The sequence below is a fragment of the Lagopus muta genome, chromosome 3, assembly GCF_023343835.1.
Source record: "Lagopus muta isolate bLagMut1 chromosome 3, bLagMut1 primary, whole genome shotgun sequence".
NCBI lineage: Eukaryota > Metazoa > Chordata > Aves > Galliformes > Phasianidae > Lagopus > Lagopus muta.
Window position 1 is genome coordinate 3,763,515 of NC_064435.1, and position 72,089 is coordinate 3,835,603.

Here is a 72,089-nt window from a genome sequence, read left to right on the forward strand (position 1 = left end):
GGATCTCTGAGGACCATTTTCAGAACAGTTACTACAGCTACAGAAATTTAATCTCATCCAAATTTCTTACTGCTGATGCTCTAAGAACTGCATAGATTTTATATGAAAAACATAACATTTGTTGCCTCCACTTTATCCTGGTTTCCATCCTGGATTATCACCATCCGAGCTTTGCTGTTTTTTGTTGTAGTTGGCTACAGTACCAAATAGGAAAGAAAGGAATTCAGCAATGATGTTCAGTGCAAGTTCGGAATGCATTCAATTGTGACCCCACTGGAAGAGTTTAGATTAAATGACAAGCCATCTATGCCTCAATGAATTTCACTATTTCTTGTTGGCTTAGTGGTTACATGAGGGCAATAGGATTCTATGTCCCAAGTCCTGGGACACTCGTTCAGGTGGTGCACTTGACTGTTTATCTACAGTTTTCAGTCCAAAAAAAAAAGCTAAACTGCATAGAAATACGCAACTAATAGATCTTTCCTAATACTTTTCACATTGAAAGAAGAGTATTTGTAATCACTAACTCAAACAGCTCTTCTAAATGAAAAGAGGAGAATGCAGCCTATGGTAAGAGGCAGCTTCAGGTAATTTCTTCAGGTGGAGCAGAAAATGAAGCCAGAAAACAATGTTATAATGGAGAGAAAAAAAAAAAAAACACAACAAACAACAAACAAAAAAAAAAAAAAAAGAAAAAAAAAAAAAAAGAAAAAAAAAAACAAATCCCAAACATTAGCAGTACTGATACTGAACAACTATTCACACAATCCCTTTTAAATATTCCTCCCCTTCTTGGAAATCAGGCAATCGTACAAACACCTGGATTGTTGTGGTGTCCTCTGCTATGTATTCCCAGATTGTTTTATAATCCAGATATTTATTATGAGCCAAGGAGAGGACTGTTGTTGGTGATGAGTGTGAGTGCACTCACAACCAGGCTCATGTTTTCATTAGTATTTGGATCTGCCTGATCTTCTCCATCTGCAAGTGACATCTTACAGACATGGTTTAGTGGGCAGTATTGATGGGGAGTGGATGGTTGGATTAGATCTTTTCCAACCTCAATGATTTCATGATTCTATGACATTTGGGAAAAAAAAAATATGCAAACTCGATGACACTAGAAGCTCCATTCAAAGGAATTAAAAATTGAAACATTTACATTTTTTCATATTCCATAAAATGAACAAATGATTTAAGAATGTCTCTCACGTTGATTCTGTGCTGGTTTATGCATATTGAATTCATTCCGCAGTTTTCTTTGGGAAACACTAACAAGGTCCCTTTTTTTTTATATTTAGCCATCTGTACTCATGCAATTAGCAAACATATAAAGTGAGAATTATGGCACCTTATGCTAAACACATGATACATGATGATTCTGTGCATGGCACACATCACTTCATGGGTCTGCCCAGGGAAACTTTTAGAAGAAAGGTCAAGGAGGACAGTCGGAATATCTGGTACAGGATATGTGAAAGAATGAAAATGAAAAATTTTCTCTAGAGTACAGAGAAAGCTTAAACAGTTTCAGTTTAATTTTATCTTACAATTTGTCTACATGCACATAGCAGTGAAGTAGCTGAATAGATAAGAGTTCCCATTTTTCACCAGTAACAGCATACACGGTGTTGAGTTCTGAAGCCAAAGGGAACAAGGACACCTTTAATGGAATCAGCAGTTCCTGAAGGATGTAGCACAATAGAAGAAACAGATCAAATGTGGGATCAGACCTGAAAAAAAATAAGAAATTCAAGACTGAACCCAGACACTGGGGATAAGAAGAGAACAAGGAAGGACTTCAGCTATGGATTTACTTTGGAAAAGATAAACAGTGATAAAATGCATTTTAAAAAGTAGAATAAGTATTAGAGTTTAAAGAAAAAGAGATAGTATAGCACTCGTACAAAATTACTGGTGGAGGAAATGGTCTGAGATTTACAGCTATCAGTGACAAAAGCTGGAATGACAAATCTCAGTGAATCATCGTTACAGCCTTCTCATTATGACCACCTACAGAGATACTACCAGAAGAAGAAATAAATATTAAATTCAGTGGTAAATTCAGTTGTATTCACTATTGCTTATTCATAAACTAAGGTCTGAGAACATAGAAAACCAAGAAACATTTATTACGGGGATTATAACTCTTTCACTAAAAGTGCCTGAAAATTAATAAAGAAAGTCAGCCAGGGATGGATTTATTGACCATAACAAAGATGACCCAACTTCAATTCTTCATGTTGCTTTTCACAAGGATATGTTCTCTTTTCAGTGGGGTCAGCATATTTATTGTTGAAAGATGCTGTAGAGCAGGGACTCTCTCCACTCAGACATCAAGATGCCCAGGAAAAGAAGGGTCTCCAAAAGGGGAAACTATCAAAGTCAGATCTCTTGGAGAAGGCAGGTCTGTGCAGAGCCAGAAAGACCATGAAGTTGCAAACACTTGCAGTGCATATTATGGTAAAAGGGAAGATCTCCAATATGTGTAGGTAACAGGAGGAGAGAGAAGGGGATCCATGCACTGTCACTGTCTTTCCTCTGATTTTTGATATAGTTCTGTACCAAATTAAATTCTTTGGCAAGTGAATTGCTGTAATCACAAAAGTAAAAAAAAATTTAAAAAAAAGTCCGTTGCGTGGGCACAGTGAGGCACAATGAGAAGCAGTAAAAGTGCAAGAAGGAGAGACCTCAGCTACCTCTGTTGTGGTGACTGTAAAGGGCCTTCAAGCAGCACCTTCTACAGCACTCAGCTATTTTCCCTTATTATCTGGTTCTGTTTGAGATTTTCTTTGTGATACTGTTTTTTTCTTTTTTCTTTCTTTCTTTCTTTTTTTTTTTTTTGCTGTTTCTAAAAGTGTTTACACATTGTAGGCACTTGCCCATCCAAAATTTCCCTTCTTCTTACAATACAAAGAATACAGTTTATTTCCTCAATAATGGAAAAGGACAAATAAAAGCTGCTTCACCCCATCTGAGGTGAGGCAGTTTCCACACATAGGAAAATTGCAGGAAAGTGGAGGGGATTTTATCTAAGTGTAGGAACCAGGGGTGAAAATGTTTATTTTCTCCTCTTTGAGAAGGGCAGAGCCAGCTATGCACACCCACAGAGTACAGAGTTTTTTATTACTTCTTCATTTTTAAGTAAAATCATAGGGAAACTGTTGGACAATCAACTGTGAAGAAGTAGTACAGTCTCTTGAAAATCCATTTACAGAGCCAGATCTGCTAAACTTGCAAAGCATAATTTTCTATTTACCCAATTGTTTTCCCATCTCCAGATAAGACCCCATGGCCCGTTCCATTTATTGTGCATGCATCAACAGATTTACAAAAATAAACAAGTCAGCAATTGGCAATTTATTCAAGGTGTTGAAAGTATCAGATAGCTGGCAGATTAGGAAGCAAACTGTTTCCTCCAGAATTTCTTGGAGGACTCTCAGGAAATGGAAGCTGATCTGAGGTGGGGACTCTACTCCATTTCTAAGGAATTGTACATCAATGAGGTAACTAATTCAGAGCTTTCTCAATCAAAGAAAAATCTGACTTCAGTACATGTCAAACTAAATGCCCAAGTTGTAGAAACCTACGTCAAGACTTGAATGCAACTTTCTAAAAATAAATTTTGCATTTTATTTCCTTTCTCTGTATTGACAAGACTATCTTACTTGTGTAAGCAGAAAGAAGGAAAGAAGGAAAAAAAAACCCCAACGCTTTAGAGATTGATTTTGCAAATAGCCTTTCCAATTGTACATCCTCAGACAATTTGCATAAAATGTAACAGGGAAGACAGTTTGGGGGCATTTTGAGAATTTGGGGAACTCATTGTAGATAAGAAAAGATTCATACAGCTTTAGAAACTATTCCAATTCAGTAGAGAGACTTCAATTGTTGGTGCTGTTTAATTTGGATTTGGCTTATTATTTTCATAAACTTTTAGTTCCCAGAATCAAGTTCTCATATAAAAATCTCTGTTTTCTTTTAAGAACTGGAGCAAAGTAAAAATGTGTGTTTCCATGTTGTCTAGGTATCCTCCTAGATAATTCTCATATTTCTATTAATTTTTACTGAAGGCAGTAATTTTGTGGGTATTGGAAAAAAGAAAATAAGGATAAAGTTGAAAATGTTTTACTTTTGTTTTTCTTCCTAAATTTTGATGAAACAGACCTGGAGGTCTACATTATCATACCAATCCATCAGAACAGATTCTCCCAATCAGAAAATGCCAATACTGAAATATGAGGCTGTATATGACAATGTACTGTTAAACCTTTCGTAATAAAGGTTTCTCACACATAGGATGGAATTTAAATAGAGATGAATGTCAACGCGGGGAAAAAAAAATCAATAACATTTTAAAAAATAGAGGATACACCAGAAAGCGACACACACTTGCCTTATTTGATTCAAAGCAGGAATTTGAACTTCTGTCTTCCTCATAAGAGGTAAATGTTCTAACAACTGAAGAATCAATCAGTCTCTTGTAATGAAAAATTGTAACAGCAAAGTTGCCATTCTGTTCAGATTGAAAATGAAAACAAATGGTGAAACTGATCACAAAATAAAGGCATTCTTATTTTCCAGCACACCATTTTCCAGCATACCTGATACTGACTTAGTACTTGCTGTTATTGCATAGTATTTACTATGATGAAATCAAAGTGAAACATATTTACGTTATTGCAATGTGTTACTAATGTCCAGAAAATTTAATACAATCGATACGCTACTGGGAAACATACTTAATTTTCTAGAAAATAAAAAAAAAGTGCTGCTTTACAATTTTTTTTTTTCACTGTGTTCATCAAGAGCATGACTAAGGTTGATAATCTTCCAGTTCCCCTTTGCAGAAAGAAATTCAAAGGTCTGAATGGTCATTGAAATTGACCTTACGCTAATCAAGAGTCATTAACCAATGTGGCTCACATCTGTGTTTGTTTGAATGGACTGTGTGCTGAAATCTTTTTGATTTATCTGAGCTTTAGACTCACCTCTATATCCACTCTATGGAAATTAAGAATCATTTCACCTTTTCTGACACACATGAGATTTAAAATGGCAATAGAAATAAGCAGCGTATAGGTTTCTTGAACCTCTTCTTGGCTGTTTTTTTCATACTAGTTATATTTCACAAGATGCTTCATATCAACTTTAGTCTCATTAGAAACATTCATTACAGTAGAATTTCAATCTCTGTGGAATGGAAGCTTTCTTGGTCTGATATGTGATATCCTGTTAATTCATTATTTTTATAATACGTGTGAATAAACTGGTTTAAATTTAAAGTGAAGCCTGAGGCTTCTGGATAGCAGGTATATGAAAGTATGTATATAAATAACTTACGTTATCATCTTCTTCATGTATCTAGAGAGCATGGACAAGTGTCCCACTGTGTGAAGCAGAAATTTGTGGAGCTGAGTTGTATGCTTATAACCATATTTATACACACTGAACAGAAATGGTAATCTACTTATCTATATATTTTTTTCCTATTGCTAGTCTAGCATTGTAATTAATAAAGGTTGTACTAGGATCATTTTAGTAAGAGAGAGATTTGCCATGGAAGGATTAACAACCTCTTCCCAGAAAAGTCCTGGATATCTTCTCCCATGGTGACAAGAGATTGTGCTTTGACAGTTGGACTAGATGATCTCAGTCCTTCCCAACCCTTATGATTCTACGATTCTATAATTTTATAATAATTCTATGATTCTTTAATTCTATGATTAAGGCAATTCATAAAAAGAAGGCTATATCTGCTGAGAAAGATGTTCACAAAAGACCAAGTTTGGTCTTAGTATATTTTTCTTACATTCACCCTACAATCAAATGTAAGTCCCTTCCAGAAATGACCCTTGCACTGCCTGCCCTTGTGCACAACTATCAACAGATGAGGAAACGTGTATTTCTCTTCATCATTGCCTAAAAACTGTTTGTGGCATCTCACAAATCCTTGCCAAGGCCCCCCCTTAACAAAAGGCTGAGGAACATTTTTGGTATTATAGACACTTTGAATTCAGCAGGCTGAGCTGAAGATATATATGGCCTCATAAAGAATTGCTGTAGTATGTTCAGCTGTAGAGCACTACTGTATTAAGCATGAAAGGATAATTGTAAATAAAACTCAAAAGAATCAATCTAGCTCAGCTCAATCAACTTATTGATTTAGGCTATGAAAAGAAAATAGTCCATGAATGGCACTCTGACATGTCACTTCCTACCAGTTCTGTGATGGACAATTCATTGGCGCAAACTGCATGTGAATATTTAGCAGGTGACTGTTGAACCTGTTTGATTTTATACAATTTCATATTTTCCTTTAAATTACATGATCTTTCTTTGCCTGCCCCGAAAGGTAGTTTATCTATATGCAGGTCATGTGGACAACTTACTGTAGCCATTTTGCGTGGCAATCCAGTATTCTGGAAAACAAAATTAGGAAGCCCAGAAATCAGACATCACTAATATCTATTATAAAAAGAGAGATTCATCAGTGACTGAAGAAATCCTTCCAAAAACAAGCAAAAGGCTATAATGATATGAGCAGACTAGTAATGCCTTGAATGCAAGCAGCAAAAAAAAAAAAGTCATAGAAGTTCTGTTCTTAGCTTACAGTATAAATCTTAATCACAACCAGAATCCTTCCTCAAAGCAGTATTTTAAGAATAGCTAAGAACAGCCACCGTGCTAAAGAAGCATATATGACAGACAGCTGGAACCAGGCCTGAATTATTTAGCACAGATCTAATCCTGTCCTTGTAGGTTTTGCAGTGTTGCCAAGAGCAAGGTTTTCCTTTTTATTTTTTCCCCCCTCCATGTGGCTGGCTCTGCACCATGACTGAGCATTACAGTGGCCATGCCAGACTGGAATAGAAGACTTCTAAAACTTACATTTTACTAGGGGACATTTTTTTGTTCCAAAGAAAATATAACTGAAGAGTACTAAGTACTAAGAGTATTAAGCCTTGAAGGAGGAAGCTATATAATCATAGAATATCCCAAGTTGGAAGGAATCCATAAGGAGCATTGAGTCCAGCTCCTGGCTCCACATAGGATTATCCAAAAATCAGTGTTTTTTGTGAAAATCTGGGACCGGTGATATCTTTAGAAGATAGCGTCTAAGCATCACCCCAAGTACCAGACTCCCCAATTAAGGGATATTAGTCTTTAAAAAATATTCTTGGCACATATCTAACCCTGCACTTCCCTGAAAAGTTATCCTCAGCTCCCACCATAGTCAGTGAGAAAAATTAACAGAATCATATAATCATAGAATAATTAAGGTTGGGAAACACCTCTAAGATCATCTAATCCAACCATCAACTCATTCCCACTGCGCCTACTAAACCAAGTCCTTCAGTGCCACATCTACACATTTCTTTAATACCTCCAGGGACAATGACTCCACCACCTCCATGAGCAGCCTGTTCCAATGCATTACCACTCTTCTGGAGAAAACATTTTTCCTAATTTCCAACCTGAACATCCTCTGGCACAGCTGAAAACCTTTACCTCTTTAGGCATATTACCTTTCCAGATATCTCTGGAAGGAAGGTTATTCCATACTAAAATCTAGCAATCCTTGAATGAGTTTATTCTATTTTTTTCTTCACAGCTTTGCAGTGAAATTCCTATCCTAGGTGATCTACAGCATCCTGTAACTACACAGAGGTGTTGACACATAAGAGATCAAAAAGCTCAGAGCCTCTTCACTGTTCCATGAGCCAGCAGCAGCTGACAATGACAGTACTGAGAAGTAAAATGCTTTTCTGTCTCATCCAGGAGACCTCTACCTAGGAGAAAGAGTCCTGACTGCAATCAAAGTCAAGATGGATAAAGTGTCACAGGGTGTACAAGGAACCATTCATACATATCTAGTAGTGAGTATGTTTGGAAACCAGAGGCTGTTTGCAGAGCAAAAGGAGTTAACAGCACCAAAACTTGCATGGGAGGAGGAAGGTCAACTCTTCCTCACTCTTGATAAAACATGCTAAAATTGAACAACATTCAGCACCATTGGTCTTGAAATGCTAGTCAGGAAAAGGATGTTGCTTTTGCCTCCAGGTCTTGGGCTGGTGTTACTCAACACAGATTTGCCGAATCTGATGATATTGGAGCCAAGTGGACACAAGCTGAGAAGCCAAGCCCTGAAAAGCATGAAGCTTAGGTACAGTGTTTCTTTAGATATTTCATTCTGAAGGGTTTGGAAGGCTCTGTCATTGAAGCACTGGAACATGTTGCCCATAGAGGTGGTGGATTCCCTGTCTTCGGAGACACTGGAGGTCAGACTGGATGGGGGAACAGAACATTCTGGTCTAGCAGTACATGTTCATCCCTGTTCATTGCAGAAGAGTTGGACTAAATGGCCTTTAAGGCTCAGCTCAAGCATTTTATTGATTCTGCAATCCTATGGTCTTCCTCTGGAGACACAGCAGTGGAGGAATTAATGTGAAAAGGAAGCCACTATGCAGGTCTCAAACAGGAGAGGGGCCCCCCTCCCTCCTGTGAAGTCTCCCAGGCAAAGGCTGATTGATATGCTCAGTGGTTCCCTTGTAGATCATTTGGTTTCTTTCCTGACTCGCAAATACCGGAGAAGGCGATTTAATTGATTTAATGGGTTATAATTAGATGGTAGAAGGTATATGTATATACACAGTGAGTGCTGTAGACCAAACACAAATTAAGATTTATCCTCCCTGACATTACTTTGTTGATCACTAAGCAGGAGTAATGCTGAATACTTTATTTAATTTTAGTTTTTTTGTTAAAAATGAGAAAGTTTCTCTTTTGCTTTTCCAGTGGGCAGCTCATAGGCAAGTCCAGAAACACCTGTTTTAGAAGCTGCTGAATTTCTTTCAGGAATACTCATGCACATATAAAATGGTGTACAAGTGTGTACAAGCAAATTCAAGAAATCTTGAGATAGATAATATTTGGATAATAATCTTTATAAACACTTTAAATACAATACTTTTCAATACAAATTGATTCATTGCTAGTACTGTATGCATACATGCTTTCTTGCATCCAATCACTATGGTTTAATAGAAAATGATAATATTTCTATTGATGTTTTTCCTAAAGTATGCTTGTAAAATGTCTTGATATATAATTATATCCCTTTTTGACACCTTATGATTCTTTCACAAATAGAATCCTAAATAAAAGAAGAATTTTTCTTTAAGTATTGTACAAGTGTAGAATGATGCAGTGTTCAGTCAATTTCATCCCAGATAGGTATTAAGAGAGTTTTCTCCTAGACGTCTTTTTTGTTAGATTTGGTAGATTTTGGGAAAGGAATTTTACATTGTTAAAATGTGGATAACTACATATGCAAATCCATTTGTGCAAATCTAAGATAACTTCAGAAAGAAGGTCTTGCAAAGTTCAATTCTCTTTTCCCAAATCTTCTTGTTGAACACAGAATGATTCATTTGGTCTTTATCAGCCTTAATTCTTTTCATAACTCTCTCCCACCTGCACATATGTGGATGCTCTAAGGAGCCAACGTCGCCTTCTTTTGTGAATATAGAAAATAACACTGTAGAATCCCACTTGCACACTTACCCCTCTGCTCCGAGATAGCCATCCATGGCCAGGATTTTCATTTACACTGATCTGCTCCCAGAAGGCTTTAGTGCAAATTTCAGAACATCAAGTACTGCAAAATCTTTAGATGTCCAGAACCACATCTTTATTAATTTTATCAAGCTGCTCACAAAAAGGCATTTTATTATTAGAAGTTAAATGTAGTACAAATTCATAACTAAATTACACCTTTCTTATCAATCTGCTCCATAGTAAGTAGTACAGGAAGATTAATGATGGAAAGGGTCACAGTTGAATCTGACTAATCCCTTTGTCTGCAGTGATTATATTTAAACAGCAGTTATTATTAAGTATTTTATTTAGAAAACAAGACCAAGAAAAACAGATGTTTAACAAGGAAGGGCTCTGATCATGAGATTAGCAGATGTTTTGATGACTGAATTACACAGATTTGGATGCAGACTGAACACAGAGTATGATAGATTGCTGAGAGAGGTGGTGGGTGCCCTGTCCCTGGAGACATTCAGGACAGGGATCTGAGCACATAATGTAGCTGTAAGTGTCTCTACCCATTGCAGGGGAATTGGTCTAAATGGCCTTTAAGGGTCCCTCCCAACCGAAATGATTCTATGGTTCTGTGGTTCAGTAATCAGGTGATGCCTGGTATATCATCTTAGCTATAAGAATATGAAACAGCAAGCATAATGCATGTGCTTCAGCATCCTTCCTGGAGCATTTCTAGGAACAGATTCATGTCCTTACTGGATAAATTTGGATAGAAAACCTAGTAATACAGATCTTCAAGAAGTTATGAGTGCCCCCGAAGAGATACTCACAAGGCCACAGGAGTAGGTAAGTCAACTTCATTTTAAGTCATCCTGTTCTGTTTTCCTTGGCTGCCTCTTCCAGCACACAACACACATTCCTGCCACTCACACAGCATAGCAGCTATTTAAGGAAGCATGGCTTTGTGAATTAGGACAAGGCTTTGGCTTTACTTTCCTAGACTACTGTGCTCTGGATCAAATTTCCTTTTTCTAGAAGGGACATCTTCCCTTTTTTCCCTTCCTAAAACTAACTAACTAACTAAATAATCATTTATTCCCCTTAGGATACAAACATAATTCCTCCACTTATAGTGCATATCCTTGTCTTTTTTTTTTTTTTTTTTCCTAATGATAAATCTAAACCAAGTTTAAAAGAGGGATGGAGGATTGAAATGGATTGTATTGCAAGTTTCATGAAAATAAGCAAGTAGATAAAGCAAAACAAACAAACAAACAAAACCCTTAATAATTATTGCATTGTAAGAAAAGGTAGATTGTGAATTCAAACTCTAATGTATATCAGAGAGTCCAGACAAATCCTCAAATCAGAAATCTAAAGAAAACATGAAAAATGAGGAAGGGTAGTAATAAAATAAAAGTGTTGCACTGTTTATGTGCCCTACCTTGCTGGCAAGGCTGTACTGGCTTCAGCTAGCTTTTCATTTATCTAAATGGCCAATACTTGAAGAGAGTCCAGTGCAGATATACAATTCCAAGACTACTGTTTGCAGCCAAGAGGAGTTAAATGGGAGATTATACTTTTCTCAGAATGGGGTTTCGTGTGAAATTCCTGCTTTTGCAGCCAAAGACTGATACAGAGCAAGCAAACAAGCAAACAAAATCCCTAACCACAGTGAGGCTTGAAATAACACACAGCCGCCTCTCATACTCTGAAAGTATTTTCAAAGCAACCATGTGAAGTATGTGTGATACTATCTCTCTCTCCTTTTTCTTGTTCTTTTTTCTGTTCTTTCACTTTTTCTTCTTTCTTTCTCCTTCTTCTTTCTCTCTTTCTCTTTATTTTTCCCTTTTTTTGTTGTTGTTTTGTTTTGTTTTGTTTTTGCAGAACAGAAGGAGTTTCTATGGCACAGAAGAGAAACAGAAGAGATAACAGGGCAGCTCAGAACCTGCTACCAGTTCTCCATTGCAACCCGTGAAGAAGGTGAGCTGCCCCATCTATTATAATTGCAAGGATTTATTTGTATTGCTGCTGCCACTATGTGAGGGATAGCACGTAGTTAAGCAAGCCTAGCAATTGTAACCCTTAAGGGGCAGTTTGCTTCATTTCTGCCACCATAAATCATCCAGAGTATGTAATAACACCAGTTTGCCAGAACTCCAAGGTTCCAGCAGAAGAAAAGGAAAAAGTATGATCAACTTTTCATTTCTACAACAGCTCAATTGGGTGCAGAGTTGCCAGGTGTCATGCTGCTCCCACATTGTTCATCATCCAATTCTGCATGAGGCATTTCTCTGCCCCTGGTGAGGCCATAGGGAATTGCTGTCCTCTTTCCTTGCAAAGGAAAAGCTAATATGGTTGAGGGGCAGCATGGAGGCTTTGATTTCAAGCTCTGCTCAGAGCTGTTTCCATGCTGCATAAACACAGGAGAAGGGCAGGGACAATCACCAGATAATAAGAGCTTTTCCCCAGAGTAAGATGGAGTAAAAATAATTCCTTGGCTCCAATAGGTCTTGCTCACATTGTTCATATTAGGGCAGCCTGAGGTGTGCCAAGGCAGCAGAAACAGACTGCAAGCAGCAGATAAGAAAAGGTTCTTGGGATACGATGCACTAAAACTGATGGCTTTAACTGTGCTTTCATCATGGTTCTTCTCATCTCCAAGGGGAGATGCAAGAGCCAACAACAGGAGATGGTGTTTGGAGCAGTGCTGTGTTCAAGGAGGCAACAGCAGCACCGAACTGGGGGACAGAGCTTCAGTCCATCCCCTTTGTTGGCAGGTGCTAAGGAAAAATGCTGTAGGTTTAAAGTCTTAGCTCAGAAAGGATGAGGTGTTAAAGGTGACCAGCAAAAAAACTGATTTTTCAGATTATAATAAGTAATGGAGGCAAAACCTCAGTCAAAGTGTGCACTTTCTTTCTGTCCTACCAGCCATTTATAGAGTACGAGGTTCTACCCAAGACATTTACAGTAACGGAAACTGAGGAAGAGACTTGGAATAACATTTGGCCAAACTGTCCTGCAGTGTGACAGGCAGAATGGGATTTTGTGCCCAACTGTGCATCTCATAGCTCTCCCAGTGAGAAACAATTTGTGCTTCACTACAGATCCCCAAAACCCTACAAGAAATTATGCTCTCTAAAGCAGTCTCCTGGGACAGATACTTAAGCCCGTTTCCCTCTTTCAGACATTCCTCTTTCTTATTAATTGACATTGGCTGATGGGTAGACTTAGTTCTGAAGCTGTGTAGGCATCAATTTTTCATCTGATTATTAATATGTTTGCAGCAGGTGTTGGAAGCTTTCTATTTTAGTGGTCTCAGAGAAGAGGAAAGGATATGAGAACCACTTATCTTCCTTTAAACCATTGCTGACAGGGTTAGTAGGACAAGAAAAGAGGATGCAGATAAGTCTGTTACATATTAGTAATGCGGTTTGTTTTTTATTCTGTAATTGTGAAGTCTGTCTCATTTGAGTATCTCTGTCTTGTCTGAATTTCTTCCTTTCTCTATAATCTCCACTTTGTCTTTCTTTTTATTACTCTTCATAGGGTAAATGTGAAAAGCTACCTTCTGTGAGATGATTTCCCAAGACCTTAAAATGGGAAACCTGAGTTGTACCTTTACTAAATCTAGATGAATCTGACAGCTCAGGATGCATGTTGCTGGTACAAAAGCTGTTGACCCTCATCTGGTGTTATCTGCAATAAGGAACTTGCTGGAATGTGGGAGAGATGTGTCTGCCAAAAGATCTGCTACACTGGGAACATATCGATTGCCAAAATAACCCTTCTTTCAGGTCATCCAGCTCCATACCTGCTCAGGCTGATTTGAAAGGAGCAGAGCCGTTCTTCAGCCTATGAGTTTTAGATTCATTTTGTCTTCTATCAGCAAGAATGTTGTTCAGGTTTCTTAACATGACCTGAAGTCTGCTCCTGGTAATTTAAGAAGTAGTTCATGAAGGAGATTGCTAGTAAAACCCCTTCTTCCCAATGACCATCTCTTGCCTGCCTGCCTAAACAAATCCACAATTGATATCTTCATTATCTAGTAAGTATTTAAAGAAATATCTTTACATACACATTGGCCATGTATTATTAATTATTTTCTTTAGAAAAGTCTTCATTCAATTAACAGAAGAGCAGAAGTTCTATGTAATTTGAGTGGCTAAGGCACCCACCATAGAGAACTGAGAGCAGATCCATAGTATGAATAAATCTTTCAAACAGTCATTAGATCCCAAGTTTTGCCTTTGACTAACTGTCCTTATTATCATCCTGATCTACTATGCTTCTATAAACCAACACTTTCATAAGTATCTGCATATGTTTTAACTCTACTTTGACATATGACATTGATTATTGCAGGAAAGTGCTAACAAATCTCGTCATTAATAGCTCAGACTAAAAGAGGGGAGATTTCGATTGGATATAAAGAAAATATTTCTAACAATAAGGATGGTGTAGCACTGGCACAGGTTGCCTGAAGAGGTGGTGGACGTGTCATCCCTGGAGACACTCAAGGTCAGGCTGTATGGGTCTGAGTAGCTTGATCTAGCTGTAGATGTCTCTGTTCATTGCAGGGCAGCTGGACTAGATGATCTTTTAAGTCCCTTCCAAGTCAAACTGTTCTATGGTTCTATGATTCTATGACAGTACATGGCATCTCCTTCTTCATTTTTATGCTATCATTGGCCATTTAGGTATCCTGTCTTCTTTTATTAGAAAGGGGACATTGAATTCCACCTGTCAGTAAACACACTTGAGCAAATCCCTGTGCCAAAAATCTTTTTTTTCTTGAGCACTAGAAAACTTTCTGTATGTAAATGATAACCTCACTGCACATTTTGCTTTTGCGGCCTCTTTGTACACACTGGACTCAAATACCTGTGCTTTAGGGATATCTGACAGATCTCTGCACCAAGCTTTGCTTAACAGGTGAAGCTCTGAAGTAGGTCAGCATGGATCAGCGATGCAGAGCTTCTGTATCTCTGGCAAATCCTTTAAATGTCTTGCTTTTGTAAATAAAATTTGTATATATTTAGTATCTACTTTAAAACGTTAGTTCTCTTACTGTGGTAGGATTGATGCCTTTGGTTAAAGTCTGCTAGCACGGCCAGTGAGTATGCTGTGTTAAGACTACCACCAAGAGGCCAGTGAGGAGAAGGCTGAGGAATTTCATTTGCATCATTTCATGACGAGAATGCTTAGCAGGAAAGGCAGTGACTGGAGAAACAAAGCTGGAAAGTAGGTTCCTAATAACCAGCTGAGCCCCTCTCTGGCATCACTTTATGGTAACAGGATCAAAGGACAGGGGGTATAGAGAAACACAGCAGTTGTATAAGCAGCAAAGCAGCAAGCGTGGAGAAATGTTTCAGCATGCACCCTGCATGGCAGTGCTTGGCTGCACAATAGATACAGCCTGGAATTCTCTGTCTCCTAACATACCGGGTCTACTGTCACATCAGCAGCAATGCTAGGACCCCTCAACATTGTATTATTGTACATGGCAGAGACAGTAACAGCAATCCTTATAAACAACTTCATTCTAAACAATAGTTTCCCTTCGAGTAGGGACTTTGCTTCAGTCCTTATGCTCCAGCTTCAATACATACAGTAGACATGAAGCTTCTACAGCTATATGCACCCACAACAACCATGACCAAGGCTTCTAAGAAGAAACTGTGTCAGCACCTTGCGTGACTGGAATGCTGTCGTGGATGGGTATGTACTTTTCAGGAAAGGCAGGCCAGCCAGGGAAAGCAGTGGAGTTGCTCTTTGTTTTAGAGAGAATTGGAATGTATGAGCACCACCTGGAGATGAGTGATGAAGGAGTGGAGAGCTTGTGGGTGAGAATTAAAGGGCAGGATAATATGGGTGACATCATTATGAATGTTTGCTACCAGCCACCTCATCGGGAGGTAGCAACTGATGAGGCCTTTTACAGACAGCTGGAAGTAGCATCAAGATCACAACCATCATTTCTCAGGGGGGATTTCAATCATTCTGATATTGCTCAGAGAGGCTGTGGATGTTCCATCCCTGGAGGTGTTCAAGATCAGGTTGGGTGGGGCACTGGGCAACCAGCTCTAGTACCAGATCTGGAGGTTGGTGGCCCTTCCTGTGGCAGGAGAACTGGAGTTTGATGATCCTTGTGGTCTCTTCCAACCCAAGACATTTTATGACTCTGTGATTCCAAGATTCTATGATTCAGTTTGCTGGGAAAACAACGGTGCCAGACGTACAGTCAAAGAGGTTTTTGCAGTGCATGGAAGATAAATTTCTGGTGAAAGAGGTGGAATTAATGAGGAGTGATGTGCTGTTGGACCTTCTTATAAAGAAGGAAGGACTGTCTGAATGTCACAGGGTGCACGGAGGAATTCCATACCTCTGCTTCGTATGCACTTCTGCATCAGACACTGTTCTGTCAGACTGCCTGTCTGCTGCCATCTGTCACACAATAACAAAATTTAATGGAATATTGATGAGAAGGTTCAGTTTCTAATGTCATACCACTACCATTTTCCTCTGATGTTGTGGGACAACATAATAAAATAGGAGGAATTACTTTTGGAGTAGCCCTCATATACACCATACCTTGAACTTGCCATAATTTAAATTTCCTTTCAAACACTGTTATGGTTTGAAACATAGCACAGATAGATTTTCACCTTGAAGACATATGCTTAACTCATTTAAATGAGCAGTCAAATCCATCAAAAATGTTAAATCTGTGAGCCATTTTTAATCTTCATGTTCTGAAACAAATTTTCCTTTTGATTCCATAAATGACTTGATCTCATTTTGCGAATCATAAAATCTCTTTACTCTGACTTAGGCACCTTATTCTAGAAAAGTAAACAATGTTCCTGTAATCAGTACCCATACTTTTAAGGAAGTCCTGGAATTGTTTATGATTCAATCCCTTGAACTTCATGAAATTCACAGCTTAAATGATGAATTGCACAGCATTATCTATTTTTAAAGCTTTAGCACATAAATAGTCTTGATGTACAATGCAGCGTTATTTCATTAAACATGAGTTGTTGGCAGCAATTAAATTGTCTTCTATTAATTTTATAAGTCCCTCTTTTTCACCAGCTGCCACCAATGCACCATCGCTAGCTATACCAGATATGCTGACAAAGATTAAAGAAAATCACATTAATGTAATTTTTACTGCTTCATACAAATAAAGAGATTAATTGTGTCTTTTAATGGCACCAAATAAGCCATTTCTTCAGACATTATATTTGCTATACATACCTTTAAAAAAAATGGCAAGTTGAGCCTTATCTATAGCATCAGTGCCTTCGTCTATCTCAAACGCATAAAATTTGAAACAAGCAGCTTTACTCTCTAAATTTCTTTGAATAGGTTTTTCTGTTTCTTCAGTTTGCTTGGCTGTAGTCTGGTGAGACAAACTGATTTTAGAAAAAAATGATTTTTTTTATCTGGACAAATTATATGGGCCATGCTATCTATACCTTGCTTAATAAACTCGCCACCAGTAAACCAGTTGGAATCAGGTTTGCTACCAAACTAGTTGTTGTGACTGAGTCTGTTTGAGCTTGTTGAGATTACAGACTTTTTTAAGTTCTGCCATCTCATCTTTATGAAACATTCCTTGATAGGCATTGAACTTGGCAGCATATTTTTGATAAAATGTCTTTTCAAATAATGACCTTTGAAAACTGATATGATTTGCATACCAATTAAGCATAGTGATGTATTATTTGTCACAACAACAACAACAAATATTCATCTGTTCATTTTTCATTGAATACTCTTTTAGACCAGAGAAAAAGAGTTCAGACTTCTTGACATACAGAAAAGAAAGATTGCAAAACTTTACCTTCAGTGTGTGGTGGTGCTGTAGGCCCCATGTGATGAAACTTGCTGAGAAATTCCCATAAGAGATTGGTTATTGGTCCATCAAGATAGCCATAAAGATAGTCAGTCCTGCACTACTTAATTTGCCTGCTTCTAGTGTAAGACTGTGAGAGTGCAATTAAATAGAGAGACGGTCCTCAAAAGAGCTTTTTAGAAAACCTTCCCTCTGTTGAAGAGAGTGGAAGTTTCCCAGTTTAATGGAAGAGCATGTTACAAAGTGGTTCTTTGTTGTACCAGATCTGGGGAATAGAAATAATTATCATTACAATGAAATATACTTGGAGAACACGCTGATGAAGTAAAGGCATTAGAACTCTGGGTGCTGTGATTCAGCCTTAAATTCCCTGGCTGTACTGTGAGCACTGTGCACAGAAAGGATCTGATACTATTTAACAGTCCCAGGGAACCCACCTTGAGGGTGGGTGTTTGGAGTACAAGTGTCCAGTCTACTACATGGTAACCTGGCTGTGTCCTGAGCATCACAGAGGGACAGGTTGGTCAGAATCAATCACAAAGCTCTGGGATTGACTTGACAAGGAACTTCTGAAATCAGTTGATGAAGGACAAATTTCAATTTTTCACTACAGTTCTCCTCATCCCAATAAAGCCAACAGCAAAGTTCCTATTAGCTTCAAAAAATGGTGAACTCTATTCAGGTGATATAGATGGGATTAAGGAAATCCCATGTGGCCTGATCAGCCCCAAGATCTGATATTGCTATTTGCAATATAGCAGATGTGACATATTTGCTAGTCCAACAGCTTTAAGGAGTACACAATGCAGCTTCTCAGCCTGTACTAAGAAAAAATCCCGTGCTGGTGAATAATAAAGAGCCAAAGTAGCCCTGGGGGTAACAACTCTGTTTTTCTTCCCAGCATGCCATTTCAGAGATCTTGGAATTCCTTAAGGCCTTGAGAAATTAAAGCAGAAGAATTGAAATATGCCTCTGTAAGTCTCTGAGTCAAGAAACGTTTTTGCTGGCTCGTATTTTTTTCATCCTCTGTGGCTGTTTCAAAAATATCTTTAAATATTAAAGGCAGCAATATTTATTTTACTGAAATAATGTGTCTGGCACCGTGAGATTTCCCTATGTGTGTTTAGCACAAAGAGTGGTTTGAAGTCTCACATATAAAAGTATTTTCAAACCTGATAAACAAAGAATACAGGAGATTTTTAATAACATAACTTCCCCTTTTCTCCAGGAACGCTGATATGTGAACCTCCCTGTGTCCTAAATTTGGCATGCCACATCTCCAGACAGAGGGTGGGTGAAAAATGAGCCCTTTATTATAGCTTAGATCTCCACTCCTGATCCACCACTTCATCTCCAGAAGTTATCTGAACTAAAATAGTGCAATACAAGTAGTGTAAGATCTCCACAATTCACAGATTAAAATCACCTGATATTGTCATAAGTCTTTTTCTGATCTCTACTAACTCTGGTTTTAAATTCATTACTTAGGTAAAGATGTCTTTATGGAGAGGCTGAGAGCTTCCTTTCACCAAATTGCCACAATATTAAATCCATGTTTTCATTTCAGATGCTAGATGATAATAATGGATAACCCAGGTGTGATACTCAAATTCAGACCAGGTCCTGATCATAAATACTGTGGAGCTCCCAATCAGTTCAATATATTTCACAATCCAGCAGTATAGATTTGCCCTAAAAATCAAGTCCATGCAGGCCATGTATAAATAACCAAGCACTTCCAGGATATGACAGTGGGTAAATACAATGGAAAAAAATTAGTGGAAGAACACATTTTCACCTTTTTAATTTAAAAAATAGACAGTGAAGCCCTTTAAAGATAAAATCACTATGATGTATTTTTTAATTTCCCTCTGGAAGGAATTTCAAGTGATTACTGGTACGGTCTGTCTCATGATCTGTTGAGATCCTTTCATGCATCAGAAAGAAAACAGCTGAAAGTTCTGCTTTCTATACTTTTTCTTTTTGTCCAGAGTCTATATGGTCCTTTGCCTCTGTATGGCTATGACTGTCCTCACTGACACAATAAATAAGTTATAAAAATATTGAATTCAGAATATTTTTACCCAACCCAAACCTTCTCTGGAAGTGTTTCGCTACCTATTCCCAAAGAACTCTCCAGATGACCAGGAGTGCTGATAGATGGTAGAAAGTGACTTGGCTGTCACCTCTGCCAGATCCCTCAGCATCCCCAGGTGAATTCCACCTGGCCCCATGGGTTTGTGGCAGTCCAGATGGAGTAGCAGGTCTCTATCTGTTTCCACCTGAATCATGGGATATTCATTCTGTTCCCCATTTCAGACTTCCAGGTCAGAGGATAGAGTACCCTTAGGATAACTGGTCTGATAATTTCAACTGTAACTACCAAATTCTTTGGCTAGTTTTATCCTCCCTTCACACAGTCAAAATAATAGGTTCAATATTTTATTATGTTATTAAAAATCTCCTGTATTCTTTGTTTATCAGGTTTGAAAATACTTTTATATGTGATTCTATGATTCTGATTCTATGGTTTTTGGCTGCTGAATGTATTGAACCTTGCAAATCATCATTTGTAACTGATCAACCCTCTGTGACCTCTCCAGTTCAATGTTTTGCTGTCTGAGTCTTCATAGACCAATATGCTTTGAGCCTAGAACTTCAGTGCCAGGTTTTGCCCCACTAAACTGAGGTTATCAGGATTCTGTCTCCAGAGGAGACCTTGGTTCATGGGGCAGGAAAGGGATGATGAAGCAGAGGGGAGTTTCTCTTGCTGTTTGTTTGGCCTTTAGTCAGCCAAGGGAATTTCTGCTCGTTCATTACAGCAGCTGAAGTCAGACAAGAACATGTTCCCTTTCAGGACCATAAAGACGAAGATCTGGTGCAGGCTGAGATGAAGATCTGGTGCAGACTGCTATCCTAGGGTGAAAGTGGAAGTGGTTTTCATTGACAGAAAATGGCTAGAGACAGGAGGAGAAAATGTAGATAAAATATACAGTGAGGCATGTGCACAGCCTGCCTGTAGAAACCGTGGTCGCTTCATCCCTGGAGGTGTTCAAGGGCCACTGTGCAGCTTCATCTAGCAGTTGGCATCCCTGTCCAAGGCAGGGGGTTAGAGTTTGATGGTCTTTAAGGTCCCATCTAACCTAAGCCTTTCTATGATTCAGTGATTCTATATATACTCTATATATATTTCTGAGGTAGCGTGGAGGGTTTAAATACATCAGTGAGATATTACAGGACATAAAGTTTCTGTGCATCAACAGACCTGAGGGAACTGTCTCTGCAAGTACTTTTGTCTTGCAGTAAATCTGAGTTAATTTAAGTTACAACAGGCCTCTTTCTTTAAAATAATCAAAATGATTCAAATAAGTTCACACTTGCTATAGGCAAGAAGCTTGTGCACAGGCTGTTGCCATGGAAATCTGCTCACGCAGTTTAGCACAAAGGAAATATCGCTACTGTTTCATTAATTACTGTATTAAACCAAAATGCCATCCAAGATCAATGCCTGCTATGCTAGGTGCTGTACAGATATGCACTGAGAAATACTTTTTCCCAAAAAGCATATGACCGAAACAGAGAATTTCTTTTCAACAAAAAAAATGTTTATTTTACAAAGTTAAGAACTGAACCAGAGTCATAGAAATCAAAGCCAGCTCGCTGCTTCCAGATCAACCAAGTCATTGCAAAGGAAGTCCAAGCCTGGAGACCCATGGGGACTCCAGTAACAATTATGTGGGTACTGATGGGCTTCCAACTTGCATCTGAAATTTGAGCCACTCACTGGGTTTCTGAGTTTTTTGTACAGATCTAAGCTCTGTAAATCCACTAGCAAGCACAAGCTAATAATCAGCCATTTTCCTATAATGGCACTTCATATGTCAGCCTCTATTCATTTTCTTCTCCTTGTTACCCAGGAGGTAATGGCACAGCTCTTCAAAGCAGAGATGCACCCTGATACACAGTGCCTTTGAAAACAAGGCACAAAATTGAAGTTGGTGGAGTGTAATGAGTGGCATTTTCATGGTACAACGGATTTCAGCCATTATCTTAATAATCATAAAGCTGTCATGTTCATCAAGAAGTGACAGACTAAATTCAGATGACTGCTTGCACTTCATCAATGTTGCTGATGGTGCTTTTCCACATGTGGCACATAATTATGTTTCACATAAAGTTGGCATTTCACAGTCATCCACTAGGTATGGTGTAACTTCGCCACAAAACTGTTTGTTGTTTTTTTTCTTTTTTCCCACAACTGATTAAGAAAGAATTTTTCCTGAGCCAGGTCCTTCCTGTAAGACTTCTCAAGGCTCGTCCACAAAGAACACTGGTGTGAAAGGAGATCTCAATGAGATTTTATTGAAGTTAAGAAATCCAGAACCAAACCCACTGTACATTCATAGCCTTCAGTTATTCTCCTCCTGCTTAGACAAGGCATCAGTATTTAAGTGCACATGAAACGATTTACTCAACCACATCTTAATGGATTATTTTCCCTTTCCTCTTTTATCCTTTGGCCTATGCCAAAGCATAACGAGATATACTAGGACAAAGTGTGCATCTATGATTCTTGTATCTTATATTTTCCTCTGAAATGTCCAGTTCTTGCTAATGTGAGATACAGGATGAAGTACAAAACTAGTGTTGCCTTGAGTCTTATGTTTCTTGCACTCTGATGTTCCCTATGAAATTAACAAACAAGAAAAGAAAGAGGAAGAGAAGGAGAAGGAGAAGGAGAAGGAGAAGGAGAAGGAGAAGGAGAAGGAGAAGGAGAAGGAGAAGGAGGAGAAGGAGAAGGAGAAGGAGAAGGAGAAGGAGAAGGAGAAGGAGAAGGAGAAGGAGAAGGAGAAGGAGAAGGAGAAGGAGAAGGAGAAGGAGAAGGAGAAGGAGAAGGAGAAGGAGAAGGAGAAGGAGGAGAAGGAGAAGGAGAAGGAGAAGGAGAAGGAGAAGGAGAAGGAGAAGGAGAAGGAGAAGGAGAAGGAGAAGGAGAAGGAGAAGGAGAAGGAGAAGAAAAAGAAAAAGAAAAAGAAAAAAGAAAAAAAAAAAAGAAAAAGAAAAAGAAAAAGAAAAAGAAAAAGAAAAAGAAAAAGAAAAAGAAAAAGAAAAAGAAAGAAGAGAAAGGGAAAGGGAAAGGGAAAGGGAAAGGGAAAGGGAAAGGGAAAGGGAAAGGGAAAGGGAAAGGGAAAGGGAAAGGGAAAGGGAAAGGGAAAGGGAAAGGGAAAGGGAAAGAGAAAGAGAAAGAGAAAGAGAAAGAGAAAGAGAAAGAGAAAGGAGAAAGAGAAAGAGAAAGAGGAAAGAGAAAGAGAAAGAGAAAGAGAAAGAGAAAGAGGAAAGAGAAAGAGAAAGAGAAAGAGAAAGAGAAAGAGAAAGAGAAAGGGAAAGGGAAAGAGAAAGAGAAAGGGAAAGGGAAAGAGAAAGAAAAAGAAAAAGAGTTAATTTGCCAGGTAGTTCAGTAAAACATCATATTATACACTTTCTGCAAAATTCCATGCATTTCCTTTCATTCACCAGTGTCATTTGGATGTGTTCTCAGGTTTTTCTTCCTTATATTACTGTTTCTGGATTCCACTAATATTTCTGATTATCTTTTCCACAGCATAATATTTTAATACTCAAAACTTACGTGAATTACCGTTAACACCTCTGAGTGAAAATAATGTTAGCAGAAAAAAAATTTCTTCTGAACAATTTAAACAAATGTATGTCAAACTAATAACTCTAATCTTCCCACTGTTATGCAGTTGTATTTCAGAAGACATAAAAGATTTTTTGTCTTTCTTTGCACTGCAGTAGGGAAGTGATGGGGTCACCATTCCTTGAGGTGTTCAAGAAACACTGAGACACAACACTGAAGTGTGTGGTTTAGTGGGCATGGTGGTGATGGGTTGATGGTTGGAATGGATGATCTTAGAGTTCTTTTCCAATCTTTATGATCCTATGACTCTTTGTTGGAGGCTTTCTCCAAGCTCTGTTTCTTTTTGAACACCTCACAAATCATAATACAACCGTTTTTTTTCAGTTCTCACATACACTGGTTGTTTTCTAAAATCCATAGTGTCCTGTTGCTTTAAAGTCTGCAGAGCATCATTTCAGTGGTGAGAGGAACTTAGCAATATAATGTATTTTTTATCCATTCTTGGATAATCATTTGGATAAAAATATGGAAAAATATGCAGTTCTCAATACTGGTACTACCTAAGTGAATCTAGTTTCTGTACATTTCCTATCTCTGAACTATAGATAACAAGAAACCTCACTGTCTAATGGCAATTTAGGCATTCCTTTACCATTTGGAAGATGAAGAAATAAAGCCAGCTATCCCATACAGAGCTGGCAAAATTGAAGAAAGGTGGTTTTTTTTTTTTGTTTTTTTTTTTTTTGTTTTTCAGTGCTTAAAGGATTTTGGCTTCCTCCAGGGACTTCTCAGCAGGCATAAAGCTTCTTGGACTTCCAGCACAAGTTGGCAATAAGAAGTATAAAAAATAAAAAACCTCTCGAATGAGGATTTAATTTGGCATCAGGAAAATGAATGTGCATGTGCTGGGTCAGTTGATATCTTCCTTGCCTTCTAAAGCAGTTCCCAATTGCATTTTGTCGTGAAAAGCATGACTGAGCTGATTAAGTGCAGTGATCTGCAATGTTAGAATCCTCATCTGAGGAAGTCAGATAGCAAAGTGACGGACTCATCTGAGTGGGTGACAACGCATCCCGTCCTCACACTGACACCTTTTTTTTTTTGTAAACTGTGTTGAGCCTAACTCAGAACATTAATTAATAATAACCCTAACTCAGAACATTAATTAATAATAACTGATTATAACAGGAGCCTGGGCAACTCAGTCAGATGTAGACGTACACATGGTAGACACATAACATAAATTTCATCCCATGCAAATCTTTGTGTATGTGCACATGGCATTATGCAGAACTATTCAGATACAAATGGGGCTGCTCTAATGTTCTTACCTTGTAAGCAGGTTCAGTGTGGTCACAGCATGTAGAAAGATGATGCTAACCAGCTGGTCAACAACAGCTTCAGAGTCAGCCTAGAATTTCAGCAGGATGCTAAGTGGATGTACAACTCAGAACTAGCACAAAAGTCTTGCATCCATACATGCACTGTGGGGATGGATCAATGTGTCCATTGCATCTGTGAACAATAATAATATGGAAGTGAGAAGGAAACACTGAGTCTTCACAGAAGTGTTGAAAAAAATGTTCGCAAGCAGGTTGGTTCAGATTCATGGGATGAAAGTAGACATTGCTATCTTCATGCAACTTCACCAAGCCTCTGAATCTCCAATGAATGATGACTTGGTTCAAAGGGAGAGATTTCTGCAAAATCACAGAATCTCTTTCTTCAGGTTTTTATAGCTCCACACCCCTTTCTTATGGTTTTTACAGCTCCATGCCTTGGTATGTCTTCTTTAATCTTCTCCTTTATATTTCCCCATTAAATTCAACTGTATGGTAAGTTTCTCTTGTAGCCAGCTGGATGAGGTCCTCAGAGCTGAGGGGAAATATATGTACTTTTTTTTTTTTAAATGATTCAAAAAAGAAAGGGGAAAAAGTAAAATTAATTCCCTGCAAATTCAATAGCACCTTTTGCAATGGATATAAATGCTATTCCATAAGATTCTTCTTGTAAATGGAGGAGTGTGCACTAATAAAAGAGAAGACAGAGAACAGTAGAACAAAAATTGCATTGGGATGAAATATCTCTGTAACACTAAGACCAACTAAAGACACGATTTGTTTATGCTATGGCTAGACAAGGACTTTTCAGAATAGAGAGCAGAATATCTTAATATTTAAAAGTTTATCCCATGGAGGCAAGACAAATACAATAATAGAATCATAAAGGTTGGAAAAGATCTCTAAGATCATCTATTCCAATTATTAACTCATCATCACCATGCCCATTAAATCATGTCCCTCTCTGCCACATCTACCCTTTTCTTGAGCACGTCCAGAAACAGTGATTCCACTGTCTCCCTGGGCAGTCATTTCCAATGCACTACACTCTTTTTGAGAAGAATTTTTTTCTAATATCCAACCAGAAACTCCCCTGGCACAACTTAAGGCCATTACTTCTCACCTTATAGGACCATGTAAAAGGGATACCATAGGAACTGAGGTAATCATATTCTGTTTTTGCTAAATTTCAAAGTGGGATTCATATTGAGATGTATACACATAAAAGAGGTGTTTAAATATAGGGTCTGCAAGTGTATTAATGTTTAAACATTATAAAACTAGAAAGAATAGGGTCTGCTTCAGGCAAAGATACAATACCTACCCTGCCTGTGGCAGGGGAGTTCGAACTTGATGATCCTTGAGGTCCCTTCCAATCCAAGCTATTTTATGTACTCATTGTCATTTGAGACACCTTAATGTACCTGAACAATGGAATAGAGCTGATGGAGACAAGTGAAGTACCTGCAGGAGGCCTCTGAGCTGTGAGAGGTGGGAGATTCTCTGCAACATCTCAAATGAGCCTGTTTGCCACTGCTCATGAGGTAGACTTAAGACCCATTCAGTGATAAGCTCACCATAAAGCAGGAATCTGCTTATACTTAGCTAAAAGTTTGGACCAGAAGGACGTGCTGGAGACCTCTACTCCAGCAAAAGAGCAACAGTTCTGCCACTTTAAAGGGATATTCAAAGCTTTCAACCAAAGAAATCTTTATTTGAAAAGCACTTGCATGCCATTAGTAAGGAAAAGAAGGGTGGCATTGGCTTTTTTTTTTTTTTTGCTTTGTTGTTGCTGAGCTTTAAACAGGAAAAAAAGACAAACAGAGCTTTTTTGGTTGTATAAGGCACAAAGATAATATAACTACGGGGAAATATATTATTGAAATATCATTAGAGAAATGAAATTACAGGAAAAAAATGATAAAAACTTGTACTTATATGCACATACACACAGTCACGTGCAGATCCAAATGTATATGCTATTACTTAGATTTTTACCAAAAAAATTTACAGGCAGCAATTGCTAGAAGACACTAGGAATAGGCATTGTTTATAATAAGGATATAAATTCTGTCATATGATATTACTAGATTTATCTGAGGTTGAAAATTAGAGCAGCATATATTCCCAGCCTTCATGTTTAAAAAAAAAAAACAAAAAAAAAAAAAAACAAAAAAAAACAAAGGCAGAAAATATCATTTTGCAGATCATAGGGATAAAATTACAAAGGCTAAAGAAGGAGAGAGGAATAAATAAGGAGAGAGAGACAGGACTGAAAAATAAGTGGGTAGTTATCTGCAGTACTGCTGCCCCTAATTGTGGAGTTGACATCATAAACATGGCAAACTTTTCCTGCTGTTGTGATCTACTGGATCCAAAAAGAACTGGGTCTAAAGCCATAACCATGCCATATTCCTCTCTGCTCAGATGGGAGAAACTAAAAGGAGGTTTTCACAACTCTGCATGTGCCTGGAGAAAGCAATAAAAACATCCATCTTCAAAACAGGCAAGAATGAGGATGTAGGGAACTACAAGAGGATCAGTTTCACTGTATTTCCTGAGAGGTTTACAGAGCAAAGACTCACAGAATGTCTCTAGGCCCTTAAAGGGCAAGGTGATCACTTGACCTGTGAGCAGAGAAAATTGGATTTGTTCTGCCTGGGAAAATGAAGGCTTCAAAGGAACCAAATAGCAGCCTGTCAACAACCATGACATGGGGAGGTCACCAAGAATACACAGAAAGTTCTTCACTGTAGTATATGCTAGGAAAGTGAGAAAAATTAGTCATAAACTGAAAAATGATGATTTTATCAGATATTATGAAAAAGATGTATATACTTACACCAAGGATAATTAAATAGTAGAAAAGTAGAGAGGTACTGAAATTGATTTTAATCCAGATAATTAGATATAGCACAACCCTGGGCCCACCACATAATAGGTGATTATTAGTGTGTATGTATCTAGACACTGGGAAGGTGATTTACCCCTTCTGTACACACATGTGGAATTGCATTACAGCTGGTCCAGATTTGGGCTCTTTATGCAATATAGAAAAGAAACTGATAAACCAGAGAGGGATCAGAGAGGCCCACTATGATGTCTAAGTGCTACAGCACAAGACTTGTAAGTTGAAGCCTGAGTAGCTGGGCTTCTCCAGTCTGGATATAAGTGAAGCACAGGGAATCAGTAGCTGTCTTCAACTGTTTGAACTGAGGTAGACTTTTCATGGGGATGCACTGTGGAAGTACAAGAGGCAACAACCTTTAGAGAGAATAGATCTTGAACTGCTCAAGATCTTTTGTCTGATGATCTCCCAGCGTTTTCTTCACACTCCTTCCTCACTCCTTTCAGCCTATAAGATGTACTGAAGGCATGCTTAGGGAGAAAGGTACAATGCCATTTAGGCTCAGGGAGAAGCAATACTGACTGTTTCATACAACCAGGAGAAAACTGGTTCATATCACAGAATCATAGAAACATAGAGTGGTTTGAGTTGGAAGGGCCTTTAAAGATCATCTAATTCAACTCCCTTGTAATGAACAGGGGCAACTACAGCTAGATCAGTGTGCTCAGAGCTCTGTCCAACCTGACCTTGAATGTCTCCAGGGGTGATGCTGCACCTCTCCAGGCAACTTGTTGCAGATCAGATCCTGTTTAACTAATGTTCCTATGTGGCAGTCCACAAAAAGTAAATCCAGCCAAAAAAATCTAATTTTTGTTAGATCAAAACTTCAACTCAGATCATGAGAGCCCATCTGAATTTCTAACTATTTTGTGTCTTTCTTTAAAATCCAAAGAACTGGAATTCTGCAAAGCTCAATACTTGGCCCTGCTTTACCAGAGATGGGGCTCTATGTTCCCATCTGAAAGGACTGACTTTAATTTAAGTACATCCAAGACAGTGAGATCATTTGGGAATCCAAGACATTATGTCCTAAGGTCTCCCATTCCTCAGGACCCCTTGGCAGTCATTCCCAATATGCCTTGTTGAATGAAACAAATCTAGTTCTAGGATGTTTTGGCCCTGCTGCCTGGATGTTTTCCCAAAGGTTTTGCTCAGTTTTAAGTAGCTGCCCTTGCCTTCTGCCTCTACAGCAATGGAACGAGATGTCAACAGACCCTGGCAGATTCACACACATTGCATGGTGCCAGAAGAACAGACCTGCCTCAGAATAATTGTTCCTGATAGACTATTGACTCTGATTAGGAAATGCACATTAACATCTTTATTCATTTAGGCCTCACTTGTAGAAGGTAGCCTCCTTAAGTGTTCTATCATCTGGAATATTAAATCAGGAATTAAAAATGACAGGATGGACAATTTGGCAGCAAGTGTTTAATTAGGTAATAAATTAAAGCCCCTGAGAGCACAAGGATCTGTGGCATCTCTCTCTTTTTTGGATATGGCTCATACTGTTTGTTCAGTGTACTACAATCCCTTATTATAGACTACAGATGGAGAGACACGCCCTTTGCTGATGCAGGTCCACACTCCTTTCTGTTGATTTTTGCAAAGCCACATTGACAGGAGGAAAACAGAATTATTATCACTCCAAGTGCTTCCCTGCTGATGCATTTGGCTGATCTTCCAAAATGTTACATGCAACTTGTCTTCAGTATTACCTATAACTCTTATTCCAGACTTCCATATCTAAAACTAGGCATTTCATGGTCTATTTCCCCTGATTTTGTAACATTTTTTCTAGGATTTTGGAATATCTTTTTTGAGAATGAAGAATGGAAAATGCCTCTTAGCTTCCTGAAGCCCCAGTGGGTGGGATGCCAAATGTCAGATCATATGTTGATATGGGAAATTGAATTCTTTAATTGCTTGCTTACTCACATTGGGCAGAAAGGTTGGTGCTGGGCTGGAGCCAGAGTTTTGTATCTCAAAATCACGCATTGGGTCTTAATGTATAACAGACTATCCTCTTCATCCTAATCTGGGCCCTCACACTACCATGCTTCAATGGAAACTGTGTCATGGTTCCTGGCCAAGAACATATGGCGATGGACACATGGTAGAAAGAGAGCTGGAGCAGGAGACAACAGTGACTACCATGGGGAATAAATGCTACTGGACAGGTTTGCAACTTGAATTGTCTTTCTTTAACTTTTGTTTCATTCACAGCTAAACTTTCTTTTTTAGGTCATTCAATCTTTTTTTTTGTTTTTTTCCCCATCTTTCTCATTCAAGCTTTTCTTTCTCTTCAGTCAATTTCTACAGGGAAAAAAAAAAAAAAGAAAAAAAAAAAAAAAAAAAAAAAAAGTTGTTTGTTTCAGTACTACAAAGATTTCTTCCCTTAACATGGAAGTAAAATTATTCTTTGTTTGTGAAAATGTTACCTAACCTCAACCAAATTATTGACTGAATTTCCTCCAGTTTGGAAAGACTTTTTTTTTATTTTTCTGAAGCTCTGTACAGAAAAGTGTAATTTGAGAATCTGTTCCCCACACCTATGAGGCTCCACATTCACTATTCTCCTACTACGCAGCCTATAAAAAACATTGCCTTATCCCATTCCCAGTGGAATCTGCAGGCAAGGGATATATAAAACCAGAGCAGCACTGAACCTATTTTTATTAACACTTCTGGAAAACAAGAAGATCATATGAGGACAACAGAAATGTTTTAATGCTATCCTGAAGTCCAAGAAAGGAGAAAATTACAAGTATAACTGTCTTCTATATTTTATAACTAGGAAAACACTCCAATGGTAAAACCATAGAATCAGCAAGACTTTCTTACTTGTTTTTTACATGTTTTTTCTTTGTCATCAATCTCTATTCTGCTTGGATGCTGAAATGTTATTACCGCTGACCAAATAAATCCAAATAAATTAATCTGTAGACATTTTCTCTCTTCTTGCAAATTCTTATGCATGGCTTGAGTGTATGGACTCATGGCACTGCTTCTGGATTCTTTGTGCTGAGAAGTCGGCAGTTGATGGGCTTGAAGTACGGGTCAGAAAAATAGTGGTTGAGAAAATGTCTGTCAAAATGGACAACTTTCTCTCCATTGTTCCAGCATCCATCGATGTATGGGATTAGTTTTCTATCATGTTGGAGAAGAGACAAAAAGAGTGCAGAAACAAACTCATTAAAAACCTCGTCTCCACAATCACTGTAGATTAAGAAGGCTGGAGAGAATCAGTACAGCTCCCTGCCACAGCCACACAAATCTGGTAATTCACATATCAAAAAAAGAAAAAGAAAAAGAAAAAGAAAAAGAAAAGGAAAAAGAAAAAGAAAAAGAAAAAGAAAAAGAAAAAGAAAAAGAAAAAGAAAAAGAAAAAGAAAAAGAAAAAGAAAAAGAAAAAGAAAAAGAAAAAGAAAAAGAAAAAGAAACTGTCAAGAACATTATCAGTTAAATATCTCAGTAATTAATGTGTTTTCAACGTATCTTGTGCTATTCCTGTAGGAGGCTGCAGTTGCTGTGCGGTTTGACAATTTGTGATAATAGTTAAAAGGATTTTTTTCAGTGCATTAAGAATACCAATGGGATGAACTGTGTATTATATGGCCACTGTGCCACTATGTGTGCAAACCTACAGACTCAGAATGAAAGTTTTCCCTTTCTATGTTAATTTCACATTCAGTCAACTTGCATGTATGTATACAGAAATAGGTAAGTCAGGGCATTTAGAAAGGAAGAGTTCTTCAGGTGAAGTAGACTAAAATTCTTCAGTTTTCAAGGTATAGACCATGCATGCATACTTACCTACACATAGGTCACAAAGCAGAGGTCCCCAAAATCAGAAATGACATGGAAAAAAATAAGAAGTAAGGATTAGATGTTTACTTTTTTCCAGTACAAATATTAGGAAACAGCAAAATAATAAATATTATTTTTTTAAAAAAAACTAACCATTGTCATTTCAGTTCTGAGCAGCAAACATTAAACCTGTTGTTCAGTGATCCTTTGATAGAACAAGAGTTGCTAAAAGCAGAAAAATAATCAAATCTGGTTTCAAGGTTGAACTGATTCTGAGGGATAAGAAAAACTTCATTTTGTTGTAAAACATTTTCATGAAATCTAAATGAGATGATGAGCTTTTCTGCTCGAATTAAAAAAATATATTATTTTTGATCAAAATTGGGATGCAGCATTTTGCTTTCAGACTACTTATGTGACCATTTCCAGCCTTACAAGGTTAAAACCGACCAGCCTTTCAACCTTCCAGGCCAGGTTGGTTAGGGCCCTGAGCAGCCTGATTTAGTAGGTGGCAACTCTGCCCTTGGTATGGTGGCTGGAACTGGAGGATCTTTGAGGTGCCTTCCAACTTCAGCTCTTCTATAATTCTTCATTCTTCCTAGAAGAAAATAAACAATTGTTAAATGAAAATAACATTAAAAAAAAAAGGTAAAAAAAGTTTTTTTAGGAATCACAGAAATGACATGCATTTTCTATTTTGCTCGTTGTACGTTTATTTTCTATAGCAATCTAGATGAAATCTAGCCATTCATTAATAATTCCAGTCATTGCAAAATTTCGTATTTTTGGAGAATTTATATTCTAGCAAGAAAAAGTAGATGTTTGCTCTCTCCTGTCTAATTAGTAAATTGCTTTAGGGTCCTTTCATTACCTTAGAAGCCTTTACTTTTCTGCAAAATAGTTGACATTTATGATATTTTCCCATTTTTTTTCTAGGAGGCTTTGGAGGTGGTAAATTGTACATGACAGTTATTTAGTTGTCTAAAGTGCCACATAAGTAACTCCTTACGTGTTCTGAGTATTCTTCAAAAAAATTCTGGCCACACTGAATGTAAAGGAAGTGAATAAAGCCAGACCACCTTCTCTTTTGAGAAAGTAGTTTTGTCAATAGTTGTATTGCATGATTTGTTAAATATAGTATGCAGCTTATTAGTAAAATAAATCTACAACCTTGGACAATGATTGCCCCCACTCACAAGTCCAAATGGGATTCAGAATTTCATTTAGGCAAGCCCAGTGTCTGTGAACTGCAGTTACTGGGATTTCATGGAATCGCAGAAGGACTAAGGTCAGAAAGACCACTAAGATGATCTAGTCCAGCCATCAACCCATCACCAGCATACCCACTAAACCATGTCCCTCAGTGCCACATCCCCATGTTTCTTGAATATCTCCAGGTACAGTGAATCCACCACCTCTCTGGGCAGAATTTCTTTCTAAGAAATTTTTCTTAATATCCAACCTGACCTTCCCTTCTCCCCATCACATCTTCTCCTATTTCAAAAAAGGATGCTGTATTTTTGCAGAAACATGTATCAATAAATTTACAATAGAAGTAATCCACCTCTACACATACTGAGGAAAACAATCACATTATTTCAGTAATTTATTGACTGAACAAGAAGAATTAACACAGCAAGCATGAGTATCTATAACAACGTATCTGCGAATTATGTTTTAATTAATCAATTTCTCTAATATGTTCTCTAAGATTCCTGCTCAGGAGTTGAAAAAACTTCAAGCAGCTGCAAGGCTGAAAGACTCTCCAGACAGTTAGTGTCCTCATTGTGTTTGGTCTAGTTCAGTGAATGTCTCTGGTGACAAGAGCTTGTTGATGAAGCAAATGACTAATTGACACATTTAATCAAAACTCTTTATAATGGCTGCGGAAGAAATATTAAACTTGCTGCTTGTCTTTTTTTTTTTTTTATATTAAGCACATGTGGAAACAGAAGGAGAGGAGAAGAAATACAATATTAAAATGATCATACAGATTTCTGGGCTTGAATTCAAAGTCTGAGAGTTATGAAACACTTTGTAAATCTGGTCTAGCAAAGAACTTCTCATATCTGATAGCCAGTTTTCATCATATAAACTTCACTTCTTTCCCATAAGTGAAGACAATTTTTGATAAAACAAATTTGCATATCTACCTATATACTTGCCATAATTTGATTATATGTTATTAATTCTATGCACCATGTTCAGCTGTTGGTTTACTTTGTCTTTCCAGTAATTTTTATCATTTCTATTCCAAACTCGTTTGATGGCTCATAGTGTGTTTGCATAGATGTTTCCACAATAAGTCCCAAAGAAGTCAGAACCTTTATTTTATACTGCACTAGAACTATTCAATAATACTAAGAAGAGCCAGTTTTTCTTTGATAGCTTCTAAACATTCAAATCATATAGAGGAATGTATCTTCCATCTCTCCTTCACTCTTCAGACACTTTCTGCTACACCATAGAAGAGATCTTCAAAATGCCATTTAACTTCATGCCCTTGAGTGGGATTACCAAGGCTTCTGAAATTTGGCCCCAGTAATGGGTGACAAAGGAAACCCTGAGAGTTTCATTAGTCATAGATAGTAAAGTAGTCTCCATGATGGTTAGGAGATACTCTCTGCAAAGCCTTGAATAATAGGAGTTAACATTAATTTGAAGCACTGAAACATTTGTAGTTGGTTATTTTCATGGCATAGCTGAGTACAAGTTGGAATATTTTTTCTCATCTTTGTCTGATGTCCTAGGCAAAGATTTTAATTATATGTTTATTTGCAGTATGTGGTCCTGACACCAGATGTCACTGCATGATGCAGAGAACTTTAGAAGTGGTCCATGGTATGGTAAATAAATGGAGAGAAGGTGGTGCAAGAGCTGTTTGGAGCCATTTTTTTGCTATTTACTTACAGGTATTCTCTTGAAGAAACATATCTTGTACAGTAATAAAAATGACTCTTTACATCAATGATCCAAAGAATGAGTAACAATGCATCCTTAAAACAGCTCACTTAATTATTTATTGTGACTTTATGACAATATGAGGAGGTTTATGCATCTTGAAATCCTTTATTTTAATTTGAAGCATCACTTTCTGAATTCATTGCAAAGATGCCCCCATAAATTATAGAATTGATGAAGCTGGTATTTTTAGCTTAATAATTTTCCATTAGGAAATTGCATTTACCTCTAATCACAAAAATCATGCTCAAATAACAATATCATTATTAATAATTACAAAACAACACAATATCCATTTAAATTATTAGCTAGAAAGCAAATACAAATCACCATATAAAAATGAAGATTGATTAACAATTATACATCCTCAGCCAGGGGAAGAACAGTTACAAATGATTTTTCAAGCAAACAGACACAAGTTATTTGTGGACAAGAATAGATATGAAGGTAGGGATAATTGTACATGTCTCATTGTAGGTATCATCCACAATGACAATTATCCTTTCTGTTGTAGGACAGAGCTGAGCACAGCTTTCTCTCAGCTACGTCTGCAGAGTACCAGGGACAGGATGAGTTATAGAGCCCACATTTCCACATTGCTTGAACACCTCCAGGGATGGTGATTCCACCACCTCCCTGGCAGCCTGTTCCAGTATCTTACCCTCTTTCTGAGAAGAAAATTTTCCTAATGTCTAACCTAAATCTCTACTGACTTAAGGCCATTACATCTAATCTTATCTCTTGCTCACCATAAAAAATCTTTGGGAGGTTGTAGCCAGGGATTATCTTCCTTGGAGAATAAAGAAATATTCAAGGGGCTAATACAGTGAGAGTCAAAAATATTGAAGTGAGAAAAATATTAATGGGTCTATAAACTCCACCAGAATTAAGTTTATTTCAGTAAAGACATCCAGTCTTTACACTGGCTAGTAATATTTATCTAGTCAACAATAATTGGTTAAACTACATTTTGTAAGACAAATGGGCAACTTCTAGTTGATAATCTGAGACAGTACATATGGGAGAGATATGGATCCATCGTAAAGCTGCCAGAGAAGGGCCTCAAAAATGATACAAGTGATAGAAAATCACCCCTATGAGGACAGGCTGTGAGAGCTGAGGCTGTTCAGCCTGGAGAAGAGAATGCTTCGGGGAGACCTGAGGGCAGCTTTTCAGTATCTAAGGGAAGAAGAAAGAAGGGGACAGACTCTTTAGCTGGTTCTGTTCTGATAGGGATAGAGAAAGTTCAGATTGGATATAAGGAAGATTTTTACAGTAAGAGTGGTGAAGCACTGGCACAGGTTGCCCAGAGTGGTGGTGGATGGCCTGTCTCTGGAAACATTCAAAGTCAGGCTGGATGGAACTCTAAGCAACGTGATGTAGATGTCCCTTTCATTGCAGAGGGTTTGGACTAGATGATATTTAAGAGTCACTTCCATCTCAACAATTCTTGTCATTCTTGAAGCCATGTGCAGGTCTGGCTGCTGGCAAGTGAAAACATTTAATTTTTATTACTATTTTGACCGAATCTTTTAATTCCATCTGGGTTGAAATGAACTTTCACGGGTCAAGTGCATCACCAAAATGCTATGAGAACTTTGAATGAAAAATGCAGTTCTCACAGAATGCTTTGTGCCAACCAGCAGCTCTTTGTAGATGGCAGCCACTCACAAGAAGATAAATAGAACTCTCTCACTGTGAGAATTTACATTTTGTTTTCCATCTCTTCTGCTTGTTTTCTTCAGACTCAAGTCATTCAGTGCTAGAATGATGCTCTGATATGACAATGCCCTCCTAGAAATGATTCAGTTTGAAAACGCTTGTAGATTACTTGCAAGTTTTGAATTTGTAAGGCTGATGCTTAAGCAATGGCAAATGAGAACTCCATTCAGCAGTAATCTCTGCAGAACAGCTACACACTGAATTAGCTGAAGTCTAAATATCCCTACAGTCTTGATGCACAGATGTATTGATTCAGTTGTTGTCTTTCTTTGAAATAAGAAAGAATGAAAGAAAAGCTTGGGAAGATGCATACAGATGTAGTATGGACACAAATATTTTATCTTAATTGTCAGTGAGTTTTGCAGAAATTTTCATACTGCTGACAGCCAGCTCCTTCCTCTATCAGTCTGTGTTTCTGGATAGTTACCTGACTCTCATCAGGAGCACTTCTGAGTAATCAGTACCAAGACGAGGCCCTTGATGCTCTAAAACATTTTTGAAAGCATGATTTGTGTGATTTCCCTGGCAAGTGATAAGTAATTCAAGAATAACTCAGAAACCGAGGTCCTTGTCTATGCGACTGCAACAAACTCCTTCAAAGATGCCAACTGAAAATCTGGCATCATATTCTAACTAATGTATGTGAACAGGGAAGAGAAACTTAAAAGAAAAGATGCCTTCTAAATGCACTTGTAGGGGCCAGGAAAGTGAATTAGTATGTTGATGGATGAATGCTCACTTTAAGATGCAAGCAAAATCATTTGAGCCTACATTGCATTATAAACAAGCTGCCACCAAGCTACTGTATAAATCAACCCAGAAAGTGGGTGTCAGTTTCAGCTATGGAAGCAATCCAAAATCAACTGTCAGAGGGATTCTTCCCTCCTCCGTCCTGAGACAGATGTGAAATAAAACAGGACTGATGAGTGCAAACCTCTGCATAAGTCACTGCAAGGCAAGAGACAAATGGCATCTCATCAGGAAGCCACTGTACTCAGCATCTCTCATTGCAAAAATTGTTGCAACTCTGGAAGATACTGGCCCATAAGAATTGAAATTCTGTGCACAAATACTTTTTTGTGCGTGATGAAAAAAATGTTACGGTCACAAAATGCAATTGGGCTGGATTTTCTGGGCAGTTAGGACATGCTCTTGCTCTGTAGCTCGTGATTGTTAAAGGAGTGGCTTAACTGTTTTAATTCACTGAAAATCAGTCCAGAGCATAACCACTCTGCATTTACAGCTGGTACTGGAAGAAAGCTGATTCTTATTGGATAGAAGGAAGGAGTTTTTTACAATAAGAGTGGTGAGGCACTGGCATAGGGTGCCTAGGGTAGTGGTGGATGCTCTGTCCCTGGAGACATTCAAGGGCAGGCTGTATGAGTCTCTGAGCAGCCAGATGTAGCTGTAGACATCCCTGTCCACTTCAGGGGAGCTGGACTAGGTGACCTTTGGCAGTCCCTTGCAATTCAAATCCATGACCTATGGTTCTCTAAGTCTGGGGTGGGCTGTGGTACATGTCCACAAAGGTCAGCTACAAGCTGATTCACCCACCACAGACTTTTCCTCCCACAGATTTACATTTTAATTGTATAATCAAAAAATTTATATAACAGACTAAGGTAAATTTATTGGTTGCAAATGTCTTTGTTTAGAGAATAAAATTCACTTTTTTCCTATTTACCATCCACATCTATAGCAAGAATAAGCAATTGCTCAGAAGAGATTATAGACAAAATATATTAAGGAGGAACAGTTCTATTTTTCTTTCTAATTTCACACAGGGGAAAATGATGCCTAGAATTGTTAAGTCAAAAGATGTATAAAACAGAACTCAGTCTTGCTGACCTGGGTTTCCATATCACCCAACAGAACAAAGAGCAGGATATCTCCCTTTCTCTCCTTCATACTGAATAATAATTTTAAGTACTAATTATCATTATTTATAAAAGATATTTTAAGGAAAGAAATAACTAAACTACTTGATATTTCTTTCTTGGATGTAAGTGCTTTTTTTTTGTCCTGAAATTTTATATGTCTTATGAAAAATTAGGCAGTAGTGTGTATCCACCTTTCACAACACTCACAGTATCATATCTGTTTTAAGAATGTAGAAGAAACTGTAATGCCAGTAACAAGGTACTGCTTTTGATTATCCTGCAAATCACTGAAATGCACAGAAGCATGCACAGAAACAGGAAACATTCCAAATGGAAGAGATCTCCCTGCCCACTAGGTCATGTCATCCTGCTCACATATGTTTCAGCCTCCACTTTACAAATGGGAAGATTTTTCTCATAATGTTCCTACAGTCTGTCCCAGAAAGTAAGCTTGAATTCTAAATTTGGAAACCTATGTCTATGATGAGAACATAGTTTTATGAATATTTGTTAAACAATTAACTTTACTTGAAAAAAAAAATATGAGCACCTGAATTTTGCGTTAACTCTTTGTCTTCAGGCATGCAAGTTTCATTGAGAGACGTCAGCTATTATCCACAATTCTTTTCTTCATTTCAGTGCATTTCAGTTCAGGGCTTCAATACATTAAGCCTTACAGCCTTGAGAACTGATGCTACAGAAGTTGTTGTAAGGAAAAGATTTCAAAGGGATGAAGAAAGATTAGGTTCTATCTTGGCATCAATGGATTTTGTGACCTTGGGTAAATCTGTCCATCACAAAATGCCTCTCTTGATGCATCTGCTAAATAGAGATAGCAAAGTACACCACAACATTCACTGTAAGGTTGTGAGGACAAATCCATGAATCTCTTTGAAATGACAGAGATGAGAGCAACTAAAAGAGTCTGTAAAGTAAGTCAGCATATTCTAAAAGATTTGTTTAGTCCTGCAGCGTTGACCTGCTACAGAAACTGCCAGGCAACTTTTCCTTCACTATCCTACTCCTGTAAGCTTTAATCACTACTTGCCACTTCACTTTGATGAATATTTGGCTAGCTGGTACCATAGCCAAGCTTAATTTCTCTCCAAAATCTTCTACTCACAGTAATCATCAGAAACAGCTCAAAGTCACTCAGCAGAGCAAGCAAAACTGAATCTTTTTGCCAAGGCCTGAGGCTATGCCCCAGGAGGGAAGTAGGAAGGGTCAAAACTTCTCTAGTTGGACTTGATCCTTGTGTGTCCCTTCCAACTCAGGATACTTTATGATTCTCTAAAATCTAATGGCAAGTCCTAAATGGTAAAAATGCGTCATCCACCAACAGAAATTGTACAAGGACAACTTCGACTTCGAGACTGCTAAATTACCCTCATAACATTTACCAGCACTGGCATTGTTATCATGTAGTTGCACAGCTCCAGAAGCTTGCAAAATGGAAAGCACCCAGTGCAACCTCCCAGAGTCATGAGACTTTATTCAAAGTCCCTCACTGCGTGACTTTGCTTAATTTTGTGTCTGTTGTACTTCTGGTGACCACTGGGGAGAAGACATCATGTATTCTGCTTTCTGACCCTTGAGTGCCAATCTTTGGCCTAGATTTACTGATGTGCCATTCATCACACCTCCAAAGGGGAAAGAAGCTACTGTCTATTTTCATATCTACCAGGAGGATATTCCAAGATAGAGAGAGAAACATGCTTTACAGAATTGAAACACATTATATGCAAGAAAAGATCTAATTTTGCTCTGTTTTCAGATAGGATGTCACTCTGCCCGCCATGACTGGGAGGCAGTTTCATATCAGTGACAGCTCCAGTTGGCAGCAGTGGCGACATTAAAATGGTGTCATTCACTTTTGAAGACTGAGCAAAAAAATATGTGTATATATTGATTCGTGTACTGTTGGGAAAAACTTCAGTGAAGGTATTGAGGCACTGGAAGAAGCTGCCCAGGGAAGTGGTAGAGTTACCATTCTTGAACCAAGAAACCATTCTTGATTATGTTTTCTGTGATGGTATATTGAGATGCCTCAGTTTAAGGTTAATAGACAGCCATGTGGAAGCAAAGTTAACAAGTTGTCTAAAATCTCATATAGATTTGAGAGTTTATTCCTCCTGTCAAAAACAAACAAACAAACGAACAAAAAAAAAAACCTCTTCAGGTTAAATCTAAAGATATTGCAATGCCTAAAATACCACACATTCATTGCCTTTGATAAACTCCAAGTTGGATTCTTGGACTTTCAACACAAAAATTTTCAAGCTGACATTATCAAAATTGCAGCTCACTCTCTGTAAAGCAGGCAGTGATTACTTTTGGAATGCAACTGTCCACATGGGCTTTTCCCATGCATATTACAAAGAGAAAGCATTTGGTTCATCCCTGCTGTTTGAAATGCTTTGAGTTTCTTCCTTTCAGCCACCTGCATGAAAATTTCCTACCCTTGACATTGTAAGGACTCAGAAGAGGGATTGGATAAAAAAAAGTGAAGGAGAAATTTGCAGACATGGGTTGAGACCTACATGGGATGCGTGTTTCTCTCAATTTTTTACTTGCCATCAGTAGAAATACAATATTTGGTGATGAGATGTTGTCTTTTTCACATGTTCCAGGAAAAAATATCTTCACTTAATCAGTCACAAAACTGATTTCCATATTGCTGAGTTTCCTTTTAACTAAGTGTGTATCTTCCACATATGCTGGGAAATATGGTCACAGCTGATAGAAACTAATGATTTCTGTTAATTGTGCTGAGAGGAAAGGACAGCTTGTTAACGAGTGACTAATTGAAATGTAAGTTAATAATTCCTCAGATGAACTTGCCTGCATTGCCAGCCGTTTCTCAATTTTCTGTAGAGAGCAGTCTCAAAATGCATGTGGCAAGTTTTCTGCAGTTCCTAAGGCAAGTGAGTTCTAATGCCTGAAAAATTGGAAATGTAAGCACACAAGAGGAAAGAACTCTGAATTATAAACTATTGGCTGAAAATAACCACTCTAGCACCTGAAAGCTTGAATTTCCATCCACCCCAATCTGGTTCTATTCCTTAGTCTGTGTGACAGTGTTTGAAAACTTGAGCAATGATCACTTTGGAAAAAAAAGTAAAGTTCATGTAATTCAATTTTTGTGTGGGTAAAGAGGGCAAAAAGGGAAGAGTTAAAGCCATTTGTGATGGCTTAACTAAAAATACCAGTACTATTAACTTATTCAATTTATCTATTAATTACTAACATGAGAAGAAAAAAATATAGTGATCTTTCTGCTTGTCCAGCACATGAAGGGGCATAATGATAAATGCTTTCATCACAAGTGGATGTCTAAAATAGGCTAAATTAATAATAGAGTCCCTTACTGGTCCAAGAAAGCATGCAACTTTACATTGTATGGACATTAAATTAGATGAGCCAAATCCCTTGCTCCTAGGTCCTCTAAGGTGCTTAGGAAACTAATACACTGTCTGGACCAGGTTCTGAGCAACCTGACTGAGCTGTATGTGTCCCTGTCCACTGCCGGAGAGATGGCCTACATGACTTTTAAGGGTCTCTTCCAACTCAAATGATTCTATGATTCTATGATTGTGCCCTATTCAGATGAAATCAGTCCTGTAGGAAGAATATTAAATCATGAAATGCAAGGTGACTTCTTGATCTAGATAAATGCAATGGAAATACCATATTCCAAACTCAGTTTCTTTCATTTTATTGAATCAGTCACAAGGCACTACTGAAGTTAAGAAAGGCAAGCTGGTCCAGGCCTTGGGGTTGACTGCATAAGAAATGTGCAGTGTTTTGGACAGGTCGTGAGATGTTCTTTGAGTACTACAGAAAAGCAGTACAGCTTTCTGCAGAGAACCTCTTTACCCTCACCCATATGTGTCTCTATTACATGAATGTGCATCCTTACTCTCTTTCTCATTTGAAAAATGTGCATCTACACTATTGAAGGGAAGAAGCAATTGGTCTTAGGCATGGCAAGAACTGTATGGTTCTCATGATCCACAACTCTCCCATACACCATACACCTTATGTCTGGACACTGCTTGTATTTATTTCATGCATGTTGGAGTAGCCTGAAGCTGAGCAAAGGAGAAGGAATTTGGAAAAGTCCTCCACACGAAGAGTCATATCCTGTCCATGGCCCCAGCTGAGGAGTTCTCTGGAAAAATAGTGCCCAAAATGGCATGCAAACACCTCTTGAAGGAATCATTGAAGTCAACAGATACCCACAACTTTCAGTGCTTGCTGCCTGAGAAGTCATGTTTCTATTTTAATTGAGGCATAAAAGACTAAATGTCTTTTAGAGAGACTTTGTGCTTTTAGAATCAAATAAACCAAACCTTTGCTTAGACAAATCCATAATTTTCCAAAACAGCAGGCAGGCACATACCTAAGCAATGAAATGAGAGTTATTCCTATCTACTGCTAACAGCTGATATTAGCATCATATTAAGCTTTGCACAGATTCAGAGGAAAGTCAGTCCAAGCTTTGAACACCTTACAAATCAAGCACAATGCATATGATTGTCTGTCTGATATTCCCCAGACATCCCTCAGCCACTGCCATGAAGACAATCTGGTCATGCAGTAAAAAACATCATACTCATGATGCAGGACCTTGAGCAATCATCAATCTGGGGTTGCATCAACCCCACAAATAAAAGTCTTCAACCATGGTAAGGGAAAAATAAAGGAGAGGATTAGCCGTCAAAGAAGGCTGTGCTATTACTATGATAGCACTGTTTTATAAGTTGTGACATCATTTGTGCATTTCAAGAACGTTTTGCTCTGGGTCTTGTAATGCAAAAAAGTGGAAGTAACAAATTTAGGTAACAGGTCAGTTCTCCAAGGAGAAGATGGAGTGCCTCATCAATCATTCCATATTTCCTTATTTCTTTCAGATCACAGCATCACCAGTCATTTAAAAAGTATTCATAAATGTCATTAATGGATTATCAGTGCATCTTGAAAAAAGCTACATTTATTTATGCATGGATTACCAATTAAATTGAGATAGATATTGAAATTAATAAGGACCCAGTAAAATGTAAAGTGCACAATTGATTTTAGATCCTCTGCTATATGCACAGCATGTAATTACTAGTAGTAAATCTGAAATGAAAATATGAGCACTTATGAGATGCTTCAGTGCAGTTGTTCATTTAGATCCGCATAAATCCAGGGGACACACATTAGAAGTGCCAGAACTGGCATAAAAGAGCTAAGTTATAACTGCAACCTTCATGCAAGGAAAACAAGAAAAATCTTTCTACAGCAGAAAAAGAGAAAAAATATATATGCACCCCTCATCTAAGAAGCTAATTGCCATATATTGATATTTCTATGTTGGGGGGTAAAAATGAATAAAATAAGTATTTGTTAGCACAACACTGAGTACACAATAAAAATGCCAAGAGATTCAGAGAATAATATTTATTTAGTTTAGACAAATAAGGTAGATTGGTATACACTGGTATACAGTGCATCTAGAATAACCAGTAGCCAGAATCATCAGGTACTTCTTATTGCAAATGATATTTTTGTAATGCAGCTTGGGATGTGTTTTCCTTGTAAGCGATTGCAAATTTCTGTGATTCAATGAAAAGTTATGTTTTGTTCTGTTGAAGTTCAAATTTTATGCCATGCTAATCATCTCAGTACCTGAACTACTGATACATTAGGATTTCACTTGCATTCAAAAAAATTTTTGTAGGCAAATCCTTTAGCTTCATAATCTGTTGCTCTCTAAGTGAGCATCTGTTACACTCAGCGCTCTTCATCTTCAGTAGAAGAATCACCTGTTGACCCGTACTCTTGTCAAGTATCAAAGGGCCACAACATAATGGATATCAGGGAAAATTTCTTCTCAGAAAGAGTGGTAATGCATTGGAACATGATGCCCAGGGAGGTGGTGGTGTCACCATCCCTGGAGATGTTCAAAAAAAGGTAGATGTGGCACTGAGGGGCAAGGTTAGTGCGCATGGATTGGTGATGGATTAGTGTTGAGACTAGATGGTCTTTTCCAACCTTAATGATTCCATGTGTCTATGATACTGTTATAGTATAGGTTGAACAAGTTCGGTCTCGTTCACCTTATTGCCCTAGTATCCTAAAAACTGGGGGAAAAAAAGCTAAAACCCAAAGATTTTATGCTGGTATCATTATGCCTGGGATTTATCTGACTATCTGTGTGTGCCAGAAAACAAGGATACACATTTCTCCTACCAAGATGTTCAAATCACAAGCTGGAAAAATATTTTTTGATAAAACTGAGCAAAAGTCAGCTGTCACACACTGGAGAATTTTAGCTTTGGATCCAGATACAGAAACAGTGACCTACAGAGTCTTCATGGATAAAGTTCAGTGGCCTACAAAAGTATCTAGTGGTGTCACTATAAATGTTTTAAGGGAATCATTCCCACTTTCACCTTTCAGTCCACAGTGGTATAGGTTTCCCACAGGTCCTGTGGCCCATGTGTTGAATAGCCAAGGATATCCAACGTGTAAAGTCAAAGGCCAAAATGGATACGCCTAAGTGCCTCAAATTATAACAGAATCCTCTGTTTAGTTCATTCAGCTCTGTCCTATCTGTACAATCATACTGTCTACTTGTATAGCCAAGTAAGGTATCTCTGTAGCGATGCATTCCACTTAAGGCTGAGAAAAGTTGTACTGCAAAAGCTCTCAAGCAGAGTGCCACTGGGGTGTAAATCTCAGTCCAATATTAGGTCCTAACCATTAGCTAAGGACATAACGTTCTTCTCTGTCATCTGTAATTAATGGAATGGGCAAACAGAGCACATCTAATGATATTTGGCTGCTACATTACACAGCTGGAGTTGTCTTATAAAAAAGACAGTTCCTTTCTTTGATTTCAGGTTTAGAGCAAACACGTTGCTTTAGAGTGGATTATTCACTTGGGAGCATGAATGGAAATAATATCTCCGATGTTCCAGTGTTTGAATGGGAACAAAAGAGACATAGATTCTCTATCTAAATTTCATGGGAAGATAATTCAGACTTCAAAAAACTGAATAGTAGGCTTGGAATACAGACTTTTAAATTTATTTTAATAACTCTGCCCACAAACGTTTTTTTGATCAATGGAAATATAAAGCAAACAAGAACCAGCTATTCTTCATAAGATAAAAATATTTCTGTCACTCCAAAATCATCTCTGTGGACTGTAGGTCTCTGTGCAGTATGCCAGAAGAGGATTTAAGGTATACAGAAGATTTAATCCCCTTGAGTGGTCACTCAATTACATTTGCAAAAGAGGTTGGTAACAGAGTTGTAAAGGGAAGTAAGAAGAAGTGCCCCTGAGTATGCAATATGTGAAAAGAGCCACTGATTTCAAGAGGTGCCTGGATTAAAGTTTCTCTCTGCTTTGTGCGCTGAAATATTGCACAGAATAATTGGGTCTCAAACATAAAAAGATGAATATAGAACAATACTATAAACATTATTAATGATGGTGATAAGAGGGTCATTTGGATCCCATGAAGGCATTTTTCTAAGTATATCTGAGGAATTATACAAGTTAATTGCTCCTTCTTAGCTGCTCCACAGGTGGTACAAACTGAGGCCACTGTGGATGACCACTGACATCTGTTTTTATCTATGTGAAATACAGAAATAATAAATCACAGAAGAAACATATATAAGTTATTCATGTATATACACTTTTTTCTTGATCTTTTTCCCTATAATCCTATCCTGCCATCATGACCACCCTTGAAAGAAACACCGTCCTTACATATGTCTTGAGTGGCTGGTGAGTCAACATGCGACAACCATCCACCCTCACTGCTTTGGGACAGGATGTACAACTAAGCTCAGAAACCTCCATACCTTACTTGAATTTAGTAGAAAAATATTTAAATTTTATTCAGTGGAACATGGTAGTGAACTCAGGTAAAAAAGTAGAACATCAAAGCCAGCCTCACCTGACACTCACAGCTCAGCTATCTCCAAAGAATTCTACCCTGCTTATTCCTACTGGAGACGTGTTGGTTGTAGTATTACAAACAAACAAACAAACAAACAAACAAACAAAAAACAAACAAAAAAAAACCCTAAGTCAGGTGGTGAATCAAATATCAATTAGCACCTACAATAAACAGGGATATTTGATATTTTATTTTCATATTAATTTTAGCCAACATTTTCCTTAAATCCTCTGTACAGCAAAGTATAAATCCAGCTAAAAATCAATGTTTTCAATAGAAGATGATCAGATTACTGAATCTTTATGTGAATAAAAGATACATTATCATAATGACCTTAAATGTAACAGAGTCCTCACACTCCACAATCACATTCCTGCTGTCCTAAAATGTTGTGCTCTGATCTATATAAAAATATACATTTGTGCATGTTCATCTATTTATTCTCCACATCTTTCTTTGTGTATCTCTATCTTAGTCTTTTCTTTATTTTTTCATAATATTATGGTCAGATAACTCAGTCTTTACATTTTAGTAATTAAGAATCTATTCCAACCTCTTGATTCATTGCAAATTCTTGACACTAAAATTACATTATACTAGACAGACCTGTGCTCTAGGTGTCAGAAAGGAAAAACATACAGGAGTTCATCACCAGCATCCCCACTGAGTTGCAAATTGGTCCTCAACAGAATCTCAGCAAATATTCCCACAGCATCCAAGACCTTTACGTACTGGGAGTGAAACAATCTAAATAGGAAAGTGTTACTTTCTGTACACTGCGTTTGCATTGTTTTAAGTCTGTTTGATCTCAAGCCATGGTAACAGCTAATGTATTCTCCAACTGGGAAGCAGGCACCTTCTACCATACATCTGAAATACTGAAGTTATCAACCTGAGTGGATTATTAAACATGTTAACTCCTAGTGCCCAGGGTAATGGACTTTTCCAGACCTCTTCAGTACATGATTATTAAGCCATATTGTTTTAAATCCAGAAAAGTACAAAAGATAAGAGGAATGGGATGGGCACAGGCCAAGAATTCAATGTCTCTGAGCAGGATTGGCAGGTATTTTTATGACTTCACAAGGAAGCAAAGCTAATGCTTTCATGCTGTGTGTTCTCTGCTGACCTGTTTTTCCCTTGCTTTGACAGTATCGATCTGCTTCATTACATAGGGAGAAAACTTGAAGATATGAAAGCCTTTAAAGTTTAATGAAAACAAGTCTTTTCAATCTGAATTCATGACTAATCAAATGCTTGGTAATCATAGAATCATAGAATCATTAAGGTTGGAAAAGACCTCCCAGATCATCTAGTCCAGTCATCCACTTACCACCAATAATACCCACTAAATCATATCCTGAAGTCTACATCTGCAGTCTACACAGGAAAGAGATGTTATAAACCCACAAAAAAATTCAGAGCTTGTAGCCTAATGGTGGGCATAAACAAATGCAAACAGGAGCTCCTACCTTCTTTTTTCTGAGTAGGTGATTGAAACCAGTGCCTCCTTATTTCCACCATTCAGTGAAAGATTTGTTCTAAGGGCATAGCAAGAAACATGAAGCTCCATACCTGTAGAACATTACACCAGAGTGAAATTATAAGGAGTTGAGCAGCAAGCTTGTTTTCAGAATATCCAATGCTGAGCAAAGTTCCTATTTCACAGAATGTTTCCATATTGACAGATTTGCAATCCAAATTGTAAGAAGATGGTGGAGGGAGGGAGATTGCAGCAGGAAGATGTAAATTGACTGCCACCAGAGTACATCCTTAAGCAGTGGCATAGTCAGGACCAGAAAACATGTCAATACAAGAAAATTTGTGTCCCAAAAACAAACTAATAAGCAAAAAAAAAACCAACAAAACACAACAAAAAACACAAAAACCAAAACAAACAAACAAAAAAACAACCCAACAAAACAAACAAACAAAAAAGAAAGCAGTGTTCCCAGAACTGGATGTAAGTGTTTCCCACTCCAGCTCTCTTGTAATTATTCACTGGCCACGGAGTTTTTAGGGATATTAAATATGTGCTGAAATAATAAAGATTGTTGAAGTCTACAACAGCCTTACATGACCACAGGGTAGACTTCTTATCAAGTAGCCATAGGCTTCCTTGGAATAAATGAAGACCAAGTTAATAAGATCAAAGAGTTTTAGAGTATAAAAATGCACTCACATATTTTAGAGATGCAAAAACCTGAAAATCTACTGCACTGCAGAAGCCAGCATAACTGAATGAAGCCCACCACATGTCAACATGTCAACAGGCCCAAGAGCAAACTTACCTGAGATGCAGGTGGGGATATAATGAGCAAGGGTGGCTGTATCCAGACTGGAGTTTCCTCTTCTGCAGACACATTCCAGAGGGTTAGCACCACCTAACAGCAAGCATTTCCAGGTGAGGGATTACTAAAATATACTCCAAAGATCTGAATAAAAGAGGAGACCTTCCCTTGGTCACAGCATGTGAGGAATCAACTATCTGTTCCAGGACATGTGGAGCTGAGGACACATACAAGATGAAGAAACAGTTCTTCTGTCTGCCTGTCGGCTCTTCCTGGAAAGACTTGGCAATTTCAGATGTGCTTTTTGCATCAATTCTGGATGCATAAATTCTGTTCTTGCTGCCACAACCCTGATCTGTCTCCCTGGCTGCTTTATATTACCTTCAAGAGTTTTCTTAGGTTTTCTCTCCTCCTCAGTCTGGATCAATATCAGAAAGGTATTTAGTCACATCAGCAAAGCAATCCATTATGTGAAGCACCCTCCTGGCAGGAAAAGCCATTACATTTATTTTTCTAATGCAGCTGAGTAGACACTAATATCTGTAATTAACTATTTAAATGCAGACTAACTGCTTCCTCTGTGTTCATATCATACGTAGACTGCAGTGAAAATAAGTCTTGAAATCATGTTGTCATCATCCCACTTCTTTTTCTATTGATACATGGTTCTTGGCATGATAGTGCTTGCCTTGATGCTATACTTACACAAGCCTGATTAAGGACATGTATTTCTAGAGGTGAAAAAAATGTTGTCATAGTCATCATCGTGTGTGGGTATCATGTGTATGTCAAGATTGTCTTCTATTGATGAGAATCAAGAATTCAGATTTTAATTTTCAAGCTTATTAAAGAAGGGCAGCTCTGAAAGTAATGTTACCTGTTTTGTTATCTTGGCCCACTTTTTAAAATTATTATTATTTTGGTAGCTTTGTACAAAGATGAATATCAGCCTCACTGAGTTGGAAACACTAGTAACAATGTTAGAGCATTGCAAAGCTTGTTGCAGGTGGGTCCCATGAACACTCAAGAACAGAAAGAACACCATATGCAAGTTTACTAGGATCTATTCAAATAATATGATGCTGAGGGTGACCATTTCCTATCACTGGTGATGAGACATGATGTCACCACTACCAGCCAGAGTCAAAACGGCAGTCCATGTGTGGCATCATGTGAATTCCCCATCAAATAAAAAGTTCAAGACACAGCCCTCAGTGGGTAAAGTGATGTGCACTGTCTTTTAAGATAGAAAATGGGTGATCTTTCTGGCTTTTCTACAACTTGGACTAACCATCGACTCTGACCACTACATCATGATGCCGCCTTAGCTGAAGGCTCACACTTCCAAAGTTAGGCCAGAGAAGAAGACAATCCTTATCCTGCAACACAATGACATCAGGACCCGTATCAGATGGAAGACTCTGGAGCACATTGCTAATGTTGGCTGGACTATCCTACTACAGTCAATGCATGGTCCAGGTTTGGCACTTTTTGATTTCCATCTGTTCATGCCAGTGAAAGATGGAAAGATGGACTGTGTGGACAACATTTTCCTAGTAACAATGTCATCGTAGAAGCTGTGAAACAGTGGGTGCTCTCCTCTGTTGCAGATTTTTATGAGGTAGCATGTAAGCTCTTGCTCATCACTGGCATACATACAAGATACACTAGCTATGTACAAGACATATAGCTAATGGAGGTCACTACATTGAAAGACAGTGTTTTGTATCCAAGAATTTGTTCTATCAGGTAGTATTATTATGCATCCGTTATAGATTCCTATAGATAGGAAATAAATGGGAAATATTATTTTTGGAGTAATCTACATACTTGAGTAGCCAGAATTCTCATATAGAAAGGTTAGATGAGTTTGGATGGGTGTCATCCCCATATAAACTTTGGAATTTATAATAATTTTTTATATCAGAGAAAAGATTGGGAAAATCTGCTTTTATACCTCAGATTTTCTGTAATGTTGGAAGTGAAAATGATAAATACATGTTAGGTTTTGCTTGTTTGTTGTTTTCTCTACCAAAGATTTCGAAAGAAAAGAATGAGGAAAGAATTATTAGCTTCATAGGAAAAAAATAAATAAAATAATTCATTTCCTTAGGAAAATAAAAAATCTCACAACACTCTTTTAGTCCTCCACATAAAAGGAGATGTGGAGGTATCAGTCAGCTCTACTGTTTAAGAACAGGTAGTCCCTCTTTGTGTCTTCTGCTCACCCACTTGCTGATCCAAAGCCATAGAGATGTGGTGGGGGTCAGCCCACCAGCTCCTGATGTAGAGAATATATTTCTATGGTTGGTGCATCACCTGAGGCAGTCAGATGCTCCATAGTTCCATTTGCACTATCATGTTTCTTCTGTTCAGGCATCTTCAAGACTCCCATATGACATCCCTTCCTCCATTTTCACTCCCTGTTTCATATCTATTACCTCATGCTTTCTGCTGAGTACAAAATATTTCGCTTCAAACTCTGCTCTCAAGTGCTCTTTTTCTCTTTGAAATCATCCCTTTAAACCAGTCTGTTCAAATTGACCTTCATGCCTTTCTCATGGTAAATGATCCATCCATCTGTTTTCCAGTTAAGTGTTCTGCTTTTAAGCTGCTTTCCCAATGAAATGAAACTTAGGTGATGTTAGTAACCTTGCGTATGTCTGTATGTTGCACTGCCAATAACTTCTGAGCTCATTAACCAGAACGACAGAAGAGCCTGAAGCCTCACAGGTAATTAAAGTTCATGCAAATAGGAGGCTGAATGTGTGAGATGTCTTACAGACACCACAGTTACAGGGAAAATAAACATAAGCATAAATCTTAGAATGCACCAGGGAATACACATGGGACAGGGCCTTGTAAAGATGCCCCAAGCATAAGAAAAGCTTCAGTCAGAGTTTAGGCCTTGCTTAAAGTCAGAGCCAACCTACAACAAAACAAGCATCCATAGGCAAAGAAATGAAATTTGTTTCACAAGTCTTAAATTAAACTTTGGATTCATTCCGTGTGATATCTTAATAAGGTTTGAATGTCCTTCAGAGCTAAAAGATAGCAACAAAGTTTAGGCCAGTAGAAGTTTTACTAATTTTTTTCAGTTTATTTCAGATTCAATTTAGGTTTAATTCAAAATTTGGGAACTATTTTTGTTTTCTTGCTAGTCATCTGCTTTGTTTTTATGAATCCAAATTCACACAGTGACACTTTTTCTAAGGAGTATGCCCTGCACATTTATTTAGCCAAAAATAATACACTGAACAGTGCTTACTAGTTTTCAGCCTCCTGTCAAATTTTTCTTTCTTTTTTTTGAATTATTTTAATCATCAGCATCTTACACTATCTGCTATAGAAAGTAAATTTCATAAAAACATAGAATAATAGTAACTTAGAATGGTTTGTGTCAGAAGAGACCTTAAAGATGAGCTCTCAGTCCTGAGATGAGACTTCTCCCATAGGTCAGGTTCCTTTTGAGGAACCATCCAATCTGGCCTAGAACACCTCCAAGGTTGGGGTATCGACAGTTTCTCAGAGCAGCTTGTGCCAGTGCCTCATCAAACTCTGAGTAAACAATTCTTCCTAATGTCTGATTTAAATCTTCACTCTTTCCACTTAAAACCATTAGCTTTTGTCCTACTACTACAGTGCCTTAAAAAGAGTCCCTCTCCAGCTTTCCTGTAGGTCCCCTTTATGTGCAGGAGAGCTGTTACAAGTTCTACCTGAACTCTTCTCCAAGCTGAACAACCCCAACTCTTTCAACCTTTCTTCACTGGTCAAGGTCCCTCTGGATGGCATCCCACAACACTCAACTTGGAGACATTTGCCAACTTGCTGAAGGGGCACTCAATCCCACTATCCATGTCAACAACAAAGTTGTTAAATAGTAGTGATTCCAGTAACAACATCTGAGAAATGTGACTTGTCACTGGGAGACATTACAGTGAGGAACATTAATCATCCCTCTACTGAGCATTTCCAAATAAAGCCAACCAATAGTTATTATGTTATCATGTAATGAGATTCAGGTCCTAGCTATATTATTCTAGATTTCTAAGATTAGAAAGTGAAGACATATGCTAAGTCTCTCCTCAGTCATGCAGCCTACCTAACACCATTTGAGACAGGAATTCCTTTCCATTAGACAACAGAAAGGCAGGAAAGAAGATTGCATTAAATTCTCACTGAAGCCTTCATTTGAAATTATCTCTTAGGATGTTGCAAATTACTGGATAGTCAGTTTTATGGGGAAACCTCACTGCACATTTTCTGGTAATTCATTTTATCTGAGTATTGTCTCAGCAAAGCCAAAATGATGGGTTGGACAGAGCCATGATGTGAGGATGATACTCATACATGTAGTTTTTGCACAAGCAAAGTTATGAAGGCTTCAGGATTTCTGCATTGTCTCTATCAGACATATTCATGAAACATGGTCTCAGCCCATGACAAGTATTTTCACCCTATTGGTTACTGAAGCTAGGCAATCTTAAGTTCTTTACTATGGGAGTGGTGAGGTGCTGAAACAGGCTTCCCAGAGAGGTTGTGGACACCCCATTCCTAGAGGTGCTCAAGGCCAGGTTGGATGGGGCCATGGGCAGCCTGGTCTGGTATTAAATGGGGAGGTTAGTGACCCTGCACATGGCAGGGGGGTTTGAGCTTCATGATCCTTGATGCCCCTTCCAACCCTGGTCATTCTATGATTCTATAAAGAGAGCAATGAAAAAGTGAGATTTACTGTGATATTACAGCAAAGAAACAGGAATTGCTGGAGAAAAAAAGTTTCCACTTTCCTACCCATACAATAGCTTCCATCATCATTTGTTGGATTGCACTGTTGTTACCTGTAAATGATTGACCAATCTCTTTAACACAGTGCAGACTGCTGAATTTTTTCCATTCGCCTTCTTTGATTCAGTTTTTGTTCCCCTATTTAGCAATCAGCTACTTTTTTCCTGTTAGGATTTGCTTTTTTCTTCTATGAACTATTGGATTTACTTACATGGTGATGTCAGAAGATTCATAAATACAATGCTTGTTAAATATTTGTGTGTGCGTATGTGCTCCTTTCTTCCTTATTGTTATGACAATAATGATGATTATTAATGGTAGTACCCTAGCACAGGTCTGCAATCTGACATGGACTAGTTCAAAGGGAACAGCAGGCTGCAAAGAACAAGATAAGCTATGTACACCCTAACTTACAGTGACCTTTCTTTCTTCTAGAGAAACTAGTAGCTTAAGAAAAATCTCCACAGTCATAAATCACTATCACTCATTGCTATTTGGAAAGAGCTGGATGATTTTGGTACATTTATCATGGTTTAAGGAATTTTGACATGTTGTTCTACTCTGAATGTAAAAGTTCTGTTCTTTGTAGTTGTATTTTTTTGCCACACGTTTCAGAAGGTTGCTCAGAAAAGTGACAAAGCCAATTGTCTTTGAACACTTGGAGGAGAGAAAAGGCAAATTGTCCATGCTCCTTGTGGATAAAAACACTGAAAGAATTTGGCCTTGACTACAGAAGCTTCCGTGGAAGATTAGGAAAATAAGAGCTCACTAAATAAATGCCAGATTATAATTACTACTGATGACTACTTCATGATTCATTCTAGGCACCTTTTTAAAAAATATATTATCTTTTAACAAAGCTGTTGTAAACCACATGTGGAAAAAATAATGAAGAAGTAAGATTTTACCAATTTCTCTATTTCAATTTGTTTTGTCTTTTTACGGATTGATAGTTTCTCAATGGTAAGTAAATAATTTATTGAAGATAAACAATTAAAGAAAGAATGAGAAAAGTGTTTACATGTTATAAAAGTACCTGTGAATTTCTGAGAGAAGGTGATCAGAAGCTAGATTTTTATTAATTTAACTGAAACTAAATACTTTCACGTTTGATATGATTTGAATCTGTTTTAACCTTCTTCTGCTTGAATTCTAGTTCATGTCTTTTTTCTTCTTCTCTCTTCCATTTGGTCCCAGGAGGAAAAAAACAAACAAAAAAAAACAACAAAACAAAACTTCAAATGGAGTGGAATGACAAAATAAAAACATCGTACATTATGAAAGCTGCTTTTTCTGTAAAATAACAGACTTGATAAATGAAACCCAAAATCAGAAGATAGAAGCCTCAGAGTGACCATTCATACAGAGTAGGATAACAAACCTCTCACATCTAGAAGGACCTTGAGACTTGTGTATGAGCAAATTGTTCCTATCATGGGTGAAAACTCATGAAGTCAGAGTCTGCAAAGATGAGTTTTTGTACGTGATGCTCAAAAGCCACCACTTTCAGTGGCTGCCAGCTATCCTGGCAAGGTTTTCTAAGGGCAGATAGAGAAATTCATATGAGCACAAATATCTCTACTCATTAAGATTTGGACAAAAGGGACATATAAGTCTGGAATTTAATGACAACTTGAAAGAAAAATTGTATTAAAACATCATCAGTAAAAAGCAATACCACCATTGTAACAACATACTCTAGATGAAATAGATAATGGAACTGAGAAATCATTAAGCAGTGTGAAAACAGATCCTCTGTATAAAAAAGAACTCTTAGAATTATGTACAATAATTATAACTCCTGTCTATTACTCTCGTGCCCTGACTTGACCTCCTTGCTGTTGTCAAGCTCAAAGAAAGTATTGGACCAAAATCTGAATTTTGATTGAGTTGCCCTAATGAGCAGAAAACATTTATATAAATGAAATAAGGTACATCAATTGCATGCTGAAAAGCAAAGACAATAGAAGCTATCAAAATCCAAGCAGTAATTTGTTTTTGAAAAGAAAAAGAAATTTGGATTTGCATAATCTTGAAATATAATCATTGTAGCTTGAAGAAACTGATTAAATTTGCCTGCAAATTTCCCCGTTCCCTATGTTATTGTTGTGGTACAAGACTGGGCAAACTGTTTCTTGAGTACAATACATTAGCAGGATTTATCTTCTTGTTCATGACTACAAATTGCATTTAATATGTTTAGTTTTTTTTTTTTACATTTCTTTGTGACTTGAATTTTTTTCTTGCAAGCATGTGGACTAAATTTCTGTCAGACTTCTCAGAAACCAGTAATGATCTTGCATCTTGTCCATCTACTCATTTTGTTGTATGTTTGGTTAACACATATTATGTGGCAATGTTTATCAGTTTTGCTTTGCAAATATTTTCTATCTAAATTGACTTTCAAAAATGTGAGATTCGCCAGTGTAGACCTAACAGGTACTGATATTTCTGTGTCATCTTAATTACTTTGATTAATTTTATTGATGCCAAAGAGTACACATGAAGACTTCCCTCTACTTGGTGTGCTGTACATAACACAGAAAAAAACAACAGAAGGTCTTGGTTCCTGCTCCAAACACAGAAAAAGTAAAAATGTATTCATGACCTCAGTAAGGTGCCTCATTTCAGGGTCTAGGTGAGAAAAGAAAGTTTTAAAGGATAATATGAGGAAGAACAGTGCAATTGTTGCTTGCTGCTTGAGCGTGAGCAACTGTTGAAGATTGAGCCAAATGGTAGAAAAGTTGTTGTTTGAGGATAGCATACTATGAACTTGTCATCTCAGCAGCATAAAAGAGGAGACAGGCATTGGACAAGAGCTTCTCTTTTGTTTCTGTACTGTTGAAGGCTTATTATTTTTCCCCTTATTGCCCAGAAATAAAGAAATGGTGATATTCTAACAGAATGCAGAGGGAGACAAAGTTTAAAGGGGTTGATGCATGCCCATGAAGTGTGTTAATGAACTGACTCCAGCTCTATAAAGGCACAGAACAATTACTAAATTCACAGACACCTTACACTCCTCCAGTTGGAAAATATAGGACCCATGATATCATCTTCCCCTGAGACTGAGAGTTCATTTAGAGCTGCCTAAAAAGGCAAACAGATCTAAGGAGGTGGCAGTGTGGTCTCAGCCTGTGAGCATTACAGCATTTTACGTGGAGATCTGGTCTCCAATGCATATTACATCAATCACACTTCTGGAAAGTGAATAGTTACTTCCTAGCTGGTGGCCTTACAATTCTCAGCTGGAGAGACAACTGCACTTGGAAGCATAAATGCCAATGATAGAGGAGTGGAAGGTGAGAATATTGGAGCTGGCATTTAGAGTGTGTGTGGCTGGAAGGTTATAGTGCAGCTGTAAATGGTTCTGTAACTACAGAGCAGTTCAGTTTTACAAGCAAAGTCTCCTATTCTGTTATTATCCAGCATTCAAGATGTGATAGAGTAAATGTTCACTAAAGATTTGGCAGTCTGGCCTCTCATAAGAAATACAGCTGGAATAGGGTCACAGGTTGCTGCGCTTTGCTTTATTAATTGTTTTTGCTGGGCTCCAGGTGCTCAGTTCTGCTGAGGTGTTAGGAACAGATGCACCTGTAAAGGAAGCGGGCTAACAATGAGAAAATAAAGAGATTATTACTGTGCCCGTGGAAATGCACGTCTCACAAGGAAAGTTAAAAGGTATTTCACAACTTGCAAGATTTCACTCCTAAAAGAATCTGGTCTCAGGAGCACCGCCAAACTTTGGGCTTAGAGGGTTATTTTTATTTTAATTTGTCTCCTGAGGCAAACTCTTTTGAGCAGAGTTTTTAAGGACAAAGCAAAGGACTTTGAAAGCATCTTTAAGCCCACAACTGCAATACCTGCTACTACCTAAATCTCAAGTATTTAATGGTTCCTAAAAAAATATATTGCCTTGTTAATGCCTGCAGCAAAGCATAGAGTTTATGGTTAGAGAACAGTAATGCCCCTTTAGCCATCTGGCCAGCAAGAATACAATAGGGTGTTTGATAACACCCATTTATGTGTCTGCAGGAGATGGCTGCAATAAAAAGAAAAAACAAGTGCATTTATGGGGGGCTGCAGTTGGGTAGTGAGCCAGACAAGGCACCATAAGAAATTTTATAAAAATCCCTATGGCACAATCACAGAAAACTCCACTGCTTTCAAAGTCAAATGGAGACTGATGATTTCTGTTACATGATGCAAATAGTTATTTCAACCCAACGTGAAGATGTCTGAAGAACTCTGAGGGTCCGAGCCACCCTCCTTTTCACCAAGTCATGCAATAGTTGAAAGATTATGGAAATTATTATCCAGCTTTTACTCCTTAATTCTATATATATGATGGAAAGATTCTTATTGACTTCATTGGATTTTCAATTAGGGTTATAGTCACCAAATCAAAGCAAAACAATTGCAGGGCAGCGACTAAACCTGCAGATCCAGAAAGGATCTGAGAACAGCATGAATTCAGAGAAATGTTTAGGTTGAAAAATCTTTTGTTCATGAGTAAAGTAATCCACTCCTGAAGTCTGATTTTGTTATACTGAGCTTACTACTCAGATTCAGCTGTTGCTAACTAACAGAAATAGATAATATTTTGACACTGACTGCTCATGTATGTATCCCAGGAATTCATTTACATCATTACATAATCTGCTGACCATATGAAAACCATAACCACATTCAGAGCATGTGTTTTTTCAATTCCAGACTCTGCTTAACAGTATGATAGTTTGCAGCTGCAGTAAAATAGTACTTTTTTTTTTTTTTTGTCATTTTTCAAAGAATCCTTCTAGGAGTATGAGTTTGTATTCTCGACAGTAGAGTGCAGCTTAGAAACAGCCAGATGCCTTGGGTCCCTAACAGTTATGTTACCTGTAAACTCCTGGGGGATAATTTTACCGTATTGGGAACTATGTTTTTATATCTGCTGCACAGAATTTTTCAACTTGGACATATTCTGAGACATAAAATCCAGTCTCTCCTTCAGGATGCTATTTAGAAAGGACATCAGCTCTAGAAAGTTTATGTTTTTAGATAGTCATCCAGCCTGTTCTATTCCAGTTCTTATATCACAGCCATTATTATATCTCAGATTATTGCCTGCATCACTGTAATACGTCTGTATTTCATAGAACACAAACTTTGATTTCCAGGAGTGATGGATACTGCTATTTATTGTTCATTCGTGAGATGACTCTTCTCCTTGAGTTTTAGTACTGTAATCAGAATGACGAAATGTTTCTGGTTGAAAATATTATCTGTCAATAAATGCAGTTTTAGGACAGCCAAAATTGGTCTTACATTCATATGAAAAGTTCAGTAGAAGTTATTTTACAAAAGAAGTAATAAATAGAAAATTATAAAGAAAAGATAAAACATTCCAGTTTTTGTCTGGAAACAAAACTTAAGGGACTTTTGGGGGGGACATTAGGAAGCACTAAAAGGAGTAAGAACAAAGAGAGGCCAATATATGCATCTGTTCCCATTAACCTCATTTTTCTCACTATAGAAAAAGAGAAATAATTTTCCACACAGTTGTCACTTGACTTGGCTTCCACATTCTTCCTATTCCTCTTGAGGATTAAGAAGATTCCCAAGTCTTAATCCACTACTTGTACACCTGAATAGATATTTTACCTTGACAGCAATTTTTTTTAATTTCTTTTTTCTCTAGAGCATTCATAGAATCATGGTATCATAGAATTGTTTGCATTAGAAGGGACCTTAAAGGACTCTAGCTCAGCTACTCTGCAGTGAACAGGGATATCCACAGCAAGATCAGGTTCCTCAGATCCCCATCCAGCCTGACCTTGAATGTCTCCTGGGATGAAACATCCACCACCCCTCTGGGCAACCTGTTCCTGTGGCCTCACCACCCTCATTATATAATTTATTTCCTTATATCCAATCTAAACCTCCTCCAATTTTTATAAGCCCAGATCTTTTACTAATAAGAATTTCTTTTGCCCACTTATATGGCTTGACCCAACATCAGATTGATCTGGAAGAAATTTTTTTCAAGACAGTTAGGTAAAAACACCACTATACCAAGGTGTCTAAACAGCATAACTGGGGACCAAGCATCTAATACCTTGGTCCTAAAATTCAATCCTCTGGATGACAGTTGCTCCTTCTTTGCTTATGATCATCCATTACGTCTCCATTAAGTGCTTCTTAACTGATTAGCCATTTCCTCAATATGTTTGGTTCAAGTCATTTACTACATATGTGGTCAATTCATCGGACAGATCTTTAAGCAGCACAGTTGGTTATGTCAGAGTTTGGAAATCCTTTCAAACACAGACATGCCATCATCTTTTCAAAAGACTGTGAACATTAAGCTTTTTGCTCTAATATTTAGTAGTTTATAAGTTATATTCTTCAGCTCCCCATTATCCTGGTAGTATAGCTCATGATAATTACACTTAGTATTTCCCAGATATTCATAACAACTCTTTGACATATGTAATACAGAATGAGTATACCTAGATGTTACCAAGCACACACAAATGCACTGCAGAAAGCAAGCATGCTCTTTTATCTTAAATGAAGGAATTCTCCATGCAAATCACAGCATTTGAGTTTGCTCCCCAGCAATATTGTGAAGTCAGGCTCTTTAAAACATGCAGCAAACAGGAACTGTTCCTCAACAAAGGGGAAATAATCATCATTGAAGAAATTAACGATTACATAGTGTACACACTTGTGTGAAATCAAACATATAGTCAAGTAAGAGTATTAAAGACAGGAAAAACCCCATGGGTTGGGAAAGAGACATCTAACTTTAGATATCTATGTGTAGGTACCTGGATGGTTTTTATTTATTTACCTAAATGCAAAAATATAAGGTCATTTGTGATAGTGAGGTACCCAAAATATCTGTCCTATGCTTGAAGATATCTCACAGGATGAACAAGATAGTCAATCTATCCATGATCATCCAGAGAATCATAGTCATAGAATTTTTTGAGTTGGAAGGGACCTTTAATGGCTCATCTTGTTCAACTCCCCTGCAATGAACAGGGACACCTACAGCTGGATCAGGTTGTTCTGAGCTCCACCCAGCCTGATTTTGAATGTCTCCAGTGTTAGGGCATCCACCACCTCTCTGGGCAACCTGTTCTAGTGCATCACCACCCTTATTGTAAAAAACTTGTATCTTATATTCAGTCTAAATCTCCCCTGTCATAGTCAGAAACCATTTCCCCTTGCACTATCACAACAGTCTTTGCTAAAGAGTCTGTCCTGTTCTTTCTTATACTCCCCTCTTTAGATAGAGAGGCCGCTCTCAGATCTCCCCAGAATCTTCTCTTCTCCAGGCTGAACAGCCGCAGCTTTTCTAGCCTGTCCTCACAGGGGAGGTGTTCCATCCCTTGGATCATTTTTGTGGCCCCTCTTTGGGCATCCTCCAACAGGTCCATGTCTCTCCTGTACTGAGGACTCCACATCTGGATGAAGTTGGGCAGGTGAGGCCGCACCAGTGTACAGGGGCAGGATCACCTCCCTCAATCTGTTGGCCACGCTTCTTTTGGTACAGCCCAAGATACTGTTGGCTTTCTGGGTTGCAAGGGCACATTTCTGGTTCACACCCATTTTCCCACCCACCAGTTCCCCCAGGACCTTTTCAACAGAGTTGTGCAGATCCCTGCCACCTCAGAGTAAACTGACTCAAGTGATAACAGACATTGCTTTACACTTGAGTCATTTTCATTTACTCTCATGATAAATAGGATGGTTTAATGGGAACACTGTCCACAAAACTGTACTGCTCCAGTAATTGCTTTGATTGAAACAAGTGTTTTACACTGAAAGCAGAATTTCCTTGGAGTTCAACAAAACCACAAAAAGAGCGAAACCTCTGTGGCAACAGTGCATATAAGCAAATATGTGTGCTAATTATTTTCCAGTTGTTCTCTAAATGAGTCACTTGCTAGAGTCCACTGGTCACAAAGATGATTACTTTAATGATGATTCATAGAAATGGTGTGTGCGTTGCAAATACCAAATGATACACTGGTTGCTATGGCAGGAAAATGTGTGTGGTTTATTCTAAAAATAGCAGAGTAAATAATTGCATGACAGCTCTTTCCTCCTTCAGAGGTCTCCTACTGTTGGAAATTCTCTGCAGCAAGCTCTCATACAGCATTTCCTCCTCCTTGCATTTTCCTAGACTTATTGGTGACATCCTTCAGCATCCCTTTTCACCCACAAAGTTCACCTTTTAGCTTTCTATTTTCATTCTTTTTCTTTTTGTTCTGCACTGATTCTTGACTCTGTTACCATGATGAAAATCAGCAAATCAGAACTTAGAACAAATGTATTGCTATAATTTCCAACTACAGAAATAGCAAACAGAAGAGTGAAGTCTTTTCTCTCCACATGGGGCAGTGAGAAACAGGCTGGTATAGGACAAGACGTCCATTTTAAGCAGCATACAGGGCAGAAGTCAGGTTAACAGTAAAAAGAGATTCTTGTTGAAAAACCTTGTTCCTCCAAATGACAACAGTCTATCTCATTTTAGGACTTTCTCAAAGAAATGGGTTTGGTCGGTTTTAATCTTGCTCCTCTTGAAAAGCATGTGTGAAAATTTTGAGTACATTTTTTATAAAAAGTTTTTAATTTATTTTTAGATTAGAAATATGGAAATAAGACCATTGTCATGATGGAAATGAGTTTGGCTTACTGTCATGTTTACTAAAACTTTTAAGCTTCTGCTTTTTCTGAAGGGTTTTACTGTAAAGAAAGAATTCTACTCTCTACACCAACTATTTGGTCACTAGTTGCAATTATGAATATCCCAGCAAGAAACAGAAAAGCAGGAATCACTGCTGATGTTGCTGTTGTGGATATTTGGGAACTACAGAGGAACAGACCGTCCAAGAGGGAAAGATAAAGGTGATAATATGCCAACTTATATGATGGTTGGGACCCTAAAATGAGAAATAAAGTACTCCTGAACAAGACAAGAAAGAGCAAAATCCTCTCCCGAGATAAGAAGTAATTCTTGAAGTCACTTCTCTGAGCCACACAACCTTCAGCAAATTTTTAAACCTTTCTATCACCCATCTTGACAGACTGTTCACCTACTACAAATAAGTAGAGGACAGCTGGGATCACTTCATGCTCACCTAATGCCTAATGCCTATTAGGCACCTAATGCCTAATTCATCTATGACTATTCAGGAAGAATAGTCATATCTTGAGAAGTTCTGAGCCTGAACAATCAGGGAAGAAAACAAATACAGATAGGAAAAATATATTGGTTTCCTTGTGGTATCAGGGGAGAAGAGAGGAGAGGAGAGGAGAGGAGAGGAGAGGAGAGGAGAGGAGAGGAGAGGAGAGGAGAGGAGAGGAGAGGAGAGGAGAGGAGAGGAGAGGAGAGGAGAGGAGAGGAGAGGAGAGGAGAGGAGAGGAGAGGAGAGGAGAGGAGAGGAGAGGAGAGGAGAGGAAATTCTGCATTGACTTCCTAAATGGTGATGATTAAAAGGATGAACTTCATGTATTTGGGAGTTATTACCGGAGCATACATGGAAATTCAGCAGAAAACCACTTCCATATTTTGTACTGAGCTCGGTAGTGCTACACTTTTGTATGGGTAGGAAATAAATAAATTTTCATACCTACAACTATTTTTTCATCCCAACATATGTTAGAGGATAAGATGCCACAAAATGTCAGGGGATAAGATGCCAGAAATTTGTTGTCCCAGAATTTGTAAAAGGAACCATACTGCAACAGTGATGATGAAGTTAAAGAGCCATCTGCTGCCATGGCTTGATCATCATAGAATCATAGAATCATAGAATCACAAGGTTGGAAACGACCTATAAGATCATCTAGTCCAACCATCTCCTCATCTCCATTGCCACCACAAGTACAAGCACATCGTCAAAAATGTTTTCACGATGAAAAGGAGTGGAGAGGATGGCAAAGCCCTGTAAGCAACTAAAACCACCACACAGAGAATGTAAACATGCAACAAGAGAATTGGTCTAGTATTAAATTTGGACGTCGGTGGCCCTGCCTGTGGCAGGGGAATTGGAGCTTCATGATCCTTGAGATTCCTTCCAACCTGGGTCATTCTGTGATTCTGTGATTCTCTGAAGAGGAAAACCTACAAATACTGCAATATTCTGGTTGGCATTCCCTGAAGCATCACTTCAAGGAATCAGTAGCCATTTAATTTGATGGCTGCAAACAAAGAAAGAAAACAGCAGCAGCCTAATCCAACACCCAGGCTCCCAGAAAGCTGAGCGGGTGCAGAGAGAAACACCATGGAGGTGATGGTTGTCACCAATCACAGAATCAGAAAATAACAGGGGTTGAAAGTGTCTTCTGGAGATCATCTGGTCCAACTCTCCTGTTAAAGCAGTTTCCCTACTGTAGGTTATACAGGAAAGCATTCAGGAGGGTTATGTGTATCTTCAGAGAATGAGATTCCACAACCTCTCAGGGCAGCCTTTTCTAGTGCTCTGTAATCCTTATGGTAAAGAAGATTTTCGAGTTTATATGGATCTTCCTGTATTCCAGTTTTTTTTTCAGTTTTTGCCTAGTGCCCCTTGTCCTGTTTCAGGGCATCACTGAAAAGAGCGTGGCTCCATCCACTTAACAAATTTTATAGTATCATAGAACCACCAGAATAGAGGTTGAAAAAGACCTCCCAGATTATTCAGTCCAACCATTCACCTGCCACCAACATAACCCTACAGAAATACGTCCTTAAATACCACATGTAAATGCTTCTTGCACACCTCCAGGGACAGTAACTCAACCATCTCAGTGGGTAGCCCATTCCAGGGCCTGACCAGTCTTTCAGAGAATAAATTTTTCCCATTATCCAACCTGAAACTCCTCAGGTGCAACGTGAGGCCAACACCCCCAGGTCCATTTCCTCTACATGGTCTTCCAGTCATTCTGCCCCAAGCCCGTAATGATGCCTGGAGTTGTTGCAACTAAAGTGCAGGACCTGACACTTCATCCCACTGATTTCAGTCCAGTAATCTAGATTTATAAACAGTGATAGATCTCTTGTCAGTCTTCTCTTCTCAAGGCTGAACAGAGCCCAGAGCTCTCAGCCTTTTCTCATGCTGGAAGTGCTCTAGGCCTCAAATCATCATTATCACACTCCACTGATCTCCCTCCAGCAGTTTCCTGTCTTTCTTGGAACTGGGGAGCCCAGAACTAGACAGAGTGCTCCATATGTGGCCTCACCAGGGCAGAACAGAAGGAGGATCACCTCCTTCAACGAGTTGGCCATGCTATTTATAATGCACCCCAGGGTACCATTAGCCTTCTTGGCCACAAGAACACAATGCTGGCTAGTGGCTGATCTGTTCTCCTCATACACACAACACTGGGAATAAACAAGAACTACAGGTCTGTGTGTGGTCACAGAGCCATGATCTCATTGCAAACACAGAGAAATGGTGGGACAGCTCGCATGACTGGAATGTTGCTGTGGATTAATAAGTATCTTTTTGGAAAGACAGGAACACAGCACATGGGTGAGACCCAAAGCCTCCCGCTGGGCAGAAGGAGCCAAATGAAGCTCCAAATGGTAATTGAGATAGACAGGGAAGTTCAAAGCCCTGCTTTCCACAGCTTGCCTTCCAGCTCTTGAGCAGCCTGTCAGAGCCCTACAGACTCAAGGAAAATCAGAGGGAGAGCTGCAGTCTCAAAAAGGTGGAGATGGTTACCACAAAGCAGATGTTAAGTTCAGCATCTCTACAGGATTTTAGACAGAAGCAGCTGCTTATAAATGTGGTAACAAGCTCTTTTTCAACACCAGGCCACAGGAGATGTTCTCTGAAATAAGAAGAATGAAGAGGTGATTGCTCGGGGTAGAATTTAGTTTTGCAGTGAACACACTGTGGGGCTGTGGAAAGTTTATATTTTTCTTTGCCTGCTGTTGGTCGCAGTGGCACATGGTATGCAATCTCTGGAAATAATAACGGGGGTATAATAAGTGCTCGTTAGCCTTCAGGTGTAAAGTGGTTTATGCCAGGTAAGTCCTCCCACACCTTCCACACCACACTAGAAAATACCTCTAAGGCAATCTGAAATATTTTTTCTTATGAAGTCCTGTCAAGTGTGTAGGTCATGGAAGGTTGGAAAGATTTTAAAGACAAGAAAAAAAGAGCTTGAACTTGTCTTCCATATCTCATGAAAGTACTCTAGCCATTGCCTTAAGTCATAAAAGTATTATTAAAACTGTATTGCCATTGAGGATTACTTAATATGTTCTGAGATAAACAATCACAGACAGGATAGCTGTAAGAATCCCTAGTTTTGTAATCATAGTGAACTTGATAGCTGCTCAGAACAGGCTGTCCATTGCCCACTGGCAAAAAAATGAGACAGAAACAACAAACTGCGGAAAAAACCTGAGATGGTTTGAGAATTTCAAGTATCAAAATTAAGCCAAAAATCCATAGGGTATTCAGAACCTAATACTCTGAGTTGGGTGCTAAGAATAGTTGAAATTTGTCACCTTGTTTAGGTGTCTTTCTTCCCACCAAACACACAGAGACACTAGACAGATAACTTAGACAAGACTGTTAGCTTTTTGGCTGCTAAAATTAGATGACATAATCCCCTAACACACTCTCCAGTCATTTTACATATCTAGTCTTATTGACAGCTGGGTCTATTCTAAAGCACAACAGAAAGACGATACGGCAGATCCTTGAAGGAAATAATATCTCAGTGAAGGAAAGGAATGCCATCTGTAACTCTAAATCTCAATTTTGTTCTCATTAGATCTTCATTATATCAGTTGTCATTGTTGTGCAGAGACCTGAATCTATCATCTCTATTTTCACCTGCAAGCTATCTCCTGTAATTGCTGTGCACACAGAAAATCAAATGTATTCTAACAACAGTGATTCATTGGCTCAGCTGTTATATGCAATTTGTGCTTCATATAGTTTGTTTATGCAGTCCCCATCCTTGCACCATCTGAATGTTTCTCAATCTTTACTGCAATTATCCTCCCAAATATTTCCCCAGATTCAAAGGGCAGATACTGGAAGAATAGCCAAAACTTAATCCCTGCAGCATTCTCTCCAAATGTTCTATTTCCTTTGAAAATACAGGTTTACAGACCAAAATCCTACAAATACAAAAGACAGCATGAAATGGCAACTGTTATACCAAGAAGTCAATTCCAGGCATGGACGTTTCTCATGGAGGAGATCTGAAGTCAAGAAAATGAAGTAGGATGTAAATCTCAATAGGATTTTGTGTAACTTGGCTGCTTATGTGATTTCCCTTTTCTAACAAGGTCAAACTGTTTGTTTGGCTGCTTCGTTAGAAGAGTGAAAATAATGTAATGAATCTCTAATTGTGCTGCTGAGGAAGAAAATTTATAAAAGAATCCAAAGAAAATGTTATGTCAGTCATTGCTGAATGCATGTTGATTTCTGGCGTGTGAGAGAGCAAAACCGGGACCAAACATGAACACAGTGGACTGGAAATATTTGAAATGGAAGTGGTACATTCACTGTACCCATTTATCCTGGGCAAGGGTGTTGATGGAGAAGCCATGATAATTACCATTTCCAAGTACATACATACAGCGTCATGGACATACCCACATGCTTTCATTGCTAATTTACTTTACCTTCCTTGCCGTGTGCTTCCCTCAAAATTGTTTTAATTCTCCTTTCCTTCTCCTGGAAGGACATCAACAGGGGAATTCTCTTGTGCCTGCATTCCCTATGTGATCCAGAATGTAGTTACAGTTGTTGCATGGCAGACAACAGTGATATTTGACTCTTTTCACTGTCAGATTGCAGGAAAAGACAGAATAATTGCACATTTCCAGCAAAAGCCTTTAGTATAAGCCACAGTATAGTAATAATATCTTGTCCTTATGTAGTTGTGTTTGTCAGCTGAATTTGAAGAGCCTCTCAGTAGCTCTGGGAGTATTTCATTATTTTTTCCTGTCTTCAGAGATCAAGTGAAGTGTCCTCACGTATAAGACAAATTCCATGTTTCTCATATTCCTTGATGTCCTCAATCCATCCTATCTTTACATTCTGTTAGCCATCAATTGCAGTAATGCAGCACTGTATTTTCATGTTCAGCATCCTGTATTCCCAAAAAATAATATTCAGTAATCAGTTTTACCCTTTCTTCCCACAAAATCACAAGCTTGGATAAATTTAATAAGATTTAAAATAAATGATAAATACACAAGTGTGGAGGTGATGGTACTACTGAAACACATCATTAGTGTTTGGGCTGCTTGGGAGCAATTGAGCACTGCAGCTAATAAGCTGAGGTGACTGCAGGTGCCTATCAGTACATCAACATATAGCTTAAAAGCAGCTTATTCAAAGCAGGAAAGGTGCAGTGAGCAGTGAGCCTCCCAGAGAATCTTATAATCATCTTTAAGACAGCAGTAAAGTCACAGAATATCCCAGGCAGGAAGGGTCATAGAATCATAGAATCACAGAGTGGTTTGAGTTGGAAGAGACCTTTAAGATCATCTAGTTCCAGCCCCCCTGATATAGGCAGGTACCCCTTCCTCTAGATCAGCTTGCTCAAAGACCCATCCAGCCTGGCCTTACAGAGGTGGGATCACAACCTCACTGGGAAACCTGTTCCAGTATTTCGCCACCCAAAGGGATCATTGAGTCCAACACCCAGCCTCACACAGAACCACTCAGACCATAAACATGAGACCATCAGAAGATAACATGAGTTAGTACACTTCTTCTGAAGTCAGGTTTACTTACATGTGCTGGAGACATGATTGTGCTCTTGGGAGACCCCAGGTCTGATCCAGACAAACTGCAAAATCATCATCTACAGCAGAGAGGTCTGTTGTTTGCTAACTCGGTCATAATTCCAAATTCCAGAAGGGCTGCAAAGAAAAGACTTGTGCCACCCATACACCCATGTAATGGTTTTCCATCTAGTACCTGAAACTTCTTTTTAATCCCATATATCTGAAGGAAACTCTTGAATATTGATTAAAGCCTGTTTTCTATTTTGCTGCTGTGAAGAATGATTGCTTCCAAATAATTTTCCTTGTCAAAATGCTGTCGGAAATAAAATTTTTAAAAAGGATTTCCTTAGAAGAGATGTCATTTGTGCCTTTAAATCCATCACAGGATTAAGAGCAATATAGAGACAATTCTTTGCAGGAAAAGGGACTGCAGCCAGTGAACATCTGCTATCCATAATGCCATGAGTGGCAGCCTGCAAGTACCTCTCTTTTTTCTCTGTCAGTACAGATAAATTCTGATTCAAACACTCTCAAAAGGCTCATCAGTGATGTGCCCAGTCATATAAGATGGATTCTACCATGAACAGTTCAGTTACCTTGCCTGGTAAATTGTCCATAATGAACACCTTTTCCTATCATACAAAAAGAAAGTGACATCCCACAGAAATAACTGTTATACTCTAGTCTGCGAAATTCTCTCTAAAATTAGCTGCTTATTAAATCTAGCATGTCTCTGTAAACACTATAAGCCATTCATTGGACTATTTACAGTCTCTGCCTCCAATGTAAATACTTGCAGATAACAACATTCTAATGTCTCTTCTCATAGAAGAGTCAATATCTCATTCTTGTATAATTTGGCTTGTGACTGAATGAGCACGTAGTGAAACAAAGCCTATTTTTAACACATTCATCACTGCCTCACCTCTTTCCATGAGTTTGCTTAAAAGAAGCAAAGAAAACTTTCTAGAAAACTAGAAAAATTTTCTAGCACTATTTGTGGTTCCAGATTTGGCCTTAGTAATTTCTAATAATTTTAATATTATCATTTTATTTATTTTTATGCTTTTTCTCTGCTTAGTAAGCAAAGCATATTGCTTTCACATTCCTTACCTTCACTCAATATATTTTATAAATATTACTATTTTTTATGTCTTCACTCTTCACCTGACTCTCAGCTGGCCTATATCTACCAGCAGGAACAACCCCCTTGCTAAACCAGAACCTCAAATATCATATAGTTACAAGCCCCTGCCGCAGTTAAGGCTACCAATCAGTAAATGCCTTCATTTGGTAGGTGACACAGTCTGTAAACCTCATTGACTGAACAGAATAGATATGCCAGGGTAAGTTTAGTTTGGATATCAGGAAAAACTTATTCACCGAAAGGGTTGTTAAGCACTGGAATAGCTCCCGAGGGAGGTGATTGAGTCACCATCTCTGGATGTGTTTAAAAGCCATTTGGATGTGGTGCTCAGGGACACTATTTAGCAAAGGTTTGCTAGAGTTAGGGTAGTTTGGTTAGGTTGTGGTTGGACTTGATGATCTTTAAGGTCTTTTCCAACCTGAGCAATTCTATGAATCTATGATTCTATTCACTGACTATAGGTGAGTCTGAACAGCCCAGAATCCAGATCTCTAAAGCACAGGCAATGACATCTACGTTTAGCCTTGTAATTACACCTCAGAAACCAAAGAATAAAGTCATCCCCTCTGACTAACACATGAAAATATATCCACTTAGTCTGGTAAGTTATTTGATCACAGAACTGAAATAGACATGGCTTCAACATACTAGGCTTGGGCTTAATGAGGAGCAAGGCTTCTTAGAATCACAAAATCATTAAAGGCCACCAAAATCATCTATTCCAACCATCATGCCATCACCACCATGACCACTTAACCATGTCCCTCAATGCCATATCTATTCTTTTCTTGGTAACCTCCAGGACTGTGATGTCACCACTTCCCTGGGAAGCCTGTACCAGTGCATTACCACTCTTTCAGAGTATAAATTTTTACTAATATCTAATCTGAATGCTCCTTGGTGCAACTTCAAGCTATTACCTCTCATCCTATTACTGTTATCTGAGAGAAGAGACCACCTCACCACAACATCTTTTAAGGGAGTTGTATAGAGTGATAAGGTCCCTCCAAGCCTCCTCTTCTCCAAACTAAAAAATCCCAGTTATTGTGGCCATGTAGAAAAAGTAACACTTCAGCAACCTCATTATTCTCTGGAATGCAATCTTGTTAGTAGGTGCTGAGCAAGGCAAGAACAAAAAGAAAACCTCCTGCCCTGTGAAAGCTTAAACTCTCAACAGATGCTTGAACAAAGATCTGTTTACCAGGAAGCCACTCAACAAGCCAAGCCATGAGTTGATTCTATGCTTGTCAGCTCTCATCTCCTTGCTTTTTAAATAGCTTCAGGCTGATTTATCAGTAACTTTGTCAGCTTTTTGTTCTTAATTGCCCTTTCTTCCACCAGTAAAGGAAAACTAACCTAAGGCTAAAGCTAACCTTTGTCAATTAAAACTGGTTATAAAGCAAGAAAGTCACTAGAGAGATAAGCCTATAGGTTTTAATTTATCTCTGGCCAATTCAATTAATTACACTAAGTATAGCACAGTACTGTCTATATGCATAAGAAGAAGTATGAAATCAGTCATAGTTGCATCACTGGCTGAGCTCTTGTCACTGTATGGAGATAACAGATAACAGTTATTACTCGACTCCTTGCATTTTTCTTTCTGATTAACTTCTATAAAACAAATTTAGAAACAACGAAATTAAGTAACCACATCCACAAAGTCTTTGGATTCAAACTTCTTCCAGGGTGATTAGATATTCATGAGAGTGCTGCCAAATGGGCTTATCCTCCTCCAAATCATTTGAACTCAGTTTAGAGAGTGTGGACATGTGAGAGAGAAAAGATTAGTTCAATCTTACACCACTTAATAGCAGAAAAGATCTGAGAGAGCAGACAATTGTCTGTTGGCAGACAATTTGTCTCAGATTTGAAATAACTATATCTTAGGCCTCGTCTGAGGAGGTGCTAGGAGGCAAGCAAGAGGGTAGAAGGGATACAGAAGAAATGAGAGAGAAATGGGGGATGCCCCTTTCAGAGGCAGTAATCCTTCTCCAGGGATACAAAACATGCATCCTTAAGAAATGTGTGTAATAAACATTGATTTGCTCTTGACCTCCAGTATGAAGGAAGGGGAAATTTCAACAGAACCCATCAATTCTTCATGAGCACGAACCTTCCAGCCAGAAGCACTGCAATGCAAATAAAGTTTAGGAGACTGTGGTCTGGCAATGGAATTTAATTTTTAACCTCTTCTTATTTCAGGAAATATATCATGGCATCATTAACAGTCAGCAATGAACGCCTCTCGTAGTACTGATTAACGGTTCGGTCCCTCAGCTATGTATATGTGGGATAAAAATTCATAAGGTCATGAAATCATAGAATGGCTTAGGGACCTTAAAGACCATATAGTTCCAACCCCCTGCCATGGGCTGGTTGTCACCCACCAGATCAGGCTGCTCAGTGCCCCATCCAACCTGGCACTGAATACATCTACAGCTTGGGCCTCCACATTTTCTCTGGGCAGCCTGTGTCAGTGCCTCACCACCCTCTGAGTTAAGAATTTTTTCATTCTTCATGTAGAACAGCTAGGTGGCTTAACAGGAAATATTCAGGATTGGAAATAAACTTTTCTCCTAGGTATAGCGTGGGATATGGTTGATGAGATAACCAGTCACAATCACCCACATAACATCATTCAGAATGGTCATTGGTTTGACAGATTGCAACAGTTATACTCAGAACTATCCAAAAAAGCAGCTTGGATGCACCTTTTCCTGCAGGAAACTATCCTGGAAATTCCAGCCCTGGCAACATCCTGCCCTTGATTTATATGAAATTCACTGCTTTTCAAACTCTCCTTCTTTAAGAGCTATTTATAGCATGCAATTTAAGGAGACAGAAAGGGGAAGAGCAAAATAGAGAGTGAAGTAGAAGTGAAAAGTAGGAAAGCCATTCGCAAATGAGTCATTCCCCGGGAATGCTTTGACAAGCTGTCAGCAGAGATCTGATAAAGAAATCCAGCTAAAATACTCCACTATGATTCCACCTGAAAGAAGATTGACGTTCTCCTGGTGTGCTCACAGAAAACTCCAGGCAGGAGATGCTTAATCTCTGTGTGATACTTTCAGATAGCCCAAATGATTTTGAAAGCCTTTCTGCCTTTTAGCAAATAATGAACGTACAAAAGAAGTACGTAAAAAAAAAAAGAAAAAAAAAATCTACCTGGAAGAATAACCTCACCCACTACCATATTATGATATTATACCTGATTAATAATGAAGTGTTTCTCCATTACTCTTCTACTCTTCTGTTTCAATTCTTAGTGGGATCACCATGTTCTGCACTCCAGATCTGGAGTCCCCCTGTCAGGATCTATCTTATTCTTTCCACAGCAGTAGGAAGAAGTCAAGCCAATGGAAAAGGCCTTTTAATACTTCTCCTCTAAGACTTTTTCTGTTATCTGAAGCAATCAGTGGGGCAGCAGATTGCTCTGGAGATATCCCAGGCTGCTGAAGCTACTTCACAGCTGAAAGGCCTG

The 72,089-nt window shown here is 38.2% G+C and overlaps 1 long non-coding RNA gene across 1 annotated transcript; it reads right to left on the bottom strand.

Moving 5' to 3' along the window:
* Positions 1-21,078: 21,078 nt before the first annotated feature.
* LOC125690763 (uncharacterized) lies at positions 21,079-47,223 on the bottom strand. The gene is made up of 5 exons (XR_007375784.1): positions 47,112-47,223; positions 31,269-31,713; positions 30,150-30,455; positions 24,389-24,572; positions 21,079-22,104 (listed from the first exon to the last, which is right to left on the bottom strand). It is a non-coding gene; the product is annotated as an uncharacterized LOC125690763 (long non-coding RNA).
* Positions 47,224-72,089: the final 24,866 nt, after the last annotated feature.